At 41.5% G+C, this 72,089-nt stretch overlaps 1 protein-coding gene across 2 annotated transcripts; it reads left to right on the top strand.

The window, feature by feature from the left end:
- Positions 1–221: 221 nt before the first annotated feature.
- NUAK1 (NUAK family kinase 1) lies at positions 222–47,107 on the top strand. Of its 2 annotated transcripts, none has more exons than XM_059472264.1 (7): positions 222–521; positions 23,390–23,510; positions 33,633–33,784; positions 35,097–35,162; positions 41,425–41,544; positions 41,848–41,980; positions 43,052–47,107. In XM_059472264.1, the coding sequence occupies exons 1-7, from the start codon at positions 222–224 to the stop codon at positions 44,203–44,205; spliced, it is 2,046 nt and encodes a 681-aa protein (XP_059328247.1). In that variant the 3' UTR covers positions 44,206–47,107. The 2 variants fall into 2 exon arrangements, with proteins under 2 accessions (XP_059328247.1, XP_059328248.1); XM_059472265.1 differs by having other exon boundaries at positions 345–521; positions 33,608–33,784.
- The last annotated feature ends 24,982 nt before the right edge of the window (positions 47,108–72,089 follow it).

Below are 72,089 nucleotides of genomic sequence, written 5' to 3' on the forward strand. Positions count from 1 at the left end.
GGGCGGGGCGGGGCGGAGCGGGGCGGGCCGGGCGGAGGAGCCGCCCCACGCCGGTGCCGCCGCCGGGGCGGGCGGCGGGGAAGGGGCGGAGAGCGGGGGCGCCGCCACCGCCCCCTGGCCCGCCCCGCCCGCCGCGCCCCGTGGTGCCGGCGCGGGCGCGGGGCCGAGGCAGAGGCGGTGAGGCCAGCGGGGCGCTCGTACCGCGCCCGCTGCCGCTGGGCATGGAGGGCGCCGAGGCGGCCGCCCGCGCCAACAGCAGTTCCAGCTCCAGCCCCGCGCCGCCCCGCTGCTCCTCCTGCGGCCCCGGCCCGCCCGGCGGCGAGGCGGCGGCGGCGGCGGCCATGGAGGAGCCGGTCCGGGCGGCTCCGTCCCCGGAGGTAACGGCGGCGAGGAAGCAGCAGGGGGTGAAACGGCATCACCACAAGCACAACCTGAAGCATCGCTACGAGCTGCAGGAGACCTTGGGCAAAGGCACCTACGGCAAAGTCAAGCGGGCCATCGAGAGGTTCTCTGGCAGAGTGGTAAGGCAACAGAGCGGCTTCTCTCTGCCTCTTTCTCTTATATACACTATTATATATGCAGGTGTATATATAAGATCATATTCCAGCGCCGATTTCGGAACAGAGCTGGCCGGGTGCATCCGTCCTGTGTACTGGGCCGGCGGGTGGTGCCAAGGCGGGGACCCGCTCAGCATCGCACCCGTGCCTGCGGTCCGCGGCTTTGTTCAACCCTGCAGAGAGACTTTCATCTGAGAGGAGTGGTAGAGGCATTGTAGTAGCTCATTGGTACATTTTGGAGAGATGTGTTATTATTGGAAAATTAGGGTGACTTACTTTTTTTTTTTTTTTTTTTTTTTTTTTAACACGCGTGTCCACTGTGAATAGTTTTTTGCCCAGTGGAAATTCACGTTTTGGAGAAACCTGTCACATCCCCTGGCTAACCAGCGCTGCTCACAAAGTACTGTCAGAAGGGAAAACGTTTGCTTCTCTGGTTAAAAATGCTGTGATTCGCTCATACTTCTGTGAGCTGAACTTTGCTGACACCTAAAAAAATTGCAGGGACTGCAGCCCACCCCATTGGTTTTTATGATCCATTTCACTGCTCTGGTGCTGGCTGGCTTGAGACTTCAAGCAGCCTGGGGATTGTCCATCAATAACTCAGCTTCAGCATTTCCTCACTGGTGCAGCGCTCCAGCCGGGCGCAGAAATGCAATTGAAGCAGCGTACATATTAGTCAGAATTATTGTCATTTTTCCTTCCCAAAAATACATAACTATCCACAGAGGGCAGGGGAATGAGAGGTGGGCATTTTTGTGTTAAAGAGATAGGGTTTTTTTTACAGAGGTCTTTGTCCTGAAGTGCACTATATGAGTTTTCACTGGACTTCATCTAAAAGTGAGGTATTTCCCTGGTGATGTTACATTTACCTTTCCCTTTTGGTTGCTGGGGAGCTCAACACGCACCCAGAGGCAGAAGGGCCTGTAAAAGAAAATGAAATTTCAGATGCTATGACTTTAATAAGGAACACTTTGCAACTGAATATCTTTGTGTTGACAGTGAAAATGAGAGTTCCAGCCAAGTTGTAGTCATATCATATATGCTTTCAGTTTATTAGCTCATTTGGAGACTGGCTGAAGAGAAACCAGAGATGGACATCTCTGCACATGCTCACTCTAAGTCCATGATTTTTAAAGTTTGCTGTCTTGGCTGTTTTATGACTTCAGGCTAGCAAAAGCTTCAGGGCTATATTATATGCTTACTATTATTTTTTAAGTAGATTAGTTTTGAGTTGCATTGTAAAATGTAGTGAATAAACAAATAAGTTGGAAACATCTCTTTTCAAGGAGTTGAGAAATAAACAAAAAAAGGGTGGCAGTAATGTACCATGAGATTTGGGTTTGGAAAGAGCTCTCACAGAGGAAGGGATCTAGAGTAGGTAGATGTGTGTCTCATCTAACTTAACAACACGCTAGGTCTTTCCATATTTTGCTAACTGTCAAGCTCTTCAGCTGCACAGTTAGAGTATACTTTGATGTTATCGTCAACTGAATTTATATGGCCAATGCCATCTTGAAATGGAGAGAGTGAAAATCAGAATACCTATTCAATCTTAAATGCAATAAAAATATATAATTTGCTGTATCAGCTGGTATGTAGAAGCTGAACAAGTCCTTACCAGGGTGTGAGTTTTTTACTGGAGTAATGCAAGCCTTGGCGTGTGGCACTCCGTAATTATTAACTAGTCTGCAGGCGAGCTCTGGCGTAACGTGTCTATTTGAACTGTAACATCTGTGAGTGTATGTAAAATATCCAGAGTTTGTCTGCTTGCAGAATAAAAGCTAGTTGTCAGGAATCCAGCCAGATCTCGGTGAATGGAAAACGCTTCTTGTTTTCTGACAGTTCCCTTGTCTGACTGTTACTGATCAGTGTGAACACTGATTCCTTTCCATGGGTGAGATTAGAGAACTGACTGGAGATGACTGATCAGAGAGCAGCAGTTTTTCTTTGCTTTTTCCACCCCTCTTTCTCTTCCCTTTCCTCTTCTCAGTTCTTTTTAGGGGCAGTGTTTGTGTTATCCATGAGCAGGTTGGACCAGATGCTGCCGTGTCCAGTAGGGAATGCGATGTGGCCGGCACTGTCTCTTGCACCATGTCCAATGCCAATCCTATTGCAACCAGCAGCGAGAGTCCTAAGGGTGCTCTTGTGCAGGCTGTTTGCTTCCTGCTCTGTTACTGGTTTAGCTGATCATCACTTTCTTTACTCAGTGGTAAGTGTTACTGGTTTAGCTGATCATCACTTTCTTTACTCAGTATTTAAAGCTGAATGGTAACAGATTGCAAAGCTGGACCTTGTGTTCCCATTCATCAGTCTTGTTCAAGCAATTCTCCTGTTTAGCCTTTCCACTTCTCTTGTCTGTCAAGAATTTCTTTAGCTGTATGGAATTTAATAAAGAGGTTTACGTGATTAGCCAGGCTTTTAATATGAAGCACAAACTTTGAATTTGTTGTCATCTATATAAACAGAGCTCAGAAATGAAATAAACTGTTAGGTTTGGGTAAATAAAGTAAAACCAAGGTGAGAAGGCAGTTCAGTGCAAAGTACAGATGTGCTTTAATGCTATGCCATTGGAAATCAGTAGCAGGATTTCTGTTGACTCAAATGAAATTAGTATTTGGCATGTGTTAGCAGGTTACAGGTTTATTCAAATTGTTATTCCTCTTAACTTTAACTTTGTTGTCTTTCCTTGTAATGCAGTGAGACATGATCATAAAGTTTCCTGCCATAAAGCTCCAGGGTAGATTGTATGATACATTTGGTTTGTTACTGGAAACAACTTAGGTGAATTTGTGCATTAGTTACCACAGTGACTACAGACAGTATTGCATGCTGCATGGAGCAGTTAAAATATAGCCCAGTATATGATGTATGAGGTGCCTAATTTTGCCAGCAAGGTTTCTTCATTTGTGCTGTCTCAGTATACACAGTTGTAACTTTTGACATTTTAAATTAAGGCACCTGTAAGCAACACTCACGTTTCTGTGGGTGTTTTTTCCACTTGTCATCTTGCACATGTTAAACCAAAGAACGGAACTTTTGTTAGTGTTATGTATTCAATTTTGTTAGCCAAGAAATCCACAGTTACACTTATTTCAGCCTTATTTAAGGTGTGTATTGACCACCTCTGGCTGATTCTATGCATGGTGCCTGAAGATGGTAAATGCTGCTGGATTCTTCTTTGAGTAGATGATTCCACTGGAATAAATAGTAAATAGAATGCAGATTTCGATTACAGATAGGTGTTTGCTGTTTGCCAAAGCCAGGAAGTTTGTCTGCCTTTCTCTCCCTAGCCTGCGCTTGGGAGGTGATGGGGAGTAGCTGCAGGAGCCTGCCTCCCCTCTTCCTTCATCTTCCTCTTTCTGCCTGAGCCACTACATCTTTTCTTCCTCCTCACCAGCAGGTGGAGGAAGCACTATTCTCCTCCAGCCGTTCCTCCGGAAAGTTAATTCTTTTGGGAATTGATGACAAGCAGCAGCCCAGCATGGAGAGCAGGCACATGGTGCATATTTGGACAGCCATGTTATGTGTGGTGGCTGCCGTCTATTATTTATCTCTTTTGCATAATAAGTGCGGGTAGAAGGATGTTGCCAAATGTAATTGGTTTCTGGATCAAAATCTTGTAAAAAACCCTCAAACTTTAGAGCAACCAAATATTTTATTTACAACTGCAGTGCAAGTCTTCACTTTGACACAGGTCTGGTTCTTGATGAGTTTGAAGGGTCGCACAGGGTCTTTGAAACCTGGAACAGCAACAGATTACATGAAAGGAGGACTTTTGCTTTGCTGATTGTATTTCTCCATATCATGACAAAACCAAAATTTGAATATCCACAATTATGGCTCTGTCATGTCAGTAATTAAGGCCTTGTTGGGCACACAACCATTTCTTTGGAGTGTGGTTTTTATAAGTTCCTTATAATAGGATAAAAGTGTGTTAATGGGTCACTGAGGGCAGTGAAAGCCAGGTGAAACATTTGTTCTCTCACCTGTGCTGCCAATATCACAGAAAATGTGAGTATCCCTCTGATGCATGTGATTCTTTTGTCTTTAATAATATATTTCTATTTTTTGCCCTGAGAATTTCTCCAGTTAGCACTTGGGTCACTGCTTCATATTGATTTTTATCTCGGTTGCTTGGTTTGCATCTTCTGCGGGATAATGTCCAAATCTGACACAGAATCTGTTTATTTCTTTTTAGGTTCTTGTTGCTCTTACTAAGACATCTTCCTTTGTGGCAGACACAGGAATAAGTATCTACACAATGCTGATGTGATGTGAAGTGTCTGTACAGTACTTTCTTAGCAGGTTCCTGATTCATGAATGTGGCTTCCACAGCTCTAATAATACACGTCAATTATAGTATTAATAGCTTGCATTACTACCACATTTTATGCACGAGAAAGGAAAAACTTGCCAATTAAAGCCAAAATCAGCAGAAGTTTCAGCTAGTTTTGAGTGCACAACCAAGTACCTGATTTGTCCAGACACGTAGACTATGTAACATCAAGGTCCTGTGGATGACACCCTCCTCTTGCAGCACTCAGCCTGTCCTGCCTCCTGGCCTCTCTCTTTACCTGGGGCTTTTGTCCCTGTGTGACATCCAGCTTTGGTCTCCATTGCTGGCCCTTTTGTGCTGCGCTGCCTCCTGCTTTGTTGTGCGTGCCAGCGCGATGACCCGCGCAGGGTGTGCGGCTCTGCTCCCTGCTCTGGCAGCTGCCAGCAGGGTCTGTGCAGCCTGTGCTGCCAGAGCAGGGCACCTCTTCTGCCGCATCACATGGGGGCCAGGGGTTCTTCAGGGCAGAAGGGATTCTTGCAAAATATGTAGCCTAAATCTTATGCATGTGCATATGTATTTATTTATTTATTTAAGATGTTCAGACTGAGTTCCTTTAGGGACTTGTAATGTGACTAAATCTGGACAGTGTTTTCATGGTGCTGAAGGCATGTTAGTGAAACTCAGGTCATCCTCTGCATGCATGGAAATTCTAGACCTGGAATGAATAGAAGTTGGAAAGAGCATATGGGCTTGAAAACAGTTTTGCTGTTAATTTGTTATTTTTTCCACCCTTAACTATTATATATGTTCTGAGATTGTGGTTTAAAAAAAAGCAGCAAATGGAAAGAAAACCACTGGAATTATTCTAATGTAATTCACAGTGAATATTGTGGGCTTTATTACCATAGGAGTTACTACCTGGTTGTATCAAATTGCTGCAGTCTTCATATAAACACTTGCATAATTGTAATGCCAAAGAAGACCTTAACATTAAGGGGTGCAGACAGAAATAACTGATTACAGCATGAAGGTCATCAGGAGAAAGGCACTAGAACAGATTACTAGTTTTCTGCACTGAGAATTTCTGTTGGAGAAGCAGATTTGTTCAGGGAAGTATGGGTCAGTGGTATGAAAGTCTGAATTAATGACTAGCCAGTAAGGGGTCATCTGAATATATTCGTTTGTCATGTCTTTTCCTAAATTAGAGAACAGCATGTTCTTTGAGCTTTGAGTAAAGATCAAATGATATTTTCTCAATGATGTTGCACTTCCTTACAGGTGAAGAAATTAAAAGTTTCCAAGAGACTGTTGCCTTATTTTTTTTCTTCTGCATTGGATTGAGCAATTTTGGGCCGATGATAAACTTCCCTGTGTCTCAGTGTATTCCTTTCTGGAAGGGTTAATATGGGAAAGTTAGACTAATGAGCAGGGCACATTTTGGCTTGATGCATACTTAGTGTGATTCCCTCTACATGTGAAATTTCACAACAGAATTTGAGCCAATGTTTTTAATGCAGCTTTCAGCTAAAAACGCTATAAAATGCCTAAGTGTTTTTACAAATGGTTTCACAGCACCATGTGCTAGGTAACACAAGAGAATGGAAATTGCTTGTACAAAGTCTTTAATTAAATATTGCTAAAATGTACTGCATTTTTTAGTGGCATGTGTTCTAAAAATTATTATTTTTTAGGAACCGCAGAGTGGATTTGCCATGTGGAGACAGTTATTGTATGTACTGTAGTTCGGGGTCATGCATGTTGAATGAAACTGTGTGGAATGTGCAGTTCTTGTGAACAATTGTTTATTCTTTACAGAACTGTAATTGTAGTTAGTCTGTGTTTTGTCTGGTAAATAAGTAACTGGAGAGCTTCTGCTGGAGTGAGGAATTGGGAGGAGGCACCCAGTGGGGCAACAGCAGTGCCAAGGAAGAATGACAACTGCGTGGGTTGAAAACCAGCTCTGGATATATCAGCCCTGAATACCAGCAGGTGAACATGTGTATAGCCATGATTATCCAAATGTAGAGCCTATGGGACATGTTTTCAAAAGCTGTGTACCAGGCATTTGGAAACTGGTTGATGACCTTTGGTTTGACATGGGCATCTGCCTGGTTCTAGTCTCTCCCTCCTGTATACACTCATGTACCCTCTGTCTACATGAACTGGAATGCTGATGTCAAAGCTCCTCCTCTTGCTTGCAACCGTGCTCCTCTCAGCAAGACACTGTTCTCCTTACTGATGTCTTTTATATTTTCCTCTAAAAAGCGGGACCAAACAATGCTTTCTGCTACAGCTCTGAACTATTCTCTGAAGCTAGAGGTTTGCCTCCAGGCTTGGGGTGGGATAGGAGCATGGATAGCAAAAGCTATTGTTGGCTCCTCAGTGTGCTGGCCTGAGCCTTAGCAGCTCCTGACCTGGGCTAGGCTGGAGGCAACCATCTCAGGTGTTCTGTGTTGATGGTTTCACACGACCAGTGATGGGCACATTGGCATGGGACCTACAAGAGCATGTCCTTCTTGCCTCCTCCCTAAATTGCCCAGGTGTGCACCAGACACTATAGAAAAACCTCGTCATTAGCACTGATGGGTCATTGTACTTAGGATAGTTGATATGTCAGAGGAAATGTCTCAGATAAAAAGGTCTCCAACTAAATATGTAAATGATATTTGTCAGTGTTTCCTTCAAATATCTTTCAGCAGATGTGAATACCATGTGTATCCATTTAATAAACTAAACTCAAAATAATTTCCACTTTGCTAGATATATAGGGAATAGCTGGGGAGGGTGGGGAGTGAACTACAAAGGAAGGTAAAAACTGCATATGTGTGTTGTTATATTTGATGACCGATTCATTAAAGCCATAAGTGTATCCAGGCTTTCAATAGTCTTCTCCTGCTGTTGCTTCCTGTACTCCCTGGCTACAAAATCAGTCTCTATGGCTCTCATTCCTCTTACCCACATGAAAGACTTTGAGCATCTGCAAGTTATGATTTGAGAAGTATCTGCTTTTAAACAGAATATATTTTATCACCATGTCTTCACAGGCAGCATAGTACGTTGTATAAATTAGGGGATCCTAGACCTTTGAACACTCGAAGGCTGGGTGAGGTACTCCATGTGTGTACTGTGTCTGGCCATACCCCTCAAACATCCTGGACCCACACCAAAAATGCTAGATGTTTAGTGGGTGTGGAGGCCCTCCTGTAACCTTTACTGTGTGCTGCAAAGCATGGAGGGGGCAAGGTTGTAACCATCCCTTGATCTTCCATGGTTCTTGTACTCTTACTTGAGCTCCACAATTTCTCTATTTTCAACTCCAGACCATGGGGCAATCCTCAATTCAGTTTGTTAAACTGTTGCATGATATAAGCTCACTGTGTCCCTCAGCTCTCCAAAGACCGAACTTCCTTAGCTCTGATGGTTTATGAACCATCAGTCCTTAAAGCTGCTATTGGTCCATGATGTGATGGAAGTCCTGGGTCTTGCACAAGTATAGACTTTTCCAGGCTCTATGCTTACCAATGTAGGAGATAAAGGAACCACCATTGAAGTATTTTATTCACTTGAAAAAAACTCTGTCACAGGACAGCTGTGGGACAAGGGGTTAGCATGGCTGGCCTGTGTGAAACCATCCTGGCCAGTTGTAGATGAATGTGAAAATCACAAAATAAATGCTGGTCTTGTTTTTTATAAATATTAAGAAAACTGCAGCTGAGATTGCTGAGCTTAGCATGCTCCTAATGTAACTCTTAATTTCTGGATTCCACCTCAGCCTTCCCTTCTCACTGTCAGCATCTCCCACTTCACCTCACCACACCTTCAGCATGGTGCCTGAGAGCGCTTGCTGCTTTGTCCCTGGGACACTAGCCTGGTGAAGGGGAGGGTCTGCTGCACCTTGTGTGGGGCTGGCTGCCTCTGTGACAGGGCATTGGTGTTTGGCAGGCTGTGCTTCCCCTGTTGCCGCGCCTTCCTGGGGAACATTGGTGATCCCAGAGCCCCTCGGTGACTCTGGTGCAGCAGTCACATATGGGATGACTTAAGGCTGGAGCACTGTCTTTCTTCTGAAGTCTGGCTACTTGATGGACTTGCAATTATCTTAATGTCTGGCTGGGCCATGGAGCTGAGTCAGCGTGTTTGGCCTTAAGCAGCACTGCTTCAGAATAAAGACACTAGTTACGGGATATTAGGCTTAAAAAAATAGTAATTTATTGTTCCTGTGAAATTATACCAAGTTCAGGGACTAAATTTAGGTATTCCTTGGTAGATCAGAAAAATTGAGATCCTGCTGTTGATGGAGATCTCAAAGCCTTCATATCATGTTTCCTGTACACAATAAGGCATTTAATCTCTGATGGTATTTCTAATCTCTATTAAATGCCTGGTGGTGAAAGATATCTCCTTTTATTTGAGGTACAAGTGTTATTTTAAAAATGAGTGTGAATATTTTTTTAATCACAAAAGATAGCAATAGGGGTTGGGTAGAAATACTTCTTTGAGCTGTGTGGTAACTAAGCAAATGTTTCTTTTTGTTTAACGGTGCTTTGTTGTTGACACAAAAAGGTTAAGTCTTTTGCACACAAGTCTGACAGGGGAAGACAGCAAAGCATTTGTTAAAGAAATAGCTTCCAAGGCACGTGTTCAGAGCTGTCACTTATTTGCATATTTTTGCCACTCTGCACAAATCAAATATTATGGCTTCCCCAGCAGAGTGCAGCTCAGGAAGGAGGAGCAAAGGTGCTCGGAGATGCCTGGGGACAACTGGTGCAGTGGATTCTGCAGGGCAGAGCTGAGGGCTGTTGTTTTGGTGGGAGGAAATAAAATAGCCTTTGGGACGAGAAGAGGGGAGAGTGCAACCTTCCCATTTGGTATGTGCTCTAATGCCATGTGGTCTGGAACTGGCAAAATTCCTGTGAATACCTGCTGCAGGCAATGCGGGCTTAGCTGACCTGTGTAGGGATGTAACTGAGAGATGTTCACATTGGCCTCTTGGGAAGATACCTTTTTAATCAGGACTATACATGAGCATCCTTCATGCTACTTCCTTTGTCATGTTTTTATTCTCTTCAGGGCACCAAAATGAGGTGAAACCATTAAATGGTGATCTGTGGGTTTAAGCTCCAATTCTTGTAGGAGCCAACTGTTACAGCCATGCTTTGGGCTTCCAGGAGGGTGAGTGGTTTCCCTGAGGTTCATCCAGAAACTCTGTGGTGGAGCCATGAGGAGAGAGCTGAGGTTGACCACAGCTCCAGCACTGTGCTGAGCCATTCCTTGTGTGGGTATAACCATCTCAGGAAAATTGCTCTTAAAATTAACATCTTCTTCCATAGTTTCAGTCACACTTTGAAGGGATGGTGCCAGTTTTTCAAAAACCCGCCATCTCTTGTGCCTTGGAGACAGTTCTCACTGTTGATCACCACCTGATACAACTTAGTTGCTGTTGTGTCAGCACAGCCTGGGAGGAATGAGGGCCTTTAGGCTGGATTGTGCAGTGCTTTTGCACCCAGGCCCGAGACTAGCCATCCTTTGCAACTACGGTTTTTTTTTTTGTGTACAGTTTGAGAGTTTTCTACCAGTGTTTCAGTAAAACAAAGTATTCCTCCATTCTGTCTGGCATTTTATTGTGTAAACGTGGTCTAAGGGAACCTGTGATAGGCCTTGTTTTGGGTTATGCATTGCTCACAAGGAGTTCATCAGGGAGAAAGATTTCATGCTGTACTTCAACCTCCTTCAAGCCTTTCTTGGATGAAAGGAAAACTCTGCAACCGTGAATGTAACTGATTATCATTATTGGATGTCATTACTCACTCATTCTGAGCATAAGCCAAAAAAACTGCATCGCCTGTGATGTATGTGGGTAAAATGCTGCTCTCAGTTGCGTTAACACTTATAAGCTGAAGAGTATAGTTCGGCCCTTTTTTTAAATTGAAGTATTTGTTTAACACAGGCAAAGACTAAACAATACACTTGAAAGCGATTTGTGTTATTGTCTGTAGAGCAGAGCTTGTATTTTATGAACTGGCTGATCATAAAGACAGTATAAATCATGAAAAGCATTCTCATTTGCCCGCCCTTCCTTCCTTCCTTCCTTCCTTCCTTCCTTCCTTCCTTCCTTCCTTCCTTCCTTCCTTCCTTCCTTCCTTCCTTCCTTCCGGGCCTTGTAGAGTAGAGTTACACTCAAATGTCTGCTCCAGGATATTTTAGTTGAACTGTGCGAGTCCATTAAACAAATGTAATGGATTTTTGGAAAGAAGAACTGCATGTTTCAAACCAAATGTTTTACATAGAGAACATCTGGTTAGTTCTGGATGTTTGTATGTAGAACACATCAGACAGCAGCCATAGTGAGTTCATCTGGGAGGTTGCCTGGGATGTAGTTGTAGGATATGACAGTTCAGTTGTTATGGGGAATAATTCCTATGAAGTATTGCCATAAATTGAATGTTTGGCACAAACAGCTGTATCTTTGTTTTACTGCACACCCAAGTTATTCTTCTTATCTGCCCAGCAAAACTCTAGACGCTGTTTAAATAACCCAGTAAAATCTGGCACCTCAGAGCTGTATTAAAGCATACCCAAGGAGGGGAAATGGAGCTTGCTCTGTGTTCAGGGAAGCACTATGGATTTCTGCTGTGGGCAGTGCAGCACGAGTGAGCAATAAATGCAATATGTGCAAATGGTTTGTGGGGCTGAGTTGGACACGATCCGTATTCCACTGGTGTTGTGTGGTGTTCCTTTGAGCAACATGAATATATGCAAAACTGGTGAAATGCATGTAATTAGCCTGACATTAGAGTTTATTAGGGCTACTGGAAGAACTTTAACCTGGGTAAATTAATAAGTCTGCTTTTATTTCACAGCATTGGAAATAATATATTTCCAGGAAATGTAGAAAAATGTCTTATTTGGGAGTTGGTTCTTAAATTATTTCCTCAGCTGAGGAATACGTAGTTCAAATGAGATTAAAGTTGTAATTTCCAGAGCAGCAATGCAGCTTCCCCTTTCAGGATTGTTTAACTAAAAAGTTAAACAAAGTGGGTTAGGCAGTCTCTTGGTCCGGTCCCTTGTGGACAGCAATTCACATTATGCAGCGCTGCTTTAATAGTCCTGCTTGGTCTGACATGATTTGTGGTATTTGCTGAGATGTGTTTCTGGACTGAGCAGCATGGAAGGGAATTGCTCCTCACTCTGAGGAAGGGGGTATGTCCAAGTGTGTGCAAAGGTCACTGACAGGGTGAAGTGGGAATCCTGGGCTGCTGTTGTTACACTACCTAACAGCTTAGCTTCTGGCAAGGGGATCCCAGAAACATGGGTTCTAACTCTCTCTCGTTCAACTGACTCCAGCCAAAACACATGCCAAAAAAGGTGTTTGTGCATGTTGAAGAAGGGGGTAACAGTCATGGAGCTCGCAGGGTCTGAAGGAGTTCTTAGGCAAAGCTTTCCATCCTGAAAAATAATTGCGTTGTGCTTTTTCCCTCCAAAGTTAAGTCTCCTCATAACTGCTTAGAGCAACTGCCTGCAGTTGTGAACTCCTCTTCTAGCAGGGAAAGCTGGAATTATGCATTTAAGGCTACAGAATTGCTAGATGGCCAGCCACTTAATTGTAGGAAAGTATAATTCATTCCTCACCCTCTCACATTCATTCCAAGCCCAACTGGCTGCAGGGAGCAAGAGTGTTCCCGTTCCTGTTTTACTCTCTCTCCTGAGCCATTAGGGTGGCCCTGGTAATTTACTTTCAATAAACAGAAATGAACAACAGGAGGTTCCTCTACCTTCAGGGGTGTAAATATTTCTCAGAAATCAGAGACGGATGGGGAAGAAATCTTAGCAAACTCCTTTCGTCCCACTGTAGTAATTCCACCACATTCCATCATAAATTCTAAGACGATCCCTTCCCAGAAGGAACCATTAAATAGGTAATGTCCAGACAGAACAATGTAATACTGAAGCAGTGTGTTAACAAAAACAAATTTAATATTGCAAAGCGATCTGTAAGCCCTGGAGCAAAATAATCTGGGTGAGGCTTTGATACATGATTGCCAATCTTTTTGTATGTCAAGAGTATTTTTCCAGATAGGATATGGGTTTATGGTTTGTTAGATTCCCACCAGGAAGTGGTGTTTATATTTTGATCCACCTTAGATCAGTTTAGGAAAGTATACTAGATACAGGTGCTTCTGATATTTCCATGTCATTAACCCTTCCAATTGTGCTGTTTAAACACATCTGTGCACCCTCCATCATGTAATTTCTGTGACCCACGGACTTTACATAACGAATCCTTGCTCATCAATGTAATTCTAAAAGACTAAAGTCTATAAATTCAGCTTTAAAAATCTCTTCACACTTAAAAATTCCGTTCTGTTAATTAGGAATGTCAGGTGGTCAAACAGTATGGTTTTTGGTTTTAATGAGTGTTGTGGTGCATGAAAGTACAGACATTTCTTTCAAAAAACACTCTTCCCAAGTTTTTCCTTGTACTATTGTAATTCTCGTGGTGAAACAGCACTTCTCTTTTTTCTCTGAAGGACTGTAGGACTGGAGAGCAAAATCAAAAGATCCCCACAGTACCGGCTGACTTCACATTTATGGTGGAAGAGGCATTGTAAATATGTGCAAAGCTCTCAGTGGTTCTGAGGTTTCTCTGAACTCGCAGAAGCTTCAGTGAAAAAGAGAGAATAATCCAAGTTACATTTATTTATCCACAACTTTTTCAAACAGAACGTACCAATAAATGAAAATGTGCTGTGAGATGGCTTCTTGGGAAGAAATGGTTCTAAGAGTTCAAACAATGTCTAACCCTCTTCCTTGATTAATGTGAATTACAGCCTTGCACTGATGTAGTACCTTTCACCTAAACCTGCAAAATCACTTCAGAGACTCTGGTAACAGCTGAGGTTACCATTATTTAGCAGCACATTGTAGCAGTTTGCAGCAGTTGCTTAGAGGGTCTGAATAACCCCATTTCCAATTTAAATTATTGGAGGAATTACAGGAGTAATTTTCAAACTGGAACTAGATCCAGGCACCAGGGCTTTGTACCTGTCTTCTTAAGAAAGTCATAAAGGGCTTTTTTTATAATGACACAGCCAAGATCTCGGTTTTATGTTTCATCCCCAAATTGATGCCTTGAACAGTGTGCACTCCTACTTTGGAGGATTACTTCAGTGTGGTTCACTGCTTATTCACAATGAAAAAACAACATTGAATTAAAGTTCCTCTCTGCTGCCTCAGGTTAGCATTTTGCATTACATCAGCAGCTGTGGTAGCTGTGAGATCAAGCCCCAAAATTACTGTGAAATCTATCTTCCAGGTTTTGGAGAGTGGATCTGTAATACCCATGTAACATTGAGAGCAGTGAACTTGGGGCTTGTGAATTCTTTCAGTCCTCTTAAATTCTTTTGAGAATTCTTGTGAATTCTTTTCAGTCCTTGCCAGTAATTTAATTAGTGCTAAACAGTCTGCACACAGACTTGCAGAAATTAAAAGACTGACTGACACAGGTTTCTCTTTCAGTGACTTTTCCTCTTTTGCTTATGTGCTGGATAGAGCTGTGCTGTTTGGAAGTCGATCAGTAATGATTGCACAATTCTAACCTCATTTAAACTATGATATAAACAGACATGATAGAAACGGATGCTACCAGGTTTTTTCCTACTTAAAAGTGAAGTCAGCTTTTTTTTTTCTGTTGTTTTTTTTTTTCCCTCCTTTTCCCCCCCTTTATGGTTCCAACAAAATTGTAACCTGGAAGAAAAGCAATTAGACTTTGTGAAATCCCAACTCAGTGTAGTATTTGGCTTTGGTAAATGTGGAAGCCAAAAATAAACATCTGCTTGGCAACTTCACTAGAAGTTAACTGTAAGTGCAGTTTTCATCTTTTGAGTGAATGTGGCATTCCATGCTGGTTAACATCTCTTAAGGAGAATGATCCATAGTTGAGGCTGTAAAGCATTTTTTTTTCTTTTTTAATTACAGTTATGAACATCCATTGCCTTGGGGAAATCCCCTACCCCAGTTTCTTTCCAGTCCTAATTTCTTATGTGCCAAAGCATGAACTTTTCTTGAAAGTTTGAAAGTAGTTGGATGGGATATTTGTGAGTTATTAGACTCACAGATTGGAAAGGAGATGGTCTTCCATCAAGCTGTGCATGATATGGGGTACATTTGGAAGTGTATTAGAGAAAATGTAAACAGTCCCACTCTTTTCTCCAGGAGGGTGAAGTCTGCACATGATAGGGACTCTCCCAGGATGCCACACCAGCCTTAGGCTCCAGTTCTGATAGGACACAGCTGCAAACATCTTTAATAACCTGGTCATGTAATATCTTTGCTTTTCAACAAATCTTCTGCAACCTCTGCCCCTATCACAGCAAATTTGTTTTACTGTGGGTTAGGGAGGATTGAAGTGAATGCAGATTTGTGGCGGCATGCTATTGGGACAGTGGGGAGGGGTGAGAAGGGGCAACTTGAGGCATCACTAAGGGAAACACATCATTATTGCTAGGGATGGTGGTTATTTGTAGGATCTTTCTTCTAGAACTGAACAGTGCTATGACTTAGGACTTCAGTAGTGTGGTGTAAAATCTTCTGGGAAGGGAGAAGTTTTTTGGTATATTTCTGACATGCATTTCTTGAGGCAAGGTTTCTCAGCATTAAATGAAGAAAGGTCTGCCAGGGAAATTTGTCAGAGAATGCATGGTGTAAATGTGCCAGACTTTTTAGACGTAGCTGAGGGTAGTGGGTACCAGACAATGAAGGGATGCAAATTTCCCAGTTAGGCAGTAGTTACTCAGAAAATGTGCTCACAAATCCTGATAACAGGCACCGTATGTGGGGGTGAGGAAAGAAGTGGAGGAAGGGTGTTGTATATTCCTCCTATCACCCACTTTATATATATACAGTATAAATGTGTTCACCTGATACCTTCTACTGTTCATAAAAACTTGATTCCACAAACATCTTTCTCTGTGAATAAAGGGGGAACTAGAGAGAATATGTAATCCCCTTGCTGAGTGTTTGTGAATAGTTAATTCCTCTTCTCCACTTGGTGAATCATCGTTTATGATATGATAGCAGCAACTATATCTAGCAGAACCTGAAAAGGAAAATTAAACCTGAGGTAATCATACCTTCATTCTCCCAGAGACAGTGGCACATTGTCCCTCAGCTTATGCAAATAGAATTTTTATTTAACATTTATCACACTGACTCAGGACTTCTAGTGCCTTGACACAAGAGTGAGTTTCCCTACAGTAGTGACATCAGCTTTGGCTTTTAGAAATATAATCTGTCTGGTACATTGTGAAGAGGGTAATGAAACAGGGAGACACTGATGTTTGCTGTATGCTGTTACCATGCAGAGTGAGGCAGCTGTAAAAAATACCTTTATGTCCCAAAAGCACATGGACCTGAGAGGTGCATCGAGGCACGTGCATCATTGCCCTTTATGTGTGCAGCTGCTGGCTGGCAGCAACAGTAATGATGTTTTGTTCTTGGTAACATCTAGGACACGAACAAACATGGTGGAACAAAGTAATGAGCAGAAGCTGAGATTTAAATCAGCATAAGCTCACTTGGGTGCAGATGGCACCAGTTACTGCTTTGAGCAACTCTCCCAATTACTGCACAGTTTGCCAGCATATCCAAGAATAGAGTGGGCCTGCTGATAAATAATTAATAAGGATTTTGTTGAGTGCTTGTCTCCCACGCAGTATCACCACAGAGATGATCTGGCTTTTAGGATGTGAAAACTAACAATCTCTGAAACAATGGCATTGTGTCAACCTTACTCTTTGCCTGAAAGGGAGAGCTCTGAGAGATGTGTTAGCAGATTGCACAACGCCAGGCACTAATTTTGCTTACACTCACAGTGGCCTTTTGTCAGCTTTTCAGTGACTGCATGAAATGTTTTCTATGACCATGCAGAATCTTGTTCTTAGAATTGCATGTCCTGCATGATGCTCTTTAGTACTGCATCTGGCCCAGGGCTGGAATCTCAAGATAACTTTTTTTCAGCAAATGGACATGGCAAAGGTATAATCATGTGGTAGGAGGCTTACAAAAAGAACTCCTCATAAGTGTACCTTTTCAGAACCCTTTGGATGCTTCATTTTCCCCTTTTCAGAACCCTTTGGATCCTTCTTCCCACCTGGAAGGTCCAGAGGCCAATTAGACAGTTATTCAGCCCACCCCCTGCCTTTCCTTTTTCTCCTTTGTGCAACCTCTGGAAGTGCCATTTCAATGCAACTGCATTATCAGCATTCCCCTCCTTATCATTTGATTGCAGCCACCTCAGAGACCACATAATTTTGTAGCTTTGTTTCTTTTCCTCTTGGGTTGGTGATGTCGGGGCTAAGAGCCATAGGCAGAGACTCCCCTGGAAAAAACATTATATGGTGCCAGACTTTCTTACTTGGCTCTTTGGAGCTGGAGAAAGAACAATGTACCTTTTCTCTCCCCACCCCCGAACATCCTCTGCTCTCCCTTTCTCTTCCTCCCCTGGTTGATCAACCTATTCTTTACCTCCACACCCCGTTGGCACTTGGCACATTGCACTTCCCACCTTCGAATCTCAAAGAAAGGAAGCAGAGCTGTGAAACTGGCTGGGCTCACCCACTTCCCATCGCTGGGTAGGGATGAATTCAGTTCACAGCTTTCAGAAAGAAGAGTTTTATGTGTATTTAACCTTCCCCTCCCTCTTCACCCAAATAAAATGTTTTTAAATAATTTTCTTTAAGCATCTTTTCTGACATATTGCTCAGTGGCAACGAGCTGGTTTCCCTTTCTCAGGGAACTTCACTCTCTGTCCTGATGGTGGTTTTTTGACTCTCCATAATAGTATTGCTACAGCCCATTGGAATTTGTTTGAGCATGGATGGTATGTACAAGTGCTGGAACCAGCTTAAAAGTCACAGCCTCCCTCGGTGGAAAAAAACAGTTCATATCTCACTGTGGTCCTAAAAATAGCCTTGGTAGATAATAGAGAGTGGAAGATAGTCTTCAATGGGTCTGAATGTACTGCATGCAGAAATTGCTGTGGAAGGGTCAGTGGTTTGTGCCATTTAAGTAGTCAGGCTTAGCTACAGCACTCACCGACTTAAAAATCTGTGACTCTGCACTGTGGCTAGTACTACCTTAATTTCTATTCACACAACTCAGCTGGAAATGAGGCAAACTTAGGTTCATTAGACTAAAACGAACACATGAACCAACTTCCTGAAATCAATTAAAATAGATTCTCACTTTGATAAAAACAGAGCTTTTTTTTTTTTTTTTGCTCAGCTGTAAATGATGATGCCAGCAGAGACTCGGCAGACATGAGGCATGGAGATTTGATATGGAAATGGGCACCTATTGCCATGCCCTTTGCCAGATATTTAGACCTGGAGATACCTTTATGTACACAGTGGTCTTGATCAGGCTCTGTAAAAATAAATTCTACCTGTTTTGCTCTGCTAAGCAGCCAAGAAGCTTGAAAAGGAAGAAAGACATTTCTGTCACAGATACGACTGAATGTACAGAAACCTTTGCAACTGTCATACTTTTGAAGTATTGAAGTATTTATAGTTCAATTCCAGTTATTTGTATGAAACAAAAGCAAAGAAGCATGAAGTGTGTTGGAAAATACTTCTTAATCTCTCTACACCAGTTCAGGGAGTGAGTATAAATCCTCTTTCCAGCAAATGGAAACCAGTAATTTATTGGAGCCTTGAAAACAATTTATTTCTCTACGATTCCTGCCCAGCACACTCTGCAAACTGACTCATGGAGGGATGGGAAGCCAAAAGTTCTGCTCCCTCTTTTCTGTCTGTTTCTGGAAGGCAGAGCAGCAGTGAAGCTGGGGCTGTGCTTGTGCAGAGCAGTTTGGAGGTGCCTGGTTGTATTAGAGGTTCACACCCCCTGCCTGTACCATAGATTTGGGGAGGGTATTCTCTTTACCTCCTTCTGAGCAGAGACTGGTACCAGAACTGGTGGTGCAGGTGGAGGCATTTCATCCCATGTCTGATGGTCTTTCTCTCCCCCTGACCCATGTGTGGGAGCATGCAGCCATCAGAACCGCAGAAGATACTGGGGATGGTTTTGGTGCACACAGCCAGTAATGATTTCCAGAAGGAAACTTCACATGGCCTAGTTTTGAGCTGTGACCTTGGTGCTCATGCATGTATTTAACTTTGCATGTGTGAACTGTCCCACAAAAGTCGATGGCCTGCTCACATGTGTGAAGTTAGGCATGTGCTAAAGTGTTCTGCCAGATTGGATACTGTGTCTATAGGGGCTTTGGGTGAACTTGAACCTGTTTTGTTGGGGTGAGAGGCTTTAAATTTCGTGATTAGGAATCTGATACATTACTCTCTCTGAGTGCAAGGTCTTGGAGTTATCTGAAATTCTCATTAAGACAAGAAGCTAGGAAAAATACAAATTCCTCCACTAGTAGTGTTACTAAAAATACTATAATTAAATTATCTAAGTCTTAAACCCAGTAAAACATATTGAAAAGTGTGGTAGAGGTATAAGTACAGTGTTTTGAGAGTACCAAAGGGACTAACAGCACTTTCTCTGCAGATATTGAGCTGGAATATTTGGAGTAGTTAATGTAGCTGATGTAGAAAGTGTGTTGCTTTTTCTGTAATCTTGATTCATAGGCTGTGACCCTTAATAAATTTTGATGTTGCCCACAGTGAAGCCACTGCTTTCAGAGAAAGCAAGAAAGCAGGCTAGAAAGAAAGAAAGAAATGAGCCTTAAGAATGAACAAACAAGTTCTTTCATAAGGTATTTTTCAATTTGCCTTATTTCTTATTATGCTGAAGTTATTCAGGTCCTTCATGCAACAGTCTTGTAAGTGGGGTTTAGAAAAATTTGAGCCAGCTCTGTCTGGTATTAAAAGCATAAGCCCTTTTGAAAATGTATTTTCTGGAATATATTTCTGAAAGAAATAAATTTCATGAGAGAAGTTATATTATTATATATTTTAGAAGACCTGGAAGGGAGGCTTGTTTTACAGTCCGATACCATAACATACAGCTGGGGGTCTTGCTTTGCTGAGAGATATGAAAACAATGAAACATGTAATAAATACCTGGAATGTGATTGTGATTTGTAATGTTTCCATGAAATACTGAATAAAACCCAGCTGGGCTGCTTTCTTGTTGGTGTTGGTTTTTTTCACTGCAGTAGACTTGAGCCCAAGTATTCTTGCTGACGTGGTCTGAGCAGACTGGTGTAGGTGAAAGAATTGACTGGCAGAAATCTGTTTCTTAGAATGGAATAGCTGGAATGAATGCTGTCCTGCTCCACTAATCCTGCTCTGGGATGCCAGCTCTGACAGTCTGCTGACACCCATCACTCACTGTTTGGCCTTTCAGACCAGGTCACCAGCAAGGCTGTGGATGCCTGATAGCCTTTGAAGTGTGGAACCTATCCACTTGGGGATTGTGCAGGCCACCAGGCAGATGGCATGGGGTGAAAAGTATTTTTTGGGATGCCTTTGAACCTTTCACTTTCCTGTTACCCTTTTTGAGGAGAAAAATAGCAGTTGAACATTGGGAAAGGTATCAGAAGTCATCCTTTAATAACAAGATGATTTGTTGAATAAGGCACTTCTGTGGTGTGTTGCGCAGTTTGGGAGGAAGAGGCAGGCAGCAATTTCTGAGATGATACTGCCCTTGTTTCCTTACTGTCCTTGTTTCCTTTAGGAGTTATGTCACCTTTCTGTTTTGATTTCTCACCTTCTGAAAGTGGATAAATTGTGCTGTTTCACCAATTGCTTATCAAGGTTTAACTAATAAATGGCTACAACTTATGTGCTGTGCAAATAGAGAGTGATACTACTTTGTGAGCATGTGAGTAAACCTCTCTTTTGTGCGAGTGCTTGTACTGGTAACGTACAAGGGGCACTGCCTCCCACGCAGCGCTCTTGCTGTGTGTCAGGATTGCAGGGCATGGGCTGACCGTGGCCAGGTGGATGCCCTGGCTCCACTGACACCACTGAAGTAAAGATATTTCACACCTGCTGATTGTCTTTCCTTGTTTCCAAGTGCCGAGTGAGGGAAGAGAAAGTCTTGAATGTTAAAACCCAAGGGATGTGTTCAGCATGTATTCTTTCCTTATATTTGGGATGAGACATTACAGCCTGGATGTCTGACAAAATCTCAAGTACTTTGGCTGGGCTGTTGAATTCTGCCTCTGCAACTGGGAAGTGATGCTTTCAGGAGAGCTTAAGTACCATCTTTGAAATTTGGGAAAACTTTTAGGAATAGCCTTTATAAATTAAGGTGCCTTAATTTTCAGCATGGGTTGTGAGACTGTAAACTCTGTGGTCCTGTTAAAAAATATCTTCCCAGGCAACACATTTGTTTGCATTAGAATAATGATCCAAATGTATACTTACAAAGTGCTACCACACTTTTCAATCATGTTTGCATTTTTGTATCTAAAAATATGTTTTCTTATATGCAATTTTCTACAGAGGCCAGTGGGTAGATGTGCAAAAGTCCTGTCTGTGAAGCACGCAGTCAAGTTATCAGGAGATTGGCGTGTCCTCTAGGTTGCTGTTATTACTTTACCAGCTGTGAATAGGGAAGAATTTGCTCCCTGTTGTATATTTGACAATGAAACCCTTCTTAAATTCTTCCTCAGAGCCAAATACAAGGCTGTTTTTTAATAAAAAATGTGTTTTTACCCATGTCTATATTTATTGCAGGAATGCACATACCGCTCCAAGAGCCACCCACATCCTTCTGTATACAGGGTGTATTTGCATTTGCAATCAGTCCCAATGCAAACGTGGGAAGGGGAAAAATCCATTGTCATCTTTAGAGTTGGTTGCCTTTTCCATCTCTAGAATTACTTGGAGGCTATCTTGGTCACTCATTCAATTAAGATCTGTTGTATTACCTTTTCTAGAAATATGTGCCATGTAAAGAAGACTATAGCTATGTTGTTACTTTTAAAGTCTGTATTCCAAATGTTTGGGTCAAGAGGAAAAAAAGAATTGTTTTGGGTTTAACATGCAAATCGTTTTGTCCCTTGATTTCTTTTTGTTCTACTGTCCCAAAGTAGGGGAGCACTTGAGAAAGAGCTTAATTTTAAGCACGTGCAGCAGTCTTTGGGAATTCAAGGGGATGAGGCATATGCTTAATGCTTTTTCGAACAATGTTGCTTTTCAGAGTTGAAGACTTTGTAGGAAACCTGATCCTTTAAAGTGGCTCCTGTTTATGTACATTTAAATTTTATAATATTGTAGGTTTTTCTCTTCTTTCTTCAATATCCTCAATGCTACATCATATAATGAAAACAATACTGGTCATGCCACTTGCAATTACTGCCTTGAAGCAGGCAGTGAATTTTTTTTTTCCTAGAGTAACTGAGGAAATAATGTAAATCATAGATTTACAAATGTTTTCCCAGGAGAAGTCCACAGTAGTTGGCTGCAAAGAATGCCACAAGTTTGGTTTACCCATAAAAGGGTGGTCATCTCAGCAGGTCAGTGATGTTTTTCAATGACTTATTGTTGATTTTAAGCTAGCTGATAATTTATTCCCTGAACTCTAGCTTAAAAAAACAATGCAGGGTAAATATTGAGCATAATAAAGACCGTGATGCCATTCAGTATGCACAATGCCCTCACCTTCCCTCTCCCACCAGCTTCTCTGCATTGTTGCTTTCTTCATTTCTCATAGGGCATGAGATTACCTCCACAGTTATTTATGGGAGTGTTCAGATAAGCCCTTTTTTCACAGGCAACACACATACACACACAAGGACTGTTATAATTTGAGTTTATATTGCAAGTTCAGCTATCACTTCCTCTGTTCCCACCCTGCCTTTTGGAAAGACATCCAGTCACATGATATGCTTGTAAAAAAGCTTGCTGATTGAGGAAGGATGCAGGAAGGATATGGTTTTGCAGAGACTGCATAAGTGTTGTGTAGGACCTGAAGCTTGGGTTTATATAAGGATGAGTTTAGATGTGAATTTTAAAGATTTATTTATTCTGATTTTTGAATAAGTCACAACTCCTGAACAGTATGCCTGCTTTAGAGAACCATGGACTAATCTGTGTTAATGGGATCATTTATGTATTAACATGGATATCAATACATAATTGGCACCCTGGATTCCCTGCCTCTGTTCCATCAGAGATATCAAAGTTTTTTCAAATAAATTGTCTCAAAAGTTTCTTTTTGAAATTGTCAGATGCAATCATGTCTTAGCAAGTGTGCTTCCCATCAAATTCTCTTGAGGAGTTTTGCCATTTGCATAAGGAGAGTGCTTAGGCTAGCACAGAAATCTTTCTGAAGGATGCTGTGTTCCCCCTCAGTAAAGTCCTAAGACCTGAAGAGCCCAAAACTTCATGTCACCCATTACACTGTCATGAGAGTGTATTTATTGTTATATAGTGAGGGAGCTGGAGCATGGAGGTTTGTATTTTAAAGGTTTGTTTTGGTCATTCCATGTTCTGCCAACATCTAACATCTGTATTTATTTTTTAACTATTCTTAGTGGATTAGATGCATCTGTTCAGTTCCAAGAATAACGCTTGATTTCCTGCATTTATAGGTTGCAATAAAATCCATTCGTAAGGACAAAATTAAGGATGAACAAGATATGGTTCACATCAGACGGGAGATTGAGATCATGTCATCCCTCAGCCACCCTCATATCATCACCATATATGAAGGTTAGTGAATGTGGTTTTCCTCCCTGACTGCTCTGTTACATTCTTGCAGACCTGATGTTCCTGTTTCTTGAGATTGAAACCCTTACTCCTGGTGTAGCTCATCCCTTACCAATGAGACTGCCTTGAGCACTGCCTTCCCTCTGAGCTACCAGTGTTTCACAGATGCATAAACCTTTGCTAGGAAGAGCTTCTTCTTGTGTGAGTTCATTGTGTCAGTCGCAGGTGGGAGATGGTTGCATGTATCACCTCATGTCCTTGCTCCCACTGTACAGTTCAGTTTCATTTCAGCCTGATGTCCGTTTCTGTTCCCAGCCCCTAGACCAGTCCTTGTTTACTTTATTTTCCCTGGACTGCACACGACTGTCCTTATCTGCTCTAGGACTTTGGACCTCCCTTACCAGTCAGTTCAAGTTGCTACTTCTGTCATTGCAGCTTTTCCCCCTGAATCCCAGTGTCCACTTCCTGTCCACCGCTGCACATTTTCCTGTCACTCTGGTGGCTGGCTTATCATTCCTTTTTCCTTATCCTGTCTTCCTCCTCTACCTCCTTTCTTCCTGGGACACAGCTGGGAAGATTTGCCAGTTTATTTATGTCCCAGTACTAGCTTGGCAGGTCATATTAAGTGCATGCTAAAAGATGCCAGTCAAAAGGCCTTTTGCTGCAGGGAGGGAGGCTGCATGTTATCTTGGGATGTAGACTCCAGAGGTTCAGAGAGACCTGGGTCAGGCAGTCTTATCCCTGGGGATCACCCTTTTTCCTCTGTGAAGAGCAGGAAGCCTGAATGTAGCCCTACACGTTTCCATAGCTGTGAGGTAAATGAAGAAAGTGATGAGATGTGTATGGCAGCTCTGCTCTGAGAGTTGATACGACTGATTAAAACAAGGGCTGTCTTGGCATACTGTTACACTATCACATATTGAGTTATTCGAAAGCATGTTCTTGTACTTGAAAAGAGATGAGTATCTGTCTTTTTATTGAATAAACTAATAAAAAGGATCTGGGAACAGAAGAGGGGAGGGATGCTGTGTCAGCATGTGGGTTGCAAATGGAACAAAAGTTACTTCAAATATGGATGGGAACTCTGGAAGAAAAAATATTAAGCATGCTGTGGTTCTTTGACCAGTTGCCCTTCTCATACTTACTTAAAATAGTTTTTACTGAGTTAAAATATTTGTAAAAGTGAAAAAGATTACAGCATTTTTAGGAAGCAGACACTAAGTCCTGGGGGAGTAAAACTTCCCTCTCTGGCCCTGCGGAGACAGGAGCAATGCTTCTGCAGCAAAGCCAGCTGAGCTCCACGATGGAGAATTCATCTTGTCTGAGGAGGATGAGCACCCGTATCAGGTTCTGGTGTGTTTTCCAAGCAGTCAGAGTCAGTATTTGGCCTGTAGCAGCCAATGCTGTAACTTAAGATACGGTAGCACTGGGAAGATGTGTGGTTATGCAGCTGAACCCACAGGAGCTGCCCAGAGGTGAGGGTGTGACCTCAGGGGCCCTTGAGTGTGTGCTTCTCTTGAAGCTGAAGAGTACTTGTTGTGAAGTTAAGGGGCTACTACATCAAGGGCTGAAGTATTTGTATCCTCTCAAAGTTGGACTTCAAACACAAGATTTTCCTCTTGAGTGATGCATAAAGAGTGATAATATTGCTATCCCCTGACACAAAATGTTGAAGTCAGTAAATCCTAAGAGGTGGGCTTAATCTCACTAAAATTAAGCAATCCAACAATTCTGCAGTTGGTGTATGCTACAAGTCTAGCGTGCCTCTCTAGTCAAGAGAATTCAGCATCTTCTCGGTGTGGTTGGCTCCCTCCTGGGAGACCTTTTTTCAGATGAGTGGGATAAATGACATATTGGAGGCTCCTGTTGGAGTCTAGTTGACTAACTTAGATCAGATTGACTTTAAGACTGAAGCCACCCTTGAGATATTTTACTCCTATCTCACAAATTTTTACTGCAGGTTTCCAGACTGCCACTACACTCTCTATAGGTGCCAGGTTGCACAGATGTACCATGGACAATGCTGGATATCCCTGTAATAATCTTTGAAAGCTCTTTGTACTGCATTTACAAACGTGTTTTCCTTAAGTAGGATCTTGTTTAGGTATCCTTTTGACCTTCCTGTTAATAGCAATTAACCTCTGAATTTGTCTACTTGATGTAAATACAACTGTATCTTTTTAAATTGATACCAAGCAAATTAAGATCTGTGGAAACCAAACTTTTCAGTTTAGAGGTGCTTCTTTGTAACCTAATCATAAAGCATGTACCTTGCCCATTACTGCCAGGGCAGATGCACAGTTGTGACTAAAGAAATTACATCCTCTCAGCAGGGCTGTAATTGGCAATCTGTTGAGTGTGGCTGTGAGGGAAGTACTCCTTTAAGTGACTTTAAACTCCTTGAAAGGGACTGGATAAACGAAGTTGGCTTTGCTGGCAGTGTTCTGATTTCAGCACATAAATTTTAGTTTATAGAATAATGCCCCTGTCCATTCATCTGTCTGTCTCTCCCCTGCCACTCACCCTTCCTTTGCCCTATTGCTTTTTTGCCTTGAAAATTCCAGGATTTTATAATAAAGCCTTTGAGAGCTAACATATTTTTCCAGGAGTAGCTTGAGTGCAAAATCTGCCTCATCTGGCAATACTTTATAAAAGTTAAACCAGGGAAGGAACATTCTGTGAACATTTAAACACATGTTGGGCCAATCATGAGGGTGAAGTTACACTAGATACGTTTAGGAGTGAGCTCTTGAGTCTTTGTAGTGTGAAGTACAGTTGTCTGCATGACTGTTTCTGTGCTGAAAGAGTTGTCCTTGGTCAGCATAACCATACAGAAAAGTTTGCCCTTTTGCAAAATGTACTTAAAGGTGAACCGACTATTAGCTAACATGTCTGCAGAAATGGTTTACTGAAGATCTTCCCTGGAGAATGAATAAACATTAGGATCAAAATTTGGTGCTTGTGGAACATGATGGTATTAATGTAAATGAGAAACTGAAGGAAAATGTGTGCTGAAGTGCTCTGCTGAACTGGGGCCAGGATGCTTATAAGAGTGCAGCACACTTTGCATTAACAAGGCACAAAATATGGATCTCCCAAGTGCTTGAGCTAGGTTGCATGCTTAATCAGGAGACTGGTTCAGCTCTACTTCCAAACCTCAAAGGCAACAGGAGATAATCTGACAGTGTGTAACAGCAGTGGCACAGTATTCCAGGATACTCACTGCACTTGCCAAATACATGTTCAATCTCACGTTTTGTGCCAGACTTCATGCAGCAAAGCATAAACACACTTGGTGTTTCACACACACATAGGCCTGTCTCCAGTGTGGGGAGCTGTGTCAGTCAAGTCATCATATCATCAGCAAAACCAGCTGCATTGTCAGAAATCTGCCTGTGTGGCAGCTGTTAAAGGTGTGTGGACACAAGCCATTGCTGAGGAACTGCATCCCTACAGCAGTGCTGGCCCAGACAAGTGTCTCCTGCCATCAGCTGTATGTGGACCTCAGGGTGGGACAGCAGCCGGGGCCAGGGTGGCAAAACAGTCACCTATCTCAGGCTGTGACATTTGAGAGCAATCCCAGCCTCTGTCCAAGCCTTTGCTATCTTCTGGTTTTCAGACATAATCATAACAAACTTTGTTGCCTAATGACCCCCCCCCCCTTCTGTGTGCAAAACACCTGAAAAAGCCATGAGTCCATTTAAACATCATATGGATGACTGGGCTTTAATCAAGAATGTTGGAAGTTGGAAAGCTGAAATTATTCTTTTTTTTGGCCAAGAGAAAGTGCTTCTGTAGTGATACTGTTTAAACACATTTCTAATTAATTTCCTCTAATTATGTAGGCTTTTGAGTTTTGAGTGCTTTATTAACATTGTTTTTAGTTGATTACAACCAAGAACATCAAGTAATATTTCAAGTGTCTGGAGATATTAATGAAGCAAGAATAAACAAACTTAACTCTTTAGTTACCATACCTCAGCTTTATGAATTTCCTGCCATTCAGGGTGATCACCTAAACAGACTTCATCGGACATGGTATAAACTCAAATGTGTGAGATCATGGGCAGGTCTAGTTTAAATGTCAAACTGATTGCCAGCAGCGGTGAAATTTATTTTGATCTTCTCATTTACACAGTCCTGCCATAGTAATATAAATATTTGCCTCTCTGAAGTTCCTCGACATTTAAATAACATTTAAATAAAGGGGAGTTAGTGCTTGTATTCTTTGCCGAAACAAAGACAATTAGTGTAATGTGTTATTGTGACCAAATTGGTAACTGTCATTTTTCCTTCCTTCTAAAGAGCAAACCATCATAATCTGCATATCCTCAGTCTTGCTCTGTGAGAAGCAACTTCACCAAGGATAATAGATCCCATTCTGATTTAATCTCCTCACTGGGGAGGAGTAAATTATAACATGTTGTATGATTTAAAAAGATTATTGCAGGATCTTAACAACGTTCCTTTAATTAAAAAGGAGATTCAATTTGGCTGAAAAAGGCCATAATTTAGAAGAATAATTTAACACAAGTTTAGCATTAAAACACATACTTTATATCTTGATGTCTTCAATTATAGTTGAGCATATGCATAAATTTATGTGTATGCATATACGTGATATTCTCATTTGGTCTGGGATATTTTCATGTCTGCTATATGCTCTGTTTAAAACAGTAATAAAATAATACTGCTGCTAAAAACCAGCTAAATTAACATTATGCCAGGGGGCTGTAAAACAGTCAAAACTACAAAAGCTGGATCAGGCTGAATTTCCAAGGTAAAAGACAGTTTTCAGTACTCGCATGACTTTTTGAAGAATAATTCAAGGCTTGTTTACGCAAGTGAGGTAAGTGGGTCATACATGAATTTTCTGAATGAAAAGGTTGTTCTAGTCTGCATCTCCGAAATTAAAAACAAACTTACTTGTTCTTTTGATTTGGCTGACCTTTAATAAAAGAGCATTTTATAGCAGTGGAAAGGTACTTCTGTCTTCGGCTGTTAGGAGAGTAATAAAAATACCACTGAATGGAAAGACACCAGATGGAAGGAATGTCAACATACTGGAACTAATTTAGGAGATTGCTCTGATAGAGAGCAAAGGCATGAGGAGAATTCAAATGGTTCCAGTGCAAAGAGATTGGCCGCCCCTCTTAAACTAACAAACTAAAATCCTTACCCCAGGGTTACATGTAAACCAAATGGAATCAGCCCACAAGGAGATAGTCCAAGAATCCTCCACCCTCAGCACTCACTCTGACTTTAGTATTCTTTGAGCTTGGAGGAAGGACTTTTTTTTTATTTTGGTAGTAAGTTAGTCCAAAGTGAATTGTCCTAATAGAGAGGTATACAGTGTACCACTAAACCTTTCTGACCGATGTTTGCAAAACCGTGCCCATCTGGGCTTTCAACAATTTTATGGTGAAGCACATCTTAGCAGAGAAGAAATATAGTGAGCGTGTTCATTTGGTGTCTTGTCCCATGAGTTTCAGAGGAGGTGATTTTGGTGTAGCTGGAGGGACAAATTTGGCCGTAGGGTTGAAAAGAAGAATGCTGATGAGCAAGAGGTCAGCCAGCTATTTGGAAAATGGAAGGCTGTAGATAGAAGCTGAGTTCATGATTTCACAGCCTCTAACTATAAATAAGTGGAGAGATTTTATGCAAGAGCTATTACTGTAGTTGAACAGCCTGTGAAAAAGGGATGGATTATTCATGTTAGAAAATGTACTTTGTCTCAGATATCTCTTTGATAGCAAAAAGTGAAATTCTTTCCCAATTTCACATTTATGTTCTTCAAGGAACTTTGAAGTCAGCAGATTTGGTTTCAATTATGAGCCTGAAGGTATAGACTTTTTCTCTGTCACTTTTAAAAAAGAAACAAACATGTTAGAGTTAAGGGTGGGATTTAAAGAAAAGTAAGACATTTTTCACCACTGTATGTTAAGCACCCTTTGCTGCTTAGGTTCCCAAGGCTTTTGGAAACCAAAACCAAGTGGTTTTGAGCAGACCAAGCCCAAGCAAACTTGCAGCCCCTGGAAAATGCTGTTTCTGTGCGTTGCTATGGCCAATGTCTTAGTCCTTTGTTCATCTCCTGGGGATACAATCACATTTTTCCTTACACCATGATGTTCATGCTGTTCCTGCTCCTGGTTCCTGATGTGCTCTCACACTGCTGTCCCTGCTTCCTCCCCTGTGGCCACATAAAATGCAGTCATCTCCACAGTCAATCCTTCAGCTGGCAGGCTCTGTCTGCTAAGGAGTAGTAGTGATTTGCAAGCACTACTCTGCAGCAGCACTTGACCACTGTGGCTGAGGCAGTGCAGCTGCCCTCCCGCCGCATCAAGGTCTTGTTGCAGCTCTCAGAGTAACTCAGAGTGGTGCAAATAAACACAGACGCTCAGAAATAGATGACACACGGCCAGTAGCAAGCATTTCTCCTGCTGTTGTCCCCTCTAATAGATGAAGCTTGTGCCTTGTATCTAAGCAACCCCCCTATCTTGATTCTTAATTGACAGACCATCTCCCCTGCTATCCATGTATGGGTGTTGGTAATGACAGTTCTCTGCTTATCTAATTTGGCTAGCCATTTACAGAGTATTGATGGTTTGAAAGAAGCTAAAGCAGCCCCACCTTACTCATACATGGTCTCCATCCCTTGACCTTGCTCAGGGCTGAGGAGCAGGCTTATATGACATGGCTGTCCCAGAAGTAGCAAGATTTGGAAAGTTCCTGGGGTTCAGCATCCTGCCAGAGTTATGCTTCTCTGCTGCTAGTAGGTGCAGCCAGGGTTCAGGCACACTTCTAGGTGAGGGTGAGTTTCAGAATGAATATGCAGTAGGATGGCAGGTTATAAATCATCTGCAACAAAAACAAAGAGTGAACCAAGTGTCCCCAAAGCTATATGGAGGCAACTCATCCATCATCAGCCCACAAGTTACAGCCCAGGTGCTAACAGGGCATTATATTTATTACCTCATTATTCTTTGCAGTAAGTCAATCCAGCTTTAATTAATGCCCTCTTCTCTTCCTCCAGCCATTGGCTACAAGGCTTTCTTGAGCATTTGTTTATAAAACTACATGCTGTGCTCAGAAGGGAAATTCAGAAGTGCCTGTGTGAAACCTGCCTGACATCCTAAATACTACTGGGAAGATTCATGGTGTACTTGGCTGATGGTGTAAGACTTGCCAGAATACCACCTTTTCATCTGCCTGATAGTCTTGACCACTAAATTCCTCTTTAAGGCTATGTGTGTGTGTGAAGACATAAATCCCACTGCCTTTCAACCTCCTCTTCCTTCAGCTGCAGCTCTCATTTTAGATTTTTCTGTCTGCTGTTCAGTTCCATCCCTGCAGAGGATAGCTCCGTGCCCACTCCTGAGGTTCAGCTGATACTGTGGAGGTGCTCTGATGTGAAATGACACAGTTGTAAAAAAATACCTCCCTATTCACCTCTGCTCCTGGGTGGAGAAACAATTTGCTGTTTAATTCTGTAATTGTTCAGCTATGATGATGGTGAGGAGGGCTCTGTAATGTCGCCTAAGTTCAAGGATAGTTTCCCTCTTAAAATTCTCCCTCGTGAAAAAGTGTGCCAGTAAACTGAAAACCAAATACGAGTTTCTGGAACAATTCTGTTTCTATTGATTCTAGTGTGGCTTTGTGACAAAAATTTGAAATTTGGAACAGGGATTTATGCTTTCCTAAATTCAGCTTGATGGTATTATCTCAGTTTCCTAGAGGGTGTAAGAGAAAATTTGAAATGGAAAGTGCCTTTGAATGCACATTCCTCCAAACCAAATGCTTTCCACCTAATTTCTGTAGAAATGTTGGAAAATATATCTGGATCAGGACTTGTATTAATATGGCAAATTACATGTTAGGATTTAAAAATTCAGAACATCAAGGATGATTTGAGAAGACTCTTAGAACTGAGTAATGAAGGCAAAACTTTCATAAAAACACAGCCTGGAAGAATGCTCTATTGTGGCAGGACTGTTGTTGCTGTTACTGTCACCAGGAGCACTGCACACCTGGTGGGGCATCAGCTTTTGGAGGAGTGGGGCAAGAAGAGCCAAGGGCAAACGTGCCTCTGAGCTGAGGGTGGTCCTCAGTTGGAACTGCCTGGGATATGTATGGGATAATTCCATGAATATGGGATATTTCCATGAAAGTACACTGAGATCATCTCTGCCATGTGGCAGCTAAACCTACATGTACGTGATACATGTTCATGCATGATACAATAACCCCTAACTCATGGAATCAGCTGGGGTTTCGGGGAATTTTGTTGTTATTGTTGTTGTGTGGTTTATGTGTTTGTTTTAAATCGTATGTCTTATATGAGAGCATTTTCAGTGATTTGTCTCAGCTTGCTATTTCTTTTTTGCCTTCTTAAAAAAGCCTGTACCTAACATTAGAGAAGCGAATGTGCTCATTACTGTTTTATTGGTAGCACATCACAGCACTTCCCTGTATGACATGGAGCATGCTCAGTTTTTCCCAGACAGTATCAGTCTGTGTTTCTTGGAGAGGATACTGTATGTATAATCCATCCAGAGACGGCTTTCCCAGTTTCCGAAGTTTATTGCTAATGAGGATGCACATAGGATATAATCACTGGCAGAGGCCTCTGCTTCGGGGTACAGTGAGGCCAGCAGACAAGTAAGCAGCCAATTTTATCTGGCTGTTTGCTCTCTCTTTTATCAGAGCTGTTTGGCTGGGATTCAGGGGTGTTAGAGTGAACTGCAGAGGCTTTGGCTTGTAGATTTGAGTGACAGAGTGTGAGAGGACATGAGACAAGGCCTAAGAGAAGTAAATATCTGTGTGTTAAGAGAGGCAGCTTCACATTTCACTGCAAAAGCTGAAGCTTAATTCTGTTTTTTTTAAATCACCAAAGACTACTGGCTGAGCTTTGATAAAGACATATAGGAAGGCATCATTACAGTTGGGCTTGTCAAAACTAGCATCTATTTGTAATAGATCCTTTAACCTCATTAATTTGTATTTGCCTTGCTGCCAGTGTGACCAGGGCTGCCACAGATAAAAAGAAAGGAAAAATCACCATGTTTTCATATGGCAGTGGTTACTTATGACAGGTGCAGGAAGTTTCCAGTGGGTTGCAATGGATTTTCAGTGACACAAGAGAAGAGCTATTTAGCAGCCAGGAAAATACAGCAATTCCAGACTATTAACAGCCTGCTTTACTAGATTAAATATTAGTTATCTGCCACTCACGGTGAAGTCCTTGACAGTATGTGACACAGCATACTCTCAGCCCCGAAGAACAGTCAGGCTGTGACGTGGATGAGATGATTTTCCTTGCTCTGCTTATGCTGGCATTGTGCATTGCTGCCAGCTCTGCACAAGTGACAGAGGATTACAGCATTCAGTCTGTGACATGCAGTGGGACACATGGTAGGGGCAGGAAATAAGGAAGCTTGAGGAAGAACTGTTTGCATGAGACAAGGTACAGAGCCATACTGACAAGAGCTATACTGCTCTGGAGGTGCTGCAGCCATAGCAAGTTCAGGTGTCCATGCCCGCTACGCTGTCACAGAGAGTTGGGATGGAGGAGGGCACATCCATCAGTTGGATACTTGTTGGATTTTGGTGGTAGGTGAAAGACAACCAACAGTCATTGTAAGCCAAATGGCAATCTTGTTTCAGTTACTGAAGACAAGAATGTATTATGCCTTCTATGAGCCCTTTCCAAACCCTTTCCTGTCTGCTTCTATCCTCTGGCCTCAAGTGAGCTACTTGTACAAGGAATTCTGTGCTGGAGCAGGAGCTGGTATTCATATCTTACTGGCACAAGTGTCCACTTCACCTCACCTCACTCTTTGCCACCTTGTAACCCCGTATTATTTGAGACAAAGAGGTTCATGTAGCCATATGAAAGAGAGGATAAACTCAATTTCCTTCTCTTGGTCTGAGGTGTTGTAATCTTCCTCTGGCAAAAAGTAGCTTTGGAACTTGCTTTTTTGCAGTGACATTTGTTAGTACATCTTTCCAGGCGTCAGTGGTGGTCTAGGATGTGATCAGACATCCCGAGTCTTCTTCACTCTTTCAAGTGTCAATTTTAAAATGTATTAAATCAACTGTAGGGGTTTTTTCTTTTCTTCTGTGCAGTGTTTGAAAATAAAGATAAAATTGTGATCATCATGGAGTATGCAAGTAAAGGAGAGTTGTACGATTATATCAGTGAGAGGCGGCGATTAAGCGAAAGAGAGACAAGACACTTCTTCCGACAAATAGTCTCTGCTGTGCATTACTGCCACAAGGTGAGCAAAGGATTTAATGGTAAAAAATGCGGTTTCAAGGCTGATTACTGGCATATATTTCAAAGCATGTCTGAGGCAACAGCATTCATTATTAAGTATCAGAATACATGATTTTATCAGTACAACAGAAGATCTTCATTAAAAGCACTACACTGAACTAGTGCCTTTTTAAAGACTAATGATGTTTTCCTGTGCTATGACAGATACCAGACACACCCTTACTTTAGGCAAACCTTGCATTTTTGCCTTTAAAATATTTCTCCTGACATTTAAAAACTCAAAAATTACAACATCAACTAAAGAAGGCATCCCATATAACCAGCTTTAATATTAATGCATTCAAACAAGTGTTAGTTTGCAATTTGAATATACTAGTAAACAACTTTAGAATAGGAGATATATGAAAGAAAAAGCCAAGAGAAAGCTGTGAGGTTCATGCATGAGCTTTAGTACATACTCATTCTGGATAGGTAAAAGTAACTTTACCAGATGTAGCAGGAAAGATACCATTTGCTAATGACCTTACCCATCATGGTATCCACTTGGAATAACAAATCAAGCAATTAAACCCAAGGTAGCTGACTGGCTGTCATCATGGACCTTTTATTTCTGTTTATGAAACAACTGCATAGAGCCAAAACTCGTTTGAGGTTAAAGGCATTGAGCAGCTAACATAATTTTAATTTGAATTCTTAAAACACTTAACAAAATCTCATAAAAAATGGGATTTCTCAAAGTCCTCACTGCATAGTGCTGAAAAGCTGCAGTGCCATTCCTGATGCATTTAATTTTCCCAAGTTTCTGTAAAGAAGGTTCTGACCTAGACCCAGTCTGTTTGCTTCCATCTCTAACATTTACAATCCTTTGGGATTATAACTCCCCCGATCCATGATCCACATGGCTACTCATGGAGGAATGTGGACTTTTATAGGGGCTAACGTCATTGACAGATATTGGTTTCTCGTGTCTGGGAAGAATATCCTGCTTTCACACAGTGGGGGCAGGATCCAGGATGAAATTCAGTTCTGAAAAGACACGCCCCAGCCATCTGCGCCCCCCCCCCCCCCCCCCCCCGCTCTGCCCCCACCCCCTGATGTTTCAGAGTGTCTGTGGGAGGACAGATTCCAGTCATTCTTCCCTTAACCACACACCAAGGGACTAATACAGCGCCTGCCGCTAGTCACTGGGCCGTGAGTGTTATGACAGTGAAATCAGCCCTGAAATGTAGATGCAAAGACCACCCTGCCAGCTCACCTTTAATTTTTCCAATATTTTCTCATGTTCTTCCCCATTTTCTTCTTCCTTGTTTCAGAATGGTGTTGTCCACAGAGACCTAAAATTGGAAAACATTCTTCTTGATGACAATTTTAATATTAAGGTAAGATTCTTTTTCTCAGTTTCTTAGAATGGATTTGCATGTTTTATAACATTTTTACCCAAGGCATTAGAAGAGCCATTGTTATAGTAACAGCTACTAAGCAACAGCATCTGGCAAGAGGCTGGAGGTTGGGGGAAGACAGCCCTGATTGCCAGTAATACACACTAAATGAAGTATTGCATACTTTGGAGGTGAAAGCCCTGTCCTGCCACACAAAGGCCACGATTCTCAATGCAGTATCTACCCACTGGTAGAAAACAGCAGAGCATTTCGTGCAATCGCTCTTATTGTACAAATCATATTATTGCTGGCTGCTTCTGAGGCTAGGAAAAAACTGTTCTGGTCTACAGGGTTCAAGTGCCTCCTACAGAATAGTCTGAATGTTCTTTTGATCATGGCTGGAAAATAAGCAAATAGAGTTTCAAAATAAACCTAGTAAAGCACATGTGCTTCATTAGGAAATGGCCTTGGAACTTCAGACACAAACGTATACTTTGGGTAGTGATGTCAGTGATGTCATTTCCATGCCAGTTCTCCCCAGTGAAAGCATAAGAGTGACTTTTTTTCCTGTCTTTTTCTTCTATTGTTTATAGCTGTAGCACAAAGTTAAATAATGCAGAGATTTAATTTCCATAGTAATTTCCTACATATATATATATATATATATCCTATCTGTATTCCTTTATAAAATAAGTGTAATTTCCAAATGGCTGAATCTGTTTCACTTTCAACCTTTTTCCTCCTTGGGTAGCTGGATGTAAGGGTGGCTGGATGTGCTCATCCATAGACAAACAAGCAGAGGGAGGAACACCAAAGAGTTTCTGCTGATGCTTGAGCATCCTTATTTAATTTAAAAAGTAATCAAGGAGCTGCTTGCGTAACCCAGTACCTAAATAGCCTGGGTCTTCCTTTTGTCTCCAGTGAAAACCCTGGGGCTGTAGGCACTGCCTTCTGTGCTTCACACTGGAGAGATTGCCTTCATTTTGAGCTGATGTGCAATGGAAGTGGAAAGTAACATGTGGTAGCTGCCATCTGTGTAATGCTGATGACAGAAGCTAACTTGGATCAGCTAGTGGATTAAAGACACATAAATATGCAGTTTCCAAAAATAGTCTTTTACAGAAGGCCCATCCAAGGCAATATTTGGATGTTTTGCTGTTAGCATCCAGTGTTGGAGCAGACCTCCCCTCTCCTGTTCCTACAGGGACACTGTCTGCAGCAGCCAGAGCTGTTCTCAGCAGTGCTGAAAACAAAAAGTAGCCTTTCGAGGACATTGTATACAAATCAGGCTTCCGCAGGCAGGATGACCTTTCTTTTCACATTACATGCCAAACGATCTTCCCAGCTAATCAGAGAATTCTTGAGAGAAATGAGGAATTTGTGGAATTTGCTAGCTGTGGAGAGCTGGATCTCTGCACTGTGGTCCTCATATGCAAAACCAGTTATTTCCTCAAGCCTCTGGGGAGCTGATCTTTGTCAGACAGCTCTGCTCCTGCCTCTCTGTCCTTTATGGGAGTTGTTCACCTGTGGGTAGAGCGGAAGGATGGGGCAAGGACAGGTGGCTTTGTCTGGTCCGCACTTGGAGCTGACCCAAGGGCTTCAGAACCACAGATGCATTTCAGCTGCCATAGCAAGTGGCACTGTTGGGAAGAAATTCAGGTGGCAATGCCTCCTCACATACCTTGCAGTCATTTGGACAGGCTTTTCTTGAGGGTTTCCCTTTCCTGACTTGCATTGTGTTTAAACTGCTGTAGGTGTTTTTCACATTTCCAGCCTTTCCTCAGCTACATCTCTTCACTGTTAAGGCTTCTGAGCAGTCAAGGCTGCCTTGGCATGGGGAAGTGGCTTCTTGGCTGTCCCCTAGTCACTACTTGTGCAAAGGGTCTCATGAAACTGAAAAACAGACTGAACTCAGGAAGGTATTGGTATTTCATACATCTTACAGTCAATAGTGTTTGAACTTGGATTGCTTCAAGAGATGCATAATGGTATGATTTTTCTTTTTCTCTCTGCTCTCTTTTACTAAATCTTGTGACTAAGGTCAGCTTTGAATACTTGATGGTAAACATACAGCCACTATTTCCCTGATGCTGAGGTTTTGAATATGTTGCTGTGGTTTCTGTGTTACTTGCACAGAATTTTACTTCCCACTTTTTCTTTGTTTCACTAAACAGTAACCGTTGGCAAGGAAACACATATGGAACTGTAAATTATTTATTAGGAGGAAATTTATCAGGTCCACATTCTGAGAGTACTTACACGTGGTTTGTTCAGGCAGAAAAAAATTGCAGGCATTTGGTATTGACTGAAGGCTTCAAATACTCAGGGGAAGGCATTTTCTAGAAATGGTTTGATAGTATTATCTGTACTTTCCTAGTATTTATATTTCATTCAGTGAATTACAAACACAAAATTGGTAGTTTGATTTTAAGAATGATAAAATTAAAGGAATCTCTTCGTTCTTGGGTGCAATGTGCAATTAAATACATGTTTCTGATGAAGCCAGTGATCTATGCATTATGATTTAAAAAACATGTCATAATAATGTGAAGAAAAAAATTATGTTGTAAAAATAGATCCCTGTATAGCAGCTTAAATAATACTTTTAAAACAGGGAATAAAGAAGACAAGTAATCCATTAGAAATTATTATCCAACTTAAAAGGGTCCCAAGCCATTTTACTTGTTACTACACTAACTCGGAGACCATTCTTAAGCTTTAGATAATTAAATGAAGGTCATGAAGGAGTGTGGAGACATAAGAAGGAGTTTGTTTTGTTTTTAAGAGCTGTGATGGTGAGTAAAAATCTCTGGAAGCAGAGTCATGTTAGAGTACAGCAACAAGGAAACACCAGTGTCTGGAAGCACAAAAAGTACATATTTTGAAGACTTCTGCATATCCACAGGCCAGAGATGGAGTGCAATGAGAGGAAAAAGTGATGCAATCTGTGGTGTATTACTAGGTTTTTTATGGACTTGTATGCAGTACTATTTCCTGCAGACTTTTACTGAGAACAACTAAATGCAGCAGACATAAATGAATCAAATGAGCTTTAAACACTTCTGAGACTGAACATCCTTGTTCAAAGTAGGGATGAGAACAGTTCCTGGGCTGGGAATTGCAGCTAAAAGAGATGTCTAGCAGAGTTTGACATAACCGTATGATCAACCCCAAAGTGACAGAAGAGTAGAACAATGCAAGTGTAGCAGTAACATAATCCTGCTAACTGCTCATTCTCTTGGGCTGGTAAGGGGACACCAATCAGACTAACCACTAAAAACCCACGAGGGTTTTGTATAAACAGACTAAATGTATGGAATTGGGATTTACTTTGCTGGAAGTCTCACCAAATGCACATATATTTCATTTGCTTTAAGAGACGTAATTATTTCTCTATCTGCACTACAGAGAGACAGATTCTTAAGTGGGATAAAGCTGACAATTTCCATGAGTGTGAACTTCGTGGAATTTACATTCCACGCTTCAACAATAACTTACATCTGGTTTAACATAGCTATCAATAAATATGAAACATATACTCCTGAAGCAAGAGGAATGGAAGTCCACTTTTCTGCTCCTCCCAGTTTAGGAAGTTTTTTTGACTTAGTTCCATTTAAGTGCCAAGAACATGAAGTAATGTTGGCTTCTATTAATCTTGTTTTGGGGGGGCATGACAATTTTAATGGGAAAAGCTGATAAACATCAGTCTGTGAGCATGGGAGTGGATTGTAACATAAATACTCTTTTCCTGAATGGTCAAAATGAAAACATGAATGCCCAAGTCTGAGAGTTTCTTAGAGTGAACAATGGCATGTATCGCTATATGTGTGCATGTGTGTGTATATATATATATATATATATATAAATATATAATATCTTTATATATATTCATGCACATCCATATGCATTTTATACATTCCATGGTGTTAAGGGAATGTATTTTCATAAGGAATCACACTGTGCAGTGTTTGTCCTTGTCTTAGCTGCATCCTGAACTAAAATAAAAATCAGTGACCAGCACGAATTTTTAACACTGAAATGATCCCATTCTTCCCCTGATTGACAGGGCAGACTTCATAAGGCTTAAAATCAACTTCCTGCAAGCCAGGCAGGGTGACTTGATAAGAAAGTGGAATTTAAGGCAATTAAGTGCAATCTGAGCCATGAGAATATGTTTTCAGACTGCAATTCAACACCAGCTGTTTCAATGACATTCCAACCATACAATGAAGATTTTACAAACAGCATGTATTTAAGGGTTGAATTTTCTGCTGTTGGTTGATAATACGCTGTCTGAGGGACTGAGTGGATTCAATCTATGAATGAACATGTTGAGATGAATTTAAATTAATGAACAGAAATCAGCTGCTCTTTGATCAGGATAAATACAGATTGTCAGTGAAACACCTGCACAAGCAGAATATCAAAATAGGGAAGAGTGAAGCAGGAAATCTCGTATCTGACTTGTGACTTTAAAATTTGTGTAAAAAGGATATATAAAAAGTTTGTATTTCTAACGCAAAAGTACCTAACAACTATATATCTATTTCTGCCAGTTCATAAAGCATATATGTGTTCCTGTTTTCATCTCAACTGTGTCATTTTTCAATGTAACTGTACTAGTTGAGGTAGTAGAGACAAAGACTTAACCTTTTCCAAGAGTTCACTGAACAATGTAATTCAACAGGTATTAGAGGCATTGATGATACACATTTTAAAAAGCCAAGAGTGAATGATGGTGCTGGCGAGTCCTTTTCTTTCCCACTCACTTTGTGTTCTCATGAATTTTCTCTGGTGAAAATTCCTACGATTTAATTTCTTTCTGGTAGAAAAGACATTAATAAGGTGAAGAAAACCCAGAGAAAATTCCCGTCTTTTATATCTACAATATCTTTTTTATGCCTGTGCTTTATGGCTTTTATGTAGGCATTATGTTGATTGTGGGCAGTAATACAAGTATCTCTGGGAAGCAGAAGCATTTGGGTTTTAAACAAGATGAAAATGAGATGTGTTGCCTTGTGCTATGTTGTATTTTCAGGGACCCCCGACGAGGGAAGGAAAGATAAATCTGACTCCATGTTCTTAGAAGGCTAATTTATTATTTTATTATCTATATTATATTAAAGAATACTAAACTCTAAACTATACTAAACTATACTAAAGAATACAGAAAGGATACAGACAGAAGGCTAAAAAGATACTAATGAAAACTCGTGACTTCTTCCAGAGTCCTGGCACAGCTTGGCACTGATTGGTCATTGAGTAAAAACAATTCACATGAAACCAATGAAACAACCACCTGTTGGTAAACAATGTCCAAACACATTCCAAAGCAACAAAACACAGGAGAAGCAAATCAGATAATTATTGTTTTCATTTATCTCTGAGGCTTCTCAGCTTCCCAGGAGAAAATCCTGGGCAAAGAGATTTTTCAGAAAATATGACAGTGACAGTGTAGAGAAACAAAGAAAATGCTGAGGTTGTGGGAGTATTTAGTGTTGCTGTCATCAGCCTTTGTTTTGTAAGAACAAGAACAGAGAATTGAAGTGAACAAAATATTTGGACCTGATCCTGCACTTTTCTGGAATATTTCTGGAATATTTGGCACTATTCCCAACAGTCCCAAGGGAAGTTTTGTTTGTGTTGGGCAAGCCAGATTTGGGCCTGTTGTTTCCAGTTAGGAACCAGACTTGTGTTTATTATCTCATGATAGACATCTTGTGATAGACATCTCATGGGCTTAACAGCTCAGATTCCTCAGACCCATGTCCCTGAATCTGGAGGAGTGAGTGACTGCCTTGCTTTGCCCCTTGTTCAGGCATAGCTACATTCCAGATGATTTAAAAAATCACTTTCTTCCAGTAATGCTCTAGCTTCCTGCAACACTCCTGCCTCCCTCCTCCTGTTGAATTTGAAGGTCGTGGCTTTTGGCTTGCATGAGTGTGATAAGAAGGGTGGTACTTTCTGCTTGCTTTCCTTTTGTATTAGTAACTATACAAGATGAAGAGCAGTCAATGGACAGCAAGCTTCCCAGTATGAGATTGTCTTTGCAGGCATACGCAATTCATCCAGGATAAAATTACCAGCTGATGATTGTACAGTTGGTGGCCTTTAGAGGGATCTTTAGAGAGAAAAGTAAAACCGACATTGAGTTTTTCCCTATGGCAGAAACAAATACAGCTAAGTCTTTCCTAATAAAGGATTTTTTGTTACTTTAAGAAATCATTAATATTACAAATGCCTTATGCAATTCTGTTTACAGATTGCTGATTTTGGACTCTCCAACCTTTATCATAAAGACAAGTTTCTGCAGACCTTTTGTGGAAGCCCACTGTATGCTTCCCCTGAAATAGTTAATGGACGGCCTTACAGAGGCCCAGAGGTAAGAAGGGTCAGTTTTTCTGTGGTGATATGGGGATGTCTTTGATGATAATGTTCTTGAGAGGGAGTCTTAATGCAAATGTTACTGTACATGTGAGTTCACTTGGATCTGTCCTGTATTTGAAGTTCTTAAGCTGCTTCACTTTTGTTTACATTGCCTGTGGGTGGTTAGTGAGATGTTAGATACCATTTTGCCCAGCAGTAGTTGCAGCTGGACATGATGCTGCTCTTCTGGTGCTAATGGCATTGAGAAGGGCAGGGATCAACTTTCCTGGGCTTCACACATATTGTGTCTGTATTTCAGGTTGACAGCTGGGCCCTTGGTGTATTGCTTTACACTCTGGTTTATGGAACGATGCCCTTTGATGGCTTTGATCACAAAAATCTCATCAGGCAGATCAGCAGTGGAGAATATCGTGAGCCAACACAGACCTCAGGTATGAAAAAGGAGGGAGAGCCATGTACTGAGCTGACAGCAGTTCAGAATGGAGCATTTTGTTTGGCCCCTTCCAACATGTTACAGTGTCATTTTAGAATGATGTACGCCCAAAGAAAAAATCTCATTCTCCTACTGAGTTCATCTGCTATAAATTCCCATCTGGGTGCAGCACTTTCCAAAAGCCCTTTTGAAATTTAAGTTTTGTAGCAGATAGATTTTGTTGCCTTGGGGAGCTGTAATGGGCTCTTTTCAGTAGATCTGTGACAGTGGAAGGTCTGTTAGCTATTGCAAGTGGAATTGTTCAGACAAGCTGTAAACTTGTCCAACATACTGGTCAGTCCTCTCACTACACTTGGGCTACCACAAGCAGCGAGAAGGTGAATGGTCAGAGCAACACAGTCTCTTATTAAAGAAGGCAGTCCAAAATCTGAATTAATGCCCCTGTGTTCACATTGGCGTCGAGGATAGCTCATTAAGCAGTCATGTGACAGAAGAGTAGCAACTAAGTCTGGCTCATGGATTATAATGACTCCTTCCAGCCTTAAATATCTATCCAAATATTATATTTAAATGAATATTTATCTTGTTTTGGTTGTTTGCCATTCCTTTCAATTTTCTGTCTTCTCTCTCTCTATATGGAAATAAAGCTTTACAATACACAGAAGACTACATTGTTCATGGAAAAAGTAAATACAGAAGCAATAATGTGTAGATAATTTAAAATACCCCAATTTTGTTTTATTTTCCTCTAAGTTTTGTCATTAGAATCAATAGGTTGGTGACTTCCTTCAGTAATATGGAACTATTAACTATCTAATACAGTATAAACATTAATTTGTTGGATAGCCCAGAGTACATTTTCCAGAGTGAATCATATTCTTCTGATAAAATAGTGCTCAGAGGCATTTTCCATCATTGACTGACAGTCAAAGCCTTGTTCCTTTTCACTTTCTCTGTAGTATGGAGCATTATTTTTGCTCATTTGATTGTCTTCACACTTTCAATTTAAACTGACAAACCTAAGAATGCCCATGTTCTAAAAATGTTACATGCCATTCTTCACCCATAGATGCTCGTGGTCTTATCAGGTGGATGCTGATGGTGAACCCTGAACGCCGAGCAACCATTGAAGATATTGCCAACCACTGGTGGGTTAACTGGGGCTACAAGAGCAGTGTCTGTGACTGTGATGCCATGAGGGACTCCGAGTCCCCACTGCTGGCAAGGTTCATTGATTGGCATCACCGTTCTACTGGCCTCCAACCAGAGACTGATACCAAAATCAAGTGCCTTTCTAAGCCCAAAGGTCCTGAAGTCACACTAGAGAGACAAAGGTCTCTGAAAAAATCAAAAAAGGAAAATGACATTTCACAGTCCATCCAGGAAGGAGGAGCTGAAAATGCAGCCAAACCAACCTCCAAGAGACCCAAAGGCATCCTGAAGAAAAGGAGCAACAGTGAACATCGCTCTCACAGTGCAGGTTTCATTGAAGGAGTTGTCAGCCCAGTGTTACCCTCTGCTTTTAAGATGGAGCAAGAGTTGTGTAGGACTGGTGTGGCCATTAAAAGTGTTGTAGAGGGAGAGGTAGCTGGCAAATATGGCACTAAGCAGTCTTCACTAATGCCAAAAAAAGGAATCTTAAAGAAAACTCAGCAGAGGGAGTCTGGCTATTACTCCTCTCCAGAAAGAAGTGAATCTTCTGAACTCTTGGACAATAATGATGAGACAGTAAACAGTGACACTTCTCCAGGGGTCACAGAGCCATCCAGAAATGGGTCTTACAGCCATTCCTGCAGGCGTAAGGGCATCTTGAAACATAACAGCAAGTATTCTACCAACAGCATTGAACCTGCTTTGATTAGCTCTGACACACCAACGCTGGAGGCCATGGAAGAAATGGTCTTGCCTGGGGACACATTACCTCGAAGTTACAGTCGCCCTTCCAGCGTAATTAGTGATGACAGTATTTTGTCCAGTGACTCATTTGATTTGCTGGATTTGCAAGAGAACAGGCCAAACAGGCAGAGAATACGGAGCTGTGTCTCTGCTGAAAATTTCCTCCAGATCCAAAACTTTGAAGGACTTCAGAACCGCCCACGGCCACAGTATCTAAAGCGTTACCGCAACCGTCTGGGGGACAGCAGTTTTTCTCTTCTCACAGACATGGATGATGTGACTCAGGTCTACAAGAAAGCCCTAGAGATCTGCAACAAGCTCAACTAGCAGAGGGAAGATGGAAAAGGGAGGGAAGGGAGTTATTTGTGTACCTTTATGATGGAGTAAGCCAGGTCACTGATTTGCTGACAATGGTAGGTTTTGATTCAAAGGAGCTGGCTGTACCTACTTAGCTGAACTCCAAGTAAAGTTACCCCAAAGCCATCTCACACTTCTCTAATTTTATGTCCTCAAAATTTTATCTACCTGACCAGAGAAAAACCTTTGGTCTTTGTATCTGTGATGAAAGCACATCAGGAGCTAGCAGACAAAAGCATCAAGACTTGATGGCTCAAAGTCAAAGCTAGACAGAGTTAAAACTGGAAGTGAGAGACACATGTTTTGAGAGGTTTGTAATTAATATTAGATAAGCTTATTGAAGAGATGAGCTGAATTCTTTAGGTCAGATTTGGATGCCTTTTAGAACAAGAGGCTTTATTTCCCTCTGAGGTTATTTGTCTGGGTACTGTGCTCAGTGGGAATCTTTGGCTTGCATTATGCAGGACATCAGGTGAAGTGGTCATCATGGTCCGTTCCAGCAGAGTGACTTGAGAGGTTCTGAACATGTTCTAAGATAATTTGAGAGACTTGCCCAAGAAAAACCTCATGAGGTGGTTGTGGACAAGCAATGGAGCAGGCATTCATATCTGGACCTTCCACAGTGACCAGACCCATTGCTCTTCAGTGGGTAGAAAGTTCTAAAATTGTTTCCAACTAGCAGCAAAAACAGAGCCACAGAAATGATAATGGCAACTGGAAGGAATGGATGTTATCAGCAGCTAAATGACCTTTTAAGGCATTTCAATCCATATGTTCAATCTGTGACTCTTTCGAAATGGCCAGCTAGATGAATGCCCAGAAAAAGATGGATCTGACAAAGGGTGCCAAGGGTTAACTGACCCTCCAGTCTAGAGTTCAGTTACTATCAGCAAATTGTGCCACCTTGCTGCTACCTTGTAGTATTTGGGGGTGACGGTAGTTTGCAACCAGAATGTTAGGTAACAAAAAGGTTGTAGAACGTAGGAAATGGATAGAGGTCAGAAAGTTAATGGGAAGATGCCTTTCTGCAAATGAAAATGTGTTTAGGTTGGTGTTAACAGAGCAGAAAGAATTGAATGATGAAATGATAATGGTAGATTTAATAACAGAGTTAGCATAAAGTTGTGGGGCTGCCTCTATCTAGTGTAGCTGATACTGAGTGTGCAATGATACTAGTTTGAAAAAAAAAGGATATGCATTTGTGTTCTCAGACATATCCAGCCATCCAGACCTTAGGCTTCAACTCCCATAAAGGTACCATGTGGGTCTACTGGATTACCTGAATGTAAGCCTATGTCAGAAAGGCACTGTGTGTTTGACAGGCCTGGGCAAACTGGAATCTTCAGGCCCATTTCAGTCTCATTTCCATGAGCACATTGCCCCTGGCTTTCTTGGAGGTGCACTCGTGTGATTAAATCACAGGTTTCAGCTGATGATGTCAAATGATCCACAGCTGCAAAACTTATATCCACACTCATACCCAGAGCAGGGGGGCATGGGACAAGTTCTGATCTCACTCCTGCCCTGTAAATGGAACTGTAAGCAGAGTTTGACCCACTGTGTCCCAAATTGTAGAGATGGTGCAGAAACTGAATAGAGTTCCTCTGGGGATTCCTTGGGAACTGGGGATAAGTCCATATATCGATGGCATCTGGGACCAGGAGCAATTTCATTTGCAGATTCCTCTTATTCAGTGTGTCATGGTACTTAAGTCTGCTCGTTCCTCCTAAAAATCAAGTGGGCTACCTAGCATAAAGATGAACCAGCTTGAATTTCCTAAATCACTTAATCTGTGGAGAACCTTTACCTTTTACTTATCCACTTACACTGGACCAAATTTGACTCTGAAATAAACGGCGTCAATACCATGAAATCTCTGAGAGATGTACTCTCAGGTGGTCAAGTGAAATCTGGCCCACTGTCATTTGCTCAGGAAGGGCAACTGCAGGTCACAGATGTGTACCTCTCTGTATGATATTCAGACATCTCATCTTCTCTCACAAGCCCTGCATGTGCTCTTTTACCCATCCCAAACCAGCACCATTTTGCAGTGTGTTGATTTAACAGGTTTGCTGTCGTGCATTTTAAAATGACTCAACATAGCCTCCATGGCCTTTCTGAAAAAAAGGTGGATGTGCCTTGCAGCCACGGCTTTTAACTCATGCCCTGAGATGTAAGAGCTGCATCCTCAGCTGGTGTGAGTCAGTGCTCTCCCGTGCAGTGCTGTCCAGTGCATCACGCCTTCCGTGCACATCTAGCACTAAACTTTGAGTGGAGTTACAGAGATTTCAGGATGAAGGGAAAGGAGCTCAGCTGGCTGTGGTAGGGAAGTGAGGAGCACCCTGAAGGCTCCTATCTCCGAGACTTTTGCCCAGGCCTGCTTCCTTGTGTACAAATGTGAACGAGTGAGTGACTGCTTGCTGCCAAACTGGAAATGTTACGTAGGGATTTACTGGCATGTTACTGGCATGTTACATGTTTACTGGCATGTTATCATTCCTAGAAGAGAAGAAAAAAACTTGACTGCACATTGTTACTATTAGTGTTGTGATTCTTATTTAATTTTTTTTGTAATACAAAGTCAACTTTTTTATTTGAATTTGTCTTTTTTTTATTTATTGGTCTGAAAGCCATTTCAAAGTTATAATAATATATTTGGTGTAATTTAATTGGTGCAACATTATTTTACAGCTCCAGCCAAAATTGTTTGGTGTTATTTTTTGGGGTTTTTTTTGTTTTTTCTCCCAATCCTTGGTTGGTTTGAGCTCTTCGAGGCACACAGGGAAAAACGCTGGATAATCACCCGAAGTGTTTGTATTTTTAATCTGATACTGGTTTTTATTAAATAAAATGAAATTACTGTAACTGTGAACTGTCTCTCTGTCTCCCTTTTATTTTTCACTGTACATCAGCATGAGACAATGCCAAATGGTAATGAACTTGTCATGCAGAAATACAGCAGCATCTCAGCACTTTGTACCAAGTTGTTTATGCAAACCTCCTTGGCTCATTTGTGCATTTGAATATAATGTGGGTGGCCACAGAGACTCCCTTTCTCTGAAGTATTTGGCACTGCAAAGCACACAGAGCTTTCAGCTCTAGAAAAGTTTGGTGGAGAACAGTCGGCCGGGTGTTGTCTGTTGAAAATAAATGAGGTTTGTGGGCCAGGTGTGCTGTAGGTGAGACAGAACTGGCTGAGCAGACAGAGCACAACTCATTTGTAGCTCAGAGACAGATGGTCATGGTTCTTTCTCCTCCCCATCTGGGAAGGAGCAGTTTATTGACAATGTTTTTGTTGGTAAAATTTAGGGGGTTTGAGCAGTAATTTGATCAAAAAAGACTGATGGCCATTCACTGCTGTCGAATTTGGTCACTGTTGAATTTGGTCAGATGGCTTGGAACAGACAGAACAATCAGCTAGTGAGAGGGTAAAAAGGGGAGTCAGTTTTCTTTTTTTGGAATCTCTGCGATCACTAGAAGGCTTTAGATTGTTTTTCTTGGAAAACAAATGGACATTATAAGGGAAGCTGGATGTTAGGTATGCTGTGTGTGCTGGGGACTTGTTAAAATAAAGGAAATGGTTGGCAATGTCTTTGGTCTTTTGGTCTTTGTATTGGCTCTAAACAAGACACCATTAAGCTTCACCCTTGATGCAGCCAGCCAAGATACCTGTGGTGTATATTCTGCTTTTTTTTTAATTATAGGCAGTTTGGATTAGGATCCAAGGTATGGATATTATGAAAAAAGAAAAAGGCTTTAATTGTTCTAATTCATTTTATCTCTCTTGAGCTTTTTAAAACAAGAAGCCGTGGCTGTAGCTGCTAGATTACAACCACTTAAAACCCAGTGGGAATAAAGGGAAGAAGCCAATAATACAGAAGGGTAGGCAGACGTTAATACATTACAAAAGGAATGATTATCTGCTGTGTCCTAATTGAGTCAGGAATTATGAGGTGTATAGTCAGCATGCCTGTTCTTGCACCTGAGGTGAATAAGGTCTAATTGTGCTGGTGGTGGAAAATATACTGCAAGTCTCTTCTGTAACAGCAATTATGAAACAACTTCTTTTTTCTTTTTAACACACTAGTTAAAAAGTGAAGCTGAGGGCAAACTATTTGTTTAATTTTAAAAATAATTACTTTTAGAAAGTTCTGGATGGCAGGGCATGATGCATATTTGTGGCAAGCTCTGAGGTGTAATTATGTACATGTTTGTACAGCTCTGATTGCACAGCTCTAGGGTGGGGTGGGAGCTCAGAGTTTTAATTTTCCTGTTTAGTACAGAAGATAAGTGCAGAGCAATATGCCTTAGCTGAAGTTACATAGTAAATCTGTAGACAGACCTAGTCTTCCTTTAGTTTACTGCATAGGCATTCGAGTGGTTCTCAGAAATTGTTGGGTTTTATGGTTTGGGCAAGGCAGGAGCAAGGAAACAAGAGAGGAGCATTTTTAGTTACTGCAGACAAATGAATTTGCAGATGAATTTGTTATTGACTCCATAAGCATGTACAGTAAAATTTTGCAACAGCAGAGCCTCAGTTATAGCTACAGGGTAAGTTGTAACCAGCCTAATGAAGGGAGATATCTGATACTCATGTAAATTTGGTATATATAAGAAGCTTATCAGTTTGATTCGACATTTATCTCTGTGATTCACAGCTCATTTTAATGAGCTGCTTCTGGAGATGAATCTGCAGGAATGCTTTTGTGGAAACAGAGTTATAGAAACTCTGATTTTTGCTAGCATCAGCCCAAGGTCTCTGGTACCTGTTCGAGGGTTACTCATTTCAGGGTTTCAACTGAAAGTTTTACCACAACAGAGAACAAGCTGGGTTTCCACTGCCATTTTTGGTATTTAGAATTCAACTGGAGCCTTTTTTTATTGTCTGGTGGAACTGTTTTTTCCTCCCTTCCAAATCAAGACATCTTTCTCATAAAAGACTGAGTAATTTGGCTGGAGAAGCAACTTTTTTGGATAGATGATCTGAGCATTTTTGTTTCTGGCTATCTCTATTCCTCACTCTCTGCCCTATATTTCCTGGAATTTTATCAGTGCAGAAAACCCTTTGATTTGTGTGTCATCTGACCATACAGAGTCCTGAATTTTTAAGGAAATTATATTTATTTGCACTAATGCTTAATTGTTCCTTGGAAAAGCATTTTACAAGACAATTCTATGAATCTCCAGAAGACTCCTCATATCAGCTCAAGTTCACACTGAGTTTTGCACCAGGTCCAGGGCCACAAAGGAGTTAGGTAAGTGACTGCTATCAAAATAAGGAAATCAGCTGTGGGTGCTGGCTATAGGTGCACTTCTGGGTCAGGATATCACCCGACTTCTTCATTCAGCAAAGCATCTTGACTGCTAGTGTGAACTCAGGTGTTTTTTGGCACGGAGCACCTCTGAAAATCAATACCCAATCTGTCACACAATAAGCGCCCTGCACTGAAGCCTTTACTGTCAGAGACCATGTGGGAATGTTGGCATCGACCCGCCTTGACATTTTCTTTTTTGCCTTTTCCCCTTTCACTTTATCCTATTTACTTAACACAAATAAAGTGTGTCTCTCTCTCACATAGTCCAAATCCTGCTTGCTGTCCTGTTTAGCTTTGCTCCACAGGCTGCATAAATCTCCTGTCAGGACAGTGGGTTGAACTTTGTTCCCAAGGTCTTTCTGCAGCTCTAACCCTAGCTGTGGCATCGTTTGGTCTCGGAGGCCATTGAGATCCATCTCTGCAGTGGTAGCTCCAGCACTGGTCCTTTGCAGCAGGCAGCTTTTCTTCCAGGATGCAGAAACGGTGGATGGAACCCTGAGCTAAGAGCAGGGAGCTCTCTGAAACAGGCACCAAGCTGCAGGACAATTACAAAGCTGGGCTACCAGGACAAACGGGTTAGACTGACCCAATATAAATCCCTGGAAGTTAGTGGTGAGATTATACCCTTCCCAGCAGGAATCCACTAAGAAAACTGTTCTCCTTTCATAGGCTGGGGAGATGCTAATGCATTTAGAAATATGAGAAAAAAATAACTGTAGAAGGACTGTCTGAAAAGCTGTGGAGGAGGGAGAATATTTCTTGTGGCTCTGCAGTACATATAGTTTATTAAGAAACCCTTCCAAATTTCAGCCTCAGAGATAACAGGACAAGACATACTTTAAATAGAACCTAAGGGAAAACAAATTCATAACAGATGTTAGGAAATATGTAAATATATATTTTTATTTACATATAAAGCCCTAGCCCTTGCTTGCCAGGCAAGAATGATAGGACCAGAGTGTGTGTCATCATCCCAGCTGCCCTGGGAATTGTAAAAAATATTTCTTTAAATGTTCCTTCAAACTCTGTTGTTCTCTTTAGCTGCACGTCCCATAGCTTGATGATTTAATCAGAAGATTTCGTGAGACAAGGGATCTGCTGCCTGAGAAGAGATCTTTGCTAAATTCCCATACAACTGTGTGCCACAAGGAATGTTCAGTTAGCTCCAGCCCTTAGAAACCCCAAGGCAGTTAAGACCCTTGCATTCACAGGACAAAATTGTGTCAGGGTGGAAAGAGGCAATGGGTAACAGTCAAGTTATCCCCAGATGGTGCAAACCAATGGTGACCCAACGTGGACAAGCATCCAGCCTTAAAAACTAAATTCCAAGCATTGTGAAACTGTGACTGGATTGAGTGGGAATGGCTTCCAGCCAGACATGCTCACGATTTGATCTCTCCATATGAGGACTTGTACTTTGTACTTTCAAAAGAAGTGTTAGAAATACCTGTTTCTGAGAAACAAATTTCAGCTGCCTACACCTGAATTTTTGAAACTGATGGCCACCATCGACTCTCTGTGACTTCAGCCTGAGCGGTGGTCCCATGTGCTTACAAGGATAAGGCTTACTGGACCTCAGGCTGGACATTTCAAAACAGAGATACTCAGAAATCTTGAGTCTTTCCTTAGCTCTTTGGAGTCTTTCAAAATATTGACACCCCAGGGCATTGTAAAATTTTGGGGAAATTGTACAATTCTTCAGCTGAATAGGAATTTTATCATTTAGTGTGATTTTTTTTAGGAAATCAAAATGTTTTTAATTTCTCATGAGTGTATGACTGCAAGTACTGCATAGAAGACAGGAAGCTTCAGCCCCTTGGAAAAACAAGACACTTGCAAAGCTTTCAATATCCCAGAACTTGAGTGTTACAGTTCAATAAATCTGTCCTTTCCTAAGGGAAATGATGCTTTAGTCAAGTTTCTAGTGTGGTCTTATCCCAGGGTATCCCACCAGACTAGTCTGAATGGGGATGGAAATTGTCCTATTTTGACATTAATAGAGAAGTCACAAAAAGCCCAGATGAGTAGCACGTGAACAACATTATGTGGCATATGAAGAAGTAACTGCAGTTGGTTTTTACTAGAGCCAGAATGTTGCTTTCTGAAAAGTCCCAAATTATGATCCTGATGTAGCAATGACTTAGGTAACTCTGGAACAAACAAAACTATTGACGATTACAGAAAACATGGCAGAGTAAGGGCAACAATTTTTCTTGGTGAGAGAAGAGAGGAACAACCTTCTCTTGCACTGGATACGAGTGAATAAATTAATTTCCTCCTAGTGTTCCAAGCTGAAATTGAGGCAGATTTACTGGACCCTCCCTTATTTCTTTTCCCAGGGCAAGTACAAGTAGAGAGGAACAACCTTCTCTTGCACTGGATACGAGTGAATAAATTAATTTCCTCCTAGTGTTCCAAGCTGAAATTGAGGCAGATTTACTGGACCCTCCCTTATTTCTTTTCCCAGGGCAAGTACAAGTAGTTAGGTTTGCTCACAATAGATGCAGATTTGTCCCTTGTCACCATTTGCAGTGGGATCACAGTTGCAGTGAGAATGGGATCCTGCTGGCTGACATGCTGAGGGAGAGCCCTTAGAGCCCCGCCCAGGAATCCTGGGACAAAGGCAACTTTAGCGTGAGAGAGGGATCAGAGCCCTCAATGCACTTTAATGGCGCTGGCAGGGACAGCTTTTGTTGAAGTTCTGCCATGCAAACAAAGGAAGATTTGCATATTTTCCCCTCTGACATCAACATGCTCCCAAACACCTGCAAAAGCACCCTAGCCACAGAGGGCGTCTCTAAAAATATTTCAGAAAACACACGTGCGGACCTGATTGCTTCAAACAGCAGAAAAGCTTTATTTGTCAGCACACTCACTAAACCTTAAGTAAAGCTGTACTGTTCCACCACAAAATTATCTGGCTTTTCTTCTGCCAAAGCTGGTACTACTGAGAAAGGAATTCCTGCATTAGTTTATCTGCCTTCTCCCTTCAAACCTTTCCTTCTCGAGAAGCCTCGGTCAAAAGCTGATGTCCTCCAATTATAGAAGCTAAGCTCAAGTCAGTTTGAGGAGTGGAACAAAAGTGACATCAGTTTTGACCAGTCAAAGCTTGTCCACACTGCCTGCATGAACATTCCATGTCTAGTGCCAAATTCCCAGAAATACTGCGAGGCCATACTGACAAACCGCCCACTAAATGAAAGTGTGTTGGAAGCATCAGAAGGCTGTAAATTAATTTAGCCCCCTGCCCTGGTATATACAGTCCTCAGCGCACACAAACGGTTGACTGGTTTTTGAGAGGACAGTAGAAAGCCTGCAAAGCTCAAAGGAGAGATTTGGGTTTTCCACTAAACCATCCATACTCTCCTTCACATGCATGTGAATAGAAAGCCTTTGTTCAGATCAAGCCCGAAGAAACAAACTGTTGTTGAAAGGTCATTTCAGCTTGTTTCAAGAGGTGAGGAAGAACTAGAAAAAATAAAAAAAGTGATCTTCTTACCAGTGATTACAAACATTGTCTTTCATGAGAACAGGCAAGGTTTTGTTAGAAATATCTCTTTTTGTGTTGGACTAATTCATTGCAGCTTCAGGCTAGAGGTTTTGTAACAGCTTTAGCCATCATGATTCCTGAGTGTCCCACTTGAGGCATCCTGGGGAGGTTAGATTTTTAGACAATGAGTGGTTCCTATGAGGATATAGCAAGTGTAGGCGCACTTCTGCCTTGCAGGTCTTGGTGATTGCTTCTTTGAGTGGTGCCTGTCAGCATTCAGGAAACTATTAATTCAGCTAGGTGTTAGCAGAGGAAATATCCATTTATCTGTTCTCTATTGATATCTGGAGGCTTTACTTGGATTTCATACTCCATCATAACGTGACTCTACCACCGTGTTGGTAAGCAACTGTGTTAAGTCTGTCTTCCCACAAAGTACTACCACTTTTATTAGCAAGAGTTTTGCTGCAACTAATGAATTCATTTTAAAAGGAGGGTAGGGAGAGGGCCCATGTTACATTTCAAATGCAACTTTGCCAGGATTTCCTTTAGTTTAGCCTTTAGTTTAGAAAATTTTATTAAAATTTTCCCCCTTTTCTCTCTCCTATGAAACCTGATTCACTAAATTACTCCTATAAATAAGTTTCGCATGTTTAAAGGTAGGTCTGCCTGTTCCTTGCTGACTCAGGGCCATGGCTTTCTATCTGACAGTGAAATGCTACCCAGGAAAATCCCCAAAGGTCACTTTTCAGTATTATTTTTTAATATGAACTCAAAAAGGTTGGCAAAAATGCTTCAGTAGTTTTTCCTGAAAAATGCTTCAGTAGGTTTTCCTGAAAAAACTGAGCAATATTATATATCTGTCTTTCTGCAAATATGAAGCTTTGGTACAAACCACAGCTTACCTGGCTGTGTCCTGTTTTCTTCTTCTATTTTGAGTATTTATTTCTGCAGATAAATGGCTTGCAGTACTCTGTCATACAAATGGTCATTAACAAATCAAAGCTGGAATTTTCAAAAACAGTCAGCATAAGCCTAGCTCTACTCTTTTTCAATTTACTGGCAAAACCCCTAGAGAGGTTATTTTTCTTTTTCTACAGATAGCCCCTCATAAGCCTATCCTATACCCAGAAGAGTATTTCCCCATTTCTGGTAGAATCATTATAGGAGTTACTGCATAAGGAATGAACATTTTTGATCTTCTTTTATATAATTATGGATTCAGGAGGAATTAAATCAGCAAGTTTAGTAATGGAGACAAAAACTGAAGAGGCTGTTTCAGTACATCCAGGGTCACTGTTATATTTGATTTTGTAGCCCATAAAATCTTCCCTGCTGTAGTGGATGCCTAAAATGACTGGCTTTATGTGCTGATTTTTCTTTCCCAAATGGCACAGGTAGGCTCCTTAGGCTATGGTTTAAACTTCTTTAAAAACCCAAGAAAAATAATAAAGCTGACCTTTAACCTGCTTGATTTCTTTTTAAGTACCAGAACAAAGTGAACAGTCTTTGAAGGAAAGAAGATGCAAAGTCAAAGCTCAAAGCAAATGGATATTGTAAGGAGTCTTTCCCCACCTCTTTTTGTACTGTGTTTCCCTGACACCCCTTGGGCTATGTAGCACTTCTAGCACCAGCACAGGCTGGGCACATCAGCAGCAGCCTCCCTGCAAACTCACACCTTGCTCCAAAAGTGTCATCACACCCAGGAAACCTCCAGGATCCCTGTTGTGTTGTCCCTTGCAAATATCCTCTGCACCACACACACCATGAGCTGCATTACTTCAGGGATCCCCTGAAGGGTGTTTTTGTACTCACTTTCATCACTGTTTTGGTTTTTTCCCCTTGAAGCATAGCCTGATGCTGCTCATTGCTACTCAAAGGCCAGGGTGCCTGGACCATGTGTTTCCCTCCAGTTTGTTCAAGCTAATTTGATTTGTGGATTTGCAGAGACAACATCAGAGACTGATTCTTAACTGGCCATCCCAACCCAAAGTTCCTTCCCCTTAGATAAGGCTAATTCACACCTCCTGCTGGCACAGACAATTTGCTTTAAAAGTAGATAACCAAGCTCAGGAAGGAAGGAGTGGCTGGGGGGACTGGAGCAGTTGGTTTCTGTGCTGGGTAATCCGTGTTAGGCTGAACAAAACCTCTCCTGCTTGCTGAGAAAGAAGGGAGAGTCACTTCGTGTGCCTCAGACCTTCACTAACCTGCAGAGTTTGCAGGCTCTGCCTTGCCTGCTGCATCCAGGTGGACTTCACTCAGTCGAGCGTCTGCTCCTGGCTGCTCATCCGGCTTTCTTCCAATAAGTAAAAACAAGTAATGTTTTTTTTTATTTTAAAAAATATGAACTAAAAAATCAAGCTGCAGGCTGCATCTCTCATACTGTTTGATTGCTGCTGTCTGTGTGGGGCACACTGCAATACCTTGTGGGAGTACAACACGTACACAGCTATGCCATTTTAATGTGCATGTATCCCACAGTCCTTCACTGAGCACAACTCTGATCACTGATGCCATGATTACTCATGTCAGATGTCTCATGGGGGCTTTCAGGCCTTTTGTTCCACTTTCATGATGACAGTAGGGAGATCTTGCAAAAGTACCATCATCAGCAAACGAAATGAAAATCAGCAAGGATTTTGGCTTGTCAGTAAGCAAAATCTGCAGCTCAGGAAATTTTGAGCTATTGTTATAACAAAAGCAGCTCTCTGTCTTTTAATTTTCATTTGCTTGGACTTGGATCTTTCTCTCAGCTTTTCCACAATTGAATTCCTTATGAATTTACTGTAAGCTAAACCAGAGAAACTGGAGACCTACATAACACAATCACTGTCTCAGTGATTTTGGGTACAGAAACATTTTCATAGGAAAAGTTGTGAAAACACAAGACACTGAAAAAAATAAATTTTTCCCCAGCTTCCCTTCAATTTATAATTAGAGCACTTAATAGAAATTTCAAAATACCAAAAACTTCAAGCAGCCATGTGGATCAGTCATTCTGCAATTATATTTAGAGGAGACTTGAGAATTTGTACATAAGAGGCCTGAAGAACAAAGACATCTGCCCACAGGAAGGATATTAATATTGAAGGAGGCCTACATTTGAGCATGCTTCTATCCCTGCTTCAGGGGATTTTCTTCCAGCAGGAATTTTCCTGCTTCAGTTGCTAATTTCCCTGAAGGTATTTTGACAAGTAGGATGCCTCTTTAGACTTCTTGTCATAGCTATGGTATTTGAGGGAACCGAAGTGAAAATCTATAAATCTGCAGGTAGACAACAGAGGAAGGAGGTGTTAGTATATGCTTAAGGGCAAACAAAGGATTTTATTCTAATTTGTTCATTTTGCTAAACGGAAGTTGTACAGATTTACCAGGTATTACCTGTGTCTGTTTAAATTACAACTTATCTTTTAAAAATTAACCAGCCTTGGTACAAGCATTCCAGTGGATGAAGAATCGATTGCATTCCTTGGGAAATTGTTTTAGCCATTTATTAGTAATACATGAAGTTGAGGTTTTCAGAATCACCTTGAGAAGTGAGCAAAGCAAGATCTGGCAGCAGTTCATCTTTAAAATCTCCATATGGAGGAATTTCTTCAGCATTTTGATAATGTACCTCTGGAGCCTAGCTGAAATTAAAGTGCTATTAAGTCCCTGAAGTCTTTTGATCTCAGTTCATATTTGCTGTGTGCATTTAATCCCGTGTCTTTCTTCCCAAAGGTTGCATACATACATATATACATACATATATATATATATGCATATATGCATATAATGCATATACATATACACACACACACACACATATATATAGATGTATAAATAATGACTGAATGAGTAAATAGAAACTGCCAGTGTCCAGAATCAGTAAGTAAGTGCAAAACAATGCTCTGGTTAGGCTTCCATAGAGTCCTGTGGTATGCATATGATGGGAAATGCTTCCCTGTTGTTTACATAGATCTGAAAAATGAGGTTTTGGCCTCCTGTAGCAAATGCTTAGAGAATGTGTGTTGGGACATTGGAACACTTGTTTCACTAGTGCCAAACAAAAAACCCCCTCAAAATTCCTGGATAATATTTTCTAATTGTTTTTGGGGAAAAAAACGTAATTTTTTCCACATTAGTTAACACATTGTCATGACAATTAAATTTATTTTCCAGCAGTGTTCTACTGTTCCAAGTCTACCCATAGAATGTGCACAAAATACCTAATTAATCTCTTAAAGCAATTTGCTTTTAACTTACTCTACAGTGTTTGAATTTTGTGAATATTGACTGATAGAAAAACTCAAAGGAAATCCTCAATTATTTGACCGTGGAGCGTGGCCTGTGTACAAAAACCAAAATAATTGACCTGGACTAGAAACCATACCTGACCTACTGTCTGATTTTCTGATGCCTCTTCCTTCTTGTATCAGTGATAGCATGTGAAAAGTAACCACAAAATATGTAGCTTCATCGTACCAAAAAGACACGTAAGTAGGAGAAGGGGACTGGATTTCAAGAAAACAAGATAGATTTATAGAGGAAGATTAAAAAAGGTAATTATGTTTAACTTGGCTGACAGACAGCTAAAATGGGGGATATGATAACTGCCTACAAATATTTGAAAGATGCATAATACACCAAGGAAATAGGGAAATAGTTTGAGACAAAATCTGGTAAAGCAAAATTTAGGCTGGGTGGAATGCTAATGAGACCTGTCAGACTGCAGAAAAATTTCCAGAGGAAATTAATCAACCTCATTAAAAAAAATACCTTGGACAACATGTACTGAGGGGGATTGCAGGGAATAAACCTTCAGCGAGAAAGTCAGGGACCAGGGAGCTTCACAGGCCGCATTCTCTCCATTATTGCTGCTGTTGTCAATGGCATATGATTGTAAAGATTTTCCCAACAACGTTTTTGAGCCACAAGACTTTTATTTCCTCCCTGCCAAACAGTAGATGGAGGGAAATTCTCTTTGAGGGAAATTACTCTTTTTATGGAAAAAATTGAAACATCAAGAGAAAAGTCACCGTATTTGGAAAGGGAGCAGTGGAACACACTGAGATGGTGTCGTGCCAGCTTCCCTGTCCCCAGGAAAGTTTCAGTGCAGCTGACAGGAGTGCCCTCACTGGAGTGCCATGGAATTGGAGACAATCTGGCTTTTGGATCGTGTATGCAGCTCCTCTTCAAAATAAGCTCTGTGCTGGACTTGCACTTTAGCAGCTATCCTGTGTCAAAAGCCAATCTGCCTTGAATCTGATTTTTTCTTCTAAATCAGCTAATTTGATTTTGTCAGGCCAGCTCCAGAGCACATTATTTTTTTCTGCAATCTATACCTGCCTTCACTATTAGGGGTTGCATTTCTATGCCAGAAATACCAGCCTATATTTTTCCCCAGGACTTGATCCCCTGCATGATCTACCACAGCTGAGACTTAACATAGCTGGAGTGGAGCAACTGTGAATCTACTTAGCATCAATGTTATGAAAGTCAGTGGAAACAGCTGATCCCTTAAGAAGGGAACCAGTGTTTCACTGCACATTTATGCCGATGTAACTCCTCTGCCTTATACTAGGATAAGCTGAAGCGAGACAGCAGTGAGTCAGACCTAATACATTTAGTACTTGTATACTAAATTTATGAGGCACCCAGTGACATTTGCCTTATGTATAATGGTAGCACTCCCAGCAGGATGATCTAATCATTCATGAGGAATTATGGTACAATGTTGGAGTTTATTTAATGCTTAATGTTCACAACAACCTCCAGCGTTGATTTTAATCTGGTTACTGCTCACATTGTGAAACAGATCTCTGCGGAGCAGCAGCAGCAGCAGAGATCAACCACATCCTGTGCAGCATGGCATATATCAGCAATACAAGGCTGCACTGTTTTTTTGACAGGCAGAGGAAGCAGAGTTGATTCACACACCAGAACAATTCCTTTCACCAAGACACTTAGGAATGCATCAGAGGAAACATTTCTGCAGGCTTCCTGTGAGCAATGGTCTTACTGGAAATCAAAGGCTAAAAAAACAGCACTTTTAAAAAATTGTGCCTTTGACAAATGGAGCAGGAAAACCTGTGAAAATTTGGATGCAGCAGAATGACTTTTCAAGGAGTGCATGCCAAGGTGTTAATTTTGCAATATGTTCTTGGAGTGGCACATTTTCCTGCTTCTAACATTGTATTCCCTCCAGGAGGAGACCGAGGCCAAGAAAGGTTTGCCACCTCCAGGAGATAGACTGTCCCTTAAAAAGAACCAACAATAGAGGGAAAAAAGGAGGAAAGAGAACTTCCATCCAAGTTGGTTTCTCAATTTCTAAGGAAAATGTTCCAAAAAAGTGAATGAGCTTTTTATAACCAAAATCTCCTTCTCCTTCCCAGCTTGGTTCACGTTCCCTTCAAGTCATTTTAACAGCAAATATTTCCTGAGCAGGAAGGGCAAATTGTTCTGCTAGTGGAATTTAGTCAAAAGTTTTTAGGGAAATAAAATTAATATTCACAGCTGTTGTGTCAGTGCCACAGAGAAGAAGTAGATTCACGAGGATGGCTGGTTTGTATCCTGTCCAGCCTTCATCTAAGACTGGCGAGCTCATTTTGCTAATTTTCCCCTGGAGAGATCACTATTCTATCCCCTCAATGACTTCTTGAACTACTTGCTTAAGAGATGTATTTTGGTGGCATCTGTTTGCGTGATTGATTGTTCTTATGACTTGTTGCTTGGTAGCGGCTTAAATATTACATTAAAAAAAAAAAAGCAGCATAAAAAATTCCTTCCTAGTAAGTTAAAGTTACATCAAAGAGGTTGTCACATTTGACAGTCCTGCAACCACATGTGACAACGTGGTGAGCAACTGAACTTATCCAACTTTTTTGCTTGGGCTATCAGAGAAACAAATGACTGTGGACTTTTCTTAAAGAAGTTTATAGTAGCATTTTAAATGTCATGGGGCAACAGACAAGGATCTTGTACTCTCCAGACAAAAATACACCACCTCTGAGTACTACCAACACAGATCCTGCTTTCTGGCTTGGAGGAAAAGCAACCATACCGCACCTCCCACAGCAACAGAAACAGCTGGCTGTGCACAGCCTCATATGGATTGTCTTCCCAGATGCCCCACATTTGCAGCACAGTGTACCTGCTGCCCCCTGCATGTTGCTTTGCTCAGTGAAATGACCCTCAGCATGACACTTCTAGGCAGGTCTCTGTGTGTGCCCAGGCCAAGGATGCTTTGAGGTAGGGGACATGAGCTCTCGGCCCAGCATAGGGTGCTAAATGCCCACCATGAACTCTCCTGAGCAAGAGCCCAGACTGCAACGGTGTGCTGGGTTTTATCCTGTTATCCTGGAGGAATAGGGACGTCAGAATGAGACAGAGAAGGTAATATGTCTGGTTACATTATAGACCCAGTTAACAAGAAGCGGGGGGGGGGGGAATTCCTACATTGTGAAAAGTAGGAATTTTCTCTCTCCCTGTTGTTTAGATCTTTGCCACTGTTTAAATTTAAGCAGATTTGCTATCCCAACATCTGCAGTTTGATTATTTGACTATTGCCTGGCTCAGGGTCAAACCACAGCAGAATACACTAGTCTGTGATTTACAGCCTGGGCTGTGATTATAATGGTTTTATTTTAGTTGGACCACTATTTACAAGCTCATTTGTATTAGTGCACTGTGTTGTAATAACAATGGTAGAATTATTAGGCCACGCAGAAACAATCACACATAGTAAATGGCTGCAGCTCACAGGGTGCTGCTTAAGTGCTCCAGCAGCCCGGTGATGTCTGCAGCACAGAGGTTGCCATTTTAATAGCAAGGTGGGGAGGAGAGTGAGGAGAGGGCCAGAGAGGGGGAAGAAACCAGGAAGAAACTTGGTTGTTATTAATTCTTTTCTAAGTAAATAGAAAGGACGTGTGTTTCCTGGATTAGCCACTGAAAGCAAATGCTGAGAGGGGAAAGAGCTGGTGTTTCCCTCAGCAGGGTTAAATAAGGTACTTCCGCCTCGGCACTGACGGCCAACAGCTGCTAGGAGCCACTCCGCATGCCATGAGGGACCCCACAAGGCCCTGCCAAGGGGCACTTGTGGCAGTGGGGAGGGTCCCTGGGTGTCTCCACTTGCACTGGAGAGCCCATGGCCACCCATGGTGGAAGTGCCTGAGGTGCAGAAGCTCAGCCCCGGGGGCCTTACCTGGCAGCAGGTGGGTGGGAGGAGGTTTCCTTGCACCTCTGAGGGGCCTGCTGAACATGGCCCAGACGGACTGGGCCGAGATGGCGTGAGCCATCGTCAGGGCATCCTGTCACCACGCAGGGCTGGTGCTGCTGCTCCACAGGCATTTTCAGGGCTTGCCTTGGGACCCTATGTTGTCTCTTTTTTCTGCTTGTGAAAAGAGGAAGGATACTCAGGGTTTTACCTGGTACACCACAGTGCCAACCCCACAAGGCTGGAGCCGACCACTGCTGCAGGCCTCATATTTGACCTGCCAGTGTGAGGAGCACTGGGAGTTCCTGCTGAAGACTTGCAGGTGTCAGGCAGTTCTGAAAATTAGGTTTTTTATGTGATTGGTGGCCCTGGGGGGTCAGTGGCAGGGTGGACAGGATGGAGAGGAAGCCAGGTTTCAGGCCCTGCCACTGTCTTGCTCTCCCTGAGGGGAGCAGGGAAAGGACAGCTTATCCATTCTCTGGCAGTGCTGTCCGAGGACTTCCACCTCCTGCCCCACCACTGGCTGAAAAGTAAATATAAAAAAATGATGATTATCTAGTCTCAGGCAGGAAAAAAGCATCTTCAAAATCAAATTAAAAAAAAAAATCAAAGGAAGAGTAGTATCAAGAGTTATTATCATTCACTGTGAAGAATGTAAGACAAGGAAACAGTCCTGTCCTGATTCACAGGGCTTAAGTCCTTTCTCTGATGTTACTCCCTCGACCATCACCTGAGTCTGCACGTGAGAGCAGGTGAGCTGAATCACCCTCTCTCCTGACTATGAAAGGATCATAGGCCAAAAAAGCACTTCATATGGATGTTTCAGGTAAATTACTCAAGATGCCTGAGATTAAATCAGATTTAAGATACCCTATTTACAATAATGGTTATAAAATTGCATGTCCTTGAGGCCTGTTCTGCGCTTAGCTACCCTTCCTCTTACAGATGTTGTTCGGGATTGCTGACCAGCTCTGTTCAAAGGTAAAATTCTTCAAAGCTGAGAGAAAAAGTAGTATTTCTTTCTCTGGCTGACCTCTGTGTGTGTCCCTCTCTCTGTTTAAAAGCTGCTGGTTTCCTGGGTGTTTTGGCCTTTTAGAAAAGAACCTTCTGACTAGAATTCTGTATAGTGAGAATTTTTAGGGATTTCTGCAGTCCTTTTGTACTAATTGATTCCCCAGTGCATTAGCATCACCAAAGCTAGATTAATCTTCTTTTCATTTTGGTGCTGAGATCAGTGATAGCTTATTGAACCTGGTACAGTTTTACTACTTGCATTTACCTCCTCTAAGATGGCTTTTTTCGTAAGTATGTCCTGAGACAAGATCCCACTTTAAAACTCTCTCTGACCAAGCTGCCAAGCAGAACTGGTCTCCTGTGGGATACAATCCAGTGCCAAAATTCCTCCTGCTTCATCACAGATGCAGAATTTCCCAGCAGCTGGCATGTCATCCTGTAACTTTAGGAATTAAGCTGTATCTTTTTGTCAGAGAGAAATTAGGATGGACTCCTCTGCTAAAGGGAAGGACTAGTAGGAGATTGTTGGCACATAGGCTGTGCTGCCTGGGCTCTTCTCATGGATGTAACACAACAGTTCTGCAGTACAAAACTTGCTTTCTGATGGAGTCAGATACCTTCCTTGTATTTTTTTAGGAGCCACTGAAAAATCAGGCTGAGAGGCAATTCCTATATAATTACCCAGCCTTATAAAAGAGACTGCAGAGAAGAGGATTTATAGATGGTCTTGCCTGAGCTCATTTATATCATGCCAAAAGCATGGGAAAAGCAATCTTTCTGCTGGTTTTTGTGGATGGCACAGACAGCAAAGGATCTAGCCCTGCCCTTAGCACTGTGCCTGCTGAAGCTGAAATTGGTGATGAATTGCCATCAACTCCAGTGGCAGATGCATGTGATCCCCTTCAAATTGTGTTTGCACTGTTTTCTCTTCTCTTGGCTTAAATAAAGATCAGTCCTTGCAAGCTTTCTGTGCATCAACTGCTTCCACCAACTTCAAGGATATATTTGAGAGAATGAAGATTATTTCTTTATATGTGGCCTGCAAGATTAGAGTCAAAGATGCACAAAACTTGCCTAAGAAGGCTGAAACAGAGCTTAGCTTGGTCATCTGCTTCTGTCACATGCAGCGAACCTGACTTGTATCTCTGCTCTGACTTCAGCACGGTGCTAAATACTTTGCAGCACAGTGCTTCCCAAAAAAGTTGGGAACCCTACATCTGCAGGGAAAATCAAACAGATTGGAGAAATTAATTGTAGAGTTCCCACACACAGCTCTGCATTTAAAGTGAGTGCAAACAAATAGGTCTGATAATCTACTTGAAAAAGAAGTGAGCAATGCAAACCAGTGAAAAATACATTTGCATTGGTGATATTTTAATCACTTATACTTTCATTAAACAAAATACTTGAGTAGATCTTATGCTTCAGTGAAGTTGAAGGGACTTGAGTATACTCTTTAAATCCTGTAAGTGCTTAAAAGTGCTGCCAAGCAAGGATGCAAGTCCTCAAAGTGCTTGGGCTGAGAGTATACTTAAGTGTTTTGCTGAATCAGATCCATGGTGTCACAGAGACTCAAAGTGACCTCAGAGGTTTCAGCCAAAATGAAGGATAAAGCCAAACAGCATAACAGGAAACTCTCAGGATTTTCCAGAGTCTAGTGAATAATTAGATTAATTGCACAATCCTATTTTAGGATTATTAGTGGGGTTTGGGGGTTTTTAGACCTTTAAAAAGAGAAGGAGTCTTCCTTTGCAGACATGCACAAAATCTATCAGGTAACTTCTCCTATGCTTTCCTAGTATGTGGCATTTCAAAATTAAATAAATGTCAGTGACACTGCATTTAGTTCTGAGTAATTAAAAACATCCAGCTTGTGAAAACAATTTATTCTCCTGTGTTCAGCTAGGTAGCAATAAATTATTTCGTAAGTTTTCCCTGGGAAACTAAGTGGAATGTAATGGTGTTGCAAGTAGAACATAACACTGCCATAGCAATTACATCTAAGCATTGCTAGCCATACATTTTAGCAAGAAATTCTTAATTATATACTTTATGGCACACAAGCATGTTTAATATAAATATTTAATTTACAGATTTTAAATGTTTGCTCTACCTCTGATCTGCATTAGCCACTTCTATTGCCTGCAGAAATGCATTAAGCAAAGCAGATAGAATAGTTCTGTCCCACTGCTTCATGTCTTCATTCCCCTTAAAATTCTATCCTATTACTTGACCACAGCCCGACCATGACCTTCAGCACTACTGAATTTCAAAGAGGTGATCACTGCTTTGAAATTGATGGAAAGAGCCATAAATGAGACTAAAGACATAAAAGGAGTCTGTTACCTTCATGCTGACTTTGTCTGCAACTGCTATGTGATTCCTTTCCATTGTTTGAATTTATTCAGTTATCCCAGAACCAGTCCTGAAACTGTACACTCTGTTGAGCAAAATTTAATTGGTTTCAACAGACAATGCACCTCTGAGGAGCACTAGACAATCTCTTGCACTTATCTATGCTAATCTTATGCTTCATTCATCCTGTTTGCTGGTGTTCTGTAACCTCCCCAGTTCAGGGCCAGAGCCCTTGGGGCAGCAATGTCTGCCAGCCCCTGTTGGCTGGGCTCAGATAGTCCCAAATGCTGGTAACCTGCCAGGAGCTGAGCTTGAATGATCCAGGCTGATTACTTGCAGTGACATTGGGGTGTCTGCACCACATGTTTTGGGTAGCAGATTTTCCCTTTTCTGGGATATCTCAGCAGTCCCCCATCACCTTCCTCCCTCCCAAGAGCTGGCTGGGGAGCAGTGCCCACCCCAGGACTTAATGTGCCCTGATGCCTAGAGTTGGGATCACAGACCAGACTTGACAGTGCTTTAGCAAAAATGAAAGCAACCCTAAACTGTAAAAACAGCTTCATTTCCCAGATGTTGTTGGCTTCCTTTGCCTTTCATATTCCCCATATATCTGACTTTTAAGTGGGTTAGCAGCAAGACTTAGCATCCAGAAGTTATGAAGATATATGAGGGTTTGATTCCCCATGGGCTCTCCTTCTACCACTATGGCTCCTCCAGGATGTCAGAGCAGATCCGTGCAATGTAGCCCAGACTTAGATTGAGGCCCCTTTATCCAGCATGTGCAACCTGTGCCAAGGGCCCTCCTTGGGGGTCACAAGCTGTCCCAGCTCCCGTCTGCTCTGCACACAGTTGTGTAGATACCATGTATGTCCTTTCTCTTAGGCTTCAGCTCCACAGTGCAGCAGCCAAGTGCAGAGAAAGCCAAAAGTTACTGGTTCCTCCCCTCAGCAAATTACTACAGAGATGAACCCAAAAGGAGGTGTGGAGGCAGGCACAGAACAGCACTTGCATGGTGCTTGGTTGCTGCTGACTGCTGCTCCAAAGGGGACAAAACCAAGGCATTGACTTCCCATATGCATCTTTAAAGGCTGACTATCATTACTTTAAAAAAAATGCCATTATATCACAATGGATAATATTCTGCCACATCAGCTTTAAAATCTACTGAATGTAGGAGCAGTCAAGATCTAGACCTCCTGTGAGTGATAGGGTCCTTAGTAATAAGGAAATGAATAGCTGGAGGATAAATGTGCCAAGGAAAATGTACCAAACAGACTTTTCAAAAGCAGTTGAGAAAATATCATTGAGATTGCTCAATTAAATATGGATATTGTTTAAAATGAATGGGCGGAGGTAGCAACAGGCAAGGAACAGCTGTGCCTGTTGAATCCTATCCCTTTGTTTGAGCAACAGCACAAATCCCCACACATGTGGGATCTTTTTTATTATCTTTTCCCCCATCCCACATATACTTATCATTATTTATAGGATCTCTAACAGCATCTTAGATTGTGACCTTGATTTATAATACTGGAAATGCTGGCACCACATTTTGTTTGTGTGGAAGTGAGCTAGGTGGACTGCATAGCTGTGCTGTAATGTTGCTGTGAAGAATAGCAGATGTTTAGCTGTTTTCACTTCCACTCCTCAGTGGACAATCAACAAGGTCTGATAACTTCTCTTGCTTGCTGTGGGGTGGCCCAGAAATCTAAGTGGGGGGTCTGGCCTGAGAATAACACACTGTTGGATCAGCAGAATACATCCATCAGCATTTACATAGGCAATGACAATAGATAGCTCAGTAACTGGGGCATTGTTTAGAGCTTTTCTTGTACCTCTGATTGCCCTATGTCTGTTGCCAAACTTTTTGGGGGTTGTTTTGCATATGTGATATTGTCCTCTTTGGGACTTCCCACAGGAGGTCAGGCACCTTTCTTATCTCTTTTCAGGAACTGAAAGTACAGATGAGAAACATTTTCCCCCAGTAAATTTTTTCACTAAAACAGAGACACCTTTATATAACTGCATTTCCTGTAAACTCTTAATGAGAGACCTCCTGCTTTTTGGAGGAAAACAAACAGGCAAGCAAAGTCCTCAGCCCACCCTTGTGCTCAGCAAGTTCCTCCAGGAAAAAATCCAGCCATGTCTGCAAAAACTCTGTTGTGTAATGCCAAGGAAATGCAAGAAACCAACAAACACTCTCGTTCATCCCAAGCTTTCTTCCCACTCTTTTCCACTTGTTTTAAACTAATACCATCTAGTGACTGCAGGGGAACTTCTCTCCAGGGAAGTCATAGACTGCATGGTGCAGGGCCTGCGTCACCCAAGCAATGATTTGCACTTGTACAAATAAGCTCAGCTTCTCTCATTACTCTTAATTGATCAGATGCATTGGAGCCTCACTGAATTGTAAACCAGTTGAGTCAATCCAATATCAAAGCTGAATCATGATGAATGAGTGTAGATTGATCTAAAACGACCCAAGAAATGTGGCTACTTCAAAGGGTGTTAACCAATGTCAAGGGAGTTACTCTTGTTTTATGCCACTATAAACAAGAGCACTGCTAAGCTGTGAGTCATAACCCATTTCTCTTTTGCTGCTTCTATTTTCAGAGCAGATCTACTGTCTTTGCTGCTAGATGAGGTTGCAGAGATGCTTTTTGGATTTTCTTGCTGGTTAAACAGGGGTACACTTTGTTCTCTGTGGGAGAGCAGAGAGAATCAGGATGTTATGACCTGGGAAAGACTGAAACCCAAAGGCTCACACAGTATTTTTAGTAGTATTATAAAATACCAGTGCCCCAAACCGTACGTTTTATCTCAGCTGGTAACAGGCATTTGAGGGCAGTCATTCTGTGGCCATACTGGGTTCCCAAAAAAATGCTTGTCCCCAAGCAATTAAAATAGAGGTTCCAGGAGAAAATTATTATGATAGTACTTGGACCTGAACAAAGATGCCTGAGGGGTATAGTTGCTTTGAACCCCTGAACTATCTTTGCATTGCCTTATGATCAGGTCTTTCTTGTAGGGATAGCTATTTTCAAACTCACTCTTCTGACACAGTATGCACAGGCAGGATGCATCCATTTTCTAAGGCAGGCGATGTAGCAGTCTGTCAGCTGAGAAACATCTGAAAAAGGGTGGCTTTGCTCAAAAGGAAAATGGCTAAAGAAAGCATGTGCTTTCAGAGGAGAAATACTTTATTATTATTATTATTATTAAATAATCCAGTCCCCAAAACATTTTTAGTCTGACATTTACCATTTGAACTATACCATGTGGTCTAGCACTGTAGTTATTAAAATCACTTGTTTGCACCTACCAGCCAGCAAGTAATTCTGTGGCCCAGGTGCTGTGTTCATATCTTCCTTTTCCACCTAAGCTGTCCTTAGCTGTCTGGTCTTGGCTTCCATAAACCACTCATTGCTTTCACCAGGACTGAAAAAAAGATGTGGTAGGAGCCATCATAAATTAACAGATCCTCTTTGCCCAGATGGATACCATGACCACAGAAGCCAAAGAGAGTCATGTCTTCCATGCTCACATTGCTTTTGAGTACAGTTTGCCCTGAAGTATGCCATGCTGGCAAAGATTTGCAAACTAGGGTGAAACTTTCCCCTGTGTAGGCAGCCAGAATGGTGTACGTGCTTTACCCCAGTATCCTTTGAGCTTTATTTTGACAATGCAGTAATATATAGCCATTCTGTTGGTCCTCTGAAAACAAGTGAATTCCAGTCTGAGAACTTAACTGGTGTCATATTGTTATGAATCACCACTTAAATATTTCAGTGCTCCTTGGAAGAAATAGAAAACTCAAGCAAAAGCAGAAGAGCTAAATAGGAATTTAGTCCTTACATCAGGAGCCATAAAAATTACTCCTGTTAGAGCCCTATATGTCTTGATATAGAATATTCTGACTAGAGTTACCTCTTTTTTTCTTTCAGGCTACATTTTCCTTAAGTTTCAATCAAGCTGAGTTGGGCTGATTTGTGTTTCTGTGCTGCAGCCCAGCAATCTAACAAAATAACATACCATGCTAGCAAATATAAAGACCTTGTGGACTGCAAGCTCCACTCTGGCGTGTGTGCAGGCATCTATAGATATTCTGCCTCAGAAGAAGCTGGAAGAGATCCTCCTACCACTAGGATGGGTTGTGTTGCTATTGTGCCCAGGCATTTTCTGTGAAAACCTGTTGACCTTGGTAGAGTTATTCCATCCACTTGACAAGAATCCCTAAAACAGAACTTGGACTACAGGAAGTCAGTGGGAACTATGCCACATCCATTGGCTTCAGGAGGAACAGGGATATTATTTGCTTAAAATTAAAATCAGCTTTCAATTTTTATTTCTGGCTTAGGAGGGAAGGACCTAAAGAGGAAAATGGATAGAGAGAAACATTGATTAAAGAAGTTTGAAAGCAACACCATTATGCTTTCTCAGAATAACAGAAACACAACACATCTCCAGAAAAAAGTAGGCTGAAGTTGAATTGCAGGATTTGTATATTTTTCCTTAGGAAAAATGCTGTGGTGAAAAATGTTAATGATTTTTAAATAATGCTCCATTTTGCAGAGAACAGTTTTCCAAGCAATCTTTGCCTGCAAAGCAATTGCTGACCATTTCATGGCATAGTAAGTATCTAATACTAGAAGCAAGTCCATGTGGTAAGGACCATATAATCACAAAGTAAATTCACCAGTATTTTTGCCTTAAAAACCAGCACAAGTGTTAAATGATATTTTTGAGTCTACTGAGTATAATTACCAAGCATTGCACACTTTGGGAATATATAATTATATGCATACTCCTTGCACAAGGAGTATACAATTACTCCCTGGGCATCTCTTGGATGCTATGACTATCCTGCCTGAAGGGCCAAGCATAAGCCCAAATATGGACCCTTAGTGACCAGGACTTTGAGGACTGTCACATAAATAGCCAAGTCAACATCTTACCCTGTTATGGTTTCCTTGAGAATACTTTGGGAGAGGCCAAGACCTGAAACAACTGCTGCAAAGACCTGCAGGCTGGTTTAGTTACTTTAGCTTTATCACAAAGACGCTTCATTTGCTGGTGTCTTCCTCTTGCCACTGCATTACTGCACTGAACAATGCTGTGCCCACCATCCAAAGGAGCTAGAAAGTTTAAAAAGAGGTACAGGAAGAAGAATGACACTGTGGCTGGAAAACATGCCTGACATGCAGACACTTCAGGCATCAACAGGAAGTTCAAAGGGGTGACTGGAGAAAACATTGAGTACAAAGTCAGCTAAAGGCACAACAAAATGGGTGCAGGCATATTGTGGCAGGGCGACCCCCAGCCAGGGAATAAAGAGCCTTGACTCTATGAATTCAGAAGGCTGAACAAATGCTTTATTAAGCTATACTATATTATACTATATACTACACTAATACTATATTATACTAAAGAAAAATCCGTGACCCTTACAGGCAGTCACGACACAACTTTGACCTAATTGGTGAATCAATCAAAACCACCATCACCAGTGTCCAGTTTAGGAAACTACCTTTTGGTAAACAATCTCCATAACACATTCCACATGTGCCAAACAACAGATGCAGCAAGTGAAGATAAGAATTGTTTATCATTCCCTTCTCTGAGCTTTCTCACAGCTCCTCAGGAAAATCCTGGAAGAGAATTAAGTCTCTCTCTCTCTCTCTGTTCAATGGTAGGAGAATATGTTCAAAGAATATGTGAATACCACACAGGCAGATTGTCTTGATGTATCTGCTTGAGGCTTAATTTCTCAGACCCTCAACCTGGGCAGATAACCCATTACCTGGAAGGAGAGTGGTAAAACCACCAGTCATGCAATTGCTGCAGTCTTAGAGGGAAGAGACTGAGAGTCAACTCCTGGGCTGAACAACTGAATGAATCTCTCAGGAATGCTGCTTGGTGCTGTGGATGTGATTGCCAGTGTCAGTATTTCACAAGAGAGAGAAAACCAGAGCTATAGCCAGACACGATATCACACCAGGTTTCCAGAGAACACACAGAATAATTAACTAGAATAAAGTATTTTCCCAGAAAACTGCCTGTTCTAGAAAGTAATTTTCTATTGACTGCAAATCTCTAAAGACCAGTAAATCACCAGTAAATTGGTGAGGAAGAAGAATCCCTTTTATCTGTAAGAGACAGAACTAGCTGATTTTCATGTGACATCTTTCAGTTCTGGGAGTGTTCACTGAACTTTTTTCCAGCCAAGTTCCCAAAGCACTGAGTGAAAATATCCTATTTTTCTTTTGGGTTCCTGCTTTGAGATGTTTTTCTTCCTGTGGTCAGTAGTTGACAAAAGGCCACTTGTCATTTGGAGAAAGGAAGAATATCGCTTGAGCAGGTGAATGTAACCATAGGACTATAAACCCAAGTCACTAACACTCTGCTATCCCTTCCTGCAACTCAAAGATCCTGGTATATCTGAGGCATGTCCTGGCGCCCTCTTTATCATTGTCTCAACAAGTACTTGATGCCTGAGTTTGAGAAACCTTTATTAGTCAGAGCTGTGCTGTATTGTTGGAGGTAGATAAGGGCTCCAGGTCACTGCAATTCAATGTAAGCCAGGCTTGCCTAATCTGAAGCCTATTATATGAAGGAACAATAATTCTGATTTTATCTGTCTTCACATTTGTACTCTGCAGTCTAGAGATCTCAAAGCAAATGCTAATTACTAAATCTCTCAATTTAAATTTAAAATGTACTATGAGATTTTGAGAAAAAGGTTAAATTGTGCTTCCACAAGTACACTCTCCTTAGTCCTAGCAAAATGTTCCCTGTTCGTATTTTAAAAGTCTTCCATATAAATATCACAAACACAAATTATTTTGCCATCAATTGCCAGTGGAAAGCTTCAGTGTAAAGCATTGTGCCATATATCTAAGTAGGTGATTTAACAAACCTCAGGCTAATGTCAAAGGTCCAGATGGCTCAAACACCTTCAAGGCTACTGCACTTTGCACTGTCTGACATCTGCTGTTCCTCAGCTGCAGAGATTTGTTTGGGATAATGCTTGAAAGTATTTCCTTTGATGGTAGATAGCATTAAATGAGTAAATGAAAAGGAAAAAAAAAAAAAGAAGAAGAAAAGCCAACCCTGAACCTGGAATCCAATCTTTCTGAAATATTCAAGATAATAGTCTGTTTTCACAATCTGTCTACAAGAGACTGTTAATATCATGTTAGTTTCTTATGCTGATTACTACTCCAGCGCCAACATATATTTTGTAATAATTTCAAAACCGTGCAGAATGTAGGGTACAGTTTCCAACCTGTGCTGAGGCAAGTTTTCTCATGTCATTCTCCTTGACAGAGCCTTGAGTCAAGCCTGATGCGAGCAGGAGCAAAGTGAAGTCTATAGTCTTTATTTGTGAAGAAATAAAAATAGCTGTGACACAGGAAATACTTGGAGGCAGTATGACAAATAACCCTTGTCAATTTACAGCTACTCACTTTTGGTCCTATATCACAGC

This window comes from Ammospiza nelsoni, chromosome 5, assembly GCF_027579445.1.
Source record: "Ammospiza nelsoni isolate bAmmNel1 chromosome 5, bAmmNel1.pri, whole genome shotgun sequence".
Lineage (NCBI taxonomy): Eukaryota > Metazoa > Chordata > Aves > Passeriformes > Passerellidae > Ammospiza > Ammospiza nelsoni.

Excerpts from the sequence above, each read along its gene's own strand:
- NUAK1 (XM_059472264.1), top strand. The coding sequence starts at position 222 with ATGGAGGGCGCCGAGGCGGCCGCCCGCGCCAACAGCAGTTCCAGCTCC. Across the intron at positions 23,511-33,632 it reads TATCATCACCATATATGAAG|TGTTTGAAAATAAAGATAAA; the intron begins GTTAGTGAATGT and ends TCTTCTGTGCAG. Across the intron at positions 33,785-35,096 it reads CTGTGCATTACTGCCACAAG|AATGGTGTTGTCCACAGAGA; the intron begins GTGAGCAAAGGA and ends TCCTTGTTTCAG.